The following is a 72,089-nucleotide window of genomic DNA, read 5'->3' as shown; positions in this document are numbered from 1 at the left end:
CGTCCCTCCCAGTACTGAATACTGAGCCAATGTATTGATTAACGACCGTCCCTACCTCCACTGACTCCAGGCACAACAACCCTCCACTATCCCTGATCGGCCCTTCCCTCACACTAGCCATCGTCTTGTTCCTCACAAAAGTGTAGAATGCGTTACGGGTTTCCTTAGCCTTACACACAAAAACTTTTTCCTACTTCTTTAAGTGCATCCTTCAATTCCTTCCTTGCTACCATCATACAATCCCTACAGTGTGGAATCAGGCCATTTGGCCCAACAACTCCACACCAACGTTCCAAAGTGTATTCCACCTGGACACATTCCCCCACCCGATTACTATACATTTCCCCGGACTAATAACCCCAACTTACACATCTCTGAACTTTATGGTTAATTTAGCATGGCTGATTTAACTAACCTACACCTCCTTGGACAGTGGTCAGAAACCGGAGCACCCACAGGAAACCCGTGCAGACCCGGGGAGAATGTGCAACTCCTCACAATCGCCCAACGCTGGAAGCGAACCCTGGAATCGAATCGAAAGTTATCATTTTCAGAAGCTTTTAGACAAGTTTCAATTAGGGCTAAAATGTAACTCGGGAGTGAATAGCGCCTATTATAGTTTACAGAGGTCGTCCACGTGTCGAACCAGAAGAAATGGGTAAGATGGGTGGTACTATGAGGCAGCAGTGATAACGATTGAGCCATCATGCAGACACATTAATCCTCTGGAGCGCTGTCTGATCATTGCTTCCTCAACCTGTAGTAATCTTCTTTCTTCGTCTTGACTAGATGTTCAACATTCCTTGGAACCTTGTCAAATGCTTTGCTGGTGTCCATGTAGACAACCTTGACCGTTCTGCCTTCAACCATCTCTTAACCGCCACATCAAAGAGTCAATCAGATTAGTGAAACGCAAATTTCCGCTCACAAAGCCATGCTGACTATCTCTCATCAGCCCTTGCCTTTCCAAATATACGTAGCTACCTTCTCTCAGAATCTCCTTCAACAACTTACCCATCACTGGTTTGTTGTTTCTTGTCTTTTTACTCCAGTCCTCAGTCTTCCTGCACCTCACCGGGCCTGTTGATAATACAAGTCTCCTTGTTCGGTGCAATGCAACATCTTCCCTACATTACCACAAAATGCCGGGATCCACCTGATTAGTTCCTGTGGATAGGTCCACTTTTATTAATTTTTAATTCTAGAAACTTTACTTCTTCATTGTGGTTTCATTCCAGACATCACTCTTTATTTTTCCGAGTTCCCGAGTTTCCATGTCATTCTCCACAGTAAATACTGACAGGACTTTTTTTGTTCAATGTCTCACCCACCTCCTGTGCTTCCAGACGTGGACGATCTCATTGATCTTTAATAGGCCCTATTCTCTCCCAAATTACTCATTCGTTCGAATTGAAACTTGTCTAAAGGCTTCTGAAAATGCAAACAAACCATATCCTCCGAACACCACACAGTTCCCTCACTCTTTTCTATTCTGTCATTTGTGTTCACACCGACTAATAAAATACAACCGGCTCAAAAGAAAACTCTCTTTTAGAAAATGTACCTCTCATTGTTACCACAGGTTCATTTATTGTTGATTGCCATATCATTTAAAAAATGGTATCTTACAGGTTCAGCAGGAAATAGAGAAGACAAATCAAACGCTGGTGTTTATTACAAAAGGATTGGAGTAATTAATAGGAATGTCATGCAAAATCTATGCAAAGGGAGAGTTAAACCATATCTACATTATTATTAACAGTATGAATGCCATAAGGAAATACATACTTGCATTGGAAGCAGGCCAGAGAAAATAGGCTCGGCTGATTCTGGAAATGAAAGGATTTCCCCATGAGAAGAGGTGGATTGAATGATTTTGACGTCATTGGAACTTTGAATAATGAGAGTGAATTGACTGAAGCGTTAAATATTCTGAGGAACTTTGGCACCGTTGATGCTGCGAAGTTAGCAAACAGAACAGCACAGCACAGCAACAGGCCCTTCGGCCCAACATGTCTGTGCTGACGATGATGCTATTCTAAATGAATCCCATCTGCTTGCACATAGTCCATATCCCTTTATACTCCGCCTGTTCACATGTCTCTCTAAGTGCCTCTTCAAATATTTGCTAATGTTTCTACTTCTATTGCCTCCCTTCCCACTGTCCAAACTTTCTGTAAAAATAGTTGATTAGCACATCTAATTTAAACCTTTCCAATATCCCTTAATTTTATGTATTTTTCCATTTGACATTTTACGATGGAAAAAAAAAATTCGAAGATCCACATTATACTTGCCTCTTCTAATTTTATATACTTGAACCATTTCGCCCCTCAGCCTCTGACACTCTTACAAAACAATCCAAGTTTGTTCAATCTCGTCCTATAGCTAACAGATTCTTAAAACATCTAATACAGGTAACATGTTGGTAATGTATTTTTCTACCCTTCACAAATGCTCTTCAACATGACATGCAATCTGGTTGGTTGGAGCGACAGTTCCAGGCAATGAGGATTTTACAAGAGCTGGGGGTGTGATGGATGGCAGTTCTAAGAAGGGAGAGAATCCTTAGACGAGTTAACTCCAAGTAAGGTAGGAGGGATAGGTAGCTAGTCTTATGTGGCTAACCCAATTTCAAACAAGTATGCTTTGTTGGAAAATATAGGGGTGATAGACTTTCAGGGGAATTTAGACCGAAGAACCAAGTTTCTGGTATCAAGGCAGGCGATAATGTAATGAGGGCTACGTCGGATTCAACTGATCGATCGTGTTAGGGGCCACTTTAGTCAAAAGCACAGACAGACATATCTGCGGCCAACAGCGAAAAATCAGAATAATGTGTTGCCTCCCTGCTGTCAGGATCAAGAATGTGACAGACAGCTTGCAAAATGCTCTCAAAGAGTAGAGGGAACAGCAGAAGGTCATTTTGCATATTGGTTACAACGACTTAGGAAGAGAAAAGAATGACATTCTGAAAGTAGAATTTAGCGAGTTAGGTAGGAATTTCAAAATGAGGTCCTCGAGGGGCGTATTATCTGGATTCCTCCTGGTGGGACGAGCTAGTGATGGTCGGGATAGTCGGATAGAGCAGATGAAGTGTGCCGAAGAAGCTGATTTATGGTAGAAGGATTCATATTTTAGGACCATTGCAATCTCTTCTGAGGTAAATGTCACCTGTACGAGAAGGATGGATTGCGTCTGAATTGCAAGGGGACTAACATACTGGCAGGGACGTTTCCTAAAATGCCTCGGGGAATGACAAACTAGGAAGGGGCGGAGTGGGAACCAGGTAGAGATTGAGGAATGACAACAATCTGAGACTGGGACAGTGGAGAAAAGAAGCAAGTCAAACAGTCATGCAGGCAAGAACAAAGCGGAGAACAATGTAGTCTTGATCAATTAAACAGCATTTATTTATGCAAGAGAACTAACAGGGAAGTCAGATGAACTCAGGGCATGGCTACGAACAGGGACTGCGACATCACAGCAGTCTGAATTTCTATAGTAGGATAGAAAGGGGGGCAAGAGAGGAGGGGGAGTGGCGTTATTCATAAGGGATAGCATTGTAGCTCTACTTTGGGAAAATGTTTCCAGAAAGACAACCAGCGAAATCATTTGCACGGAACTGAGAGATAAGAAAGGAATGATCACCTTGTAGGGATTGTATTATAGGCCCCATAATAATCAGCGGGAAACTGAGAAATAATTTTGTGACGAGATTTCAGTTATCTGCAAGATTTTTAGGGTGGTTTTGGTAGGTAATTTGAACTGTGCAAACATAGACTGGACCTGCCATAGTGTAAAAAGTTTAGATGGAGACGGGTTTGTTAAGAGTATACAAGAAAATGTTCTGAGGTAGTGTTTGAATGTACCTATCAGAGAAAGTGCCGAACTTGACCTACTCTTGGGAAATAAGGCAGGGCAGTTGACTGAGTTGTCAGTGGGGAAGCACTTTGGGGTCAGCGACTATAATTTTGTTAGCTTAAAAACAGTAATAGAAAAGGATCAACCAGATCGAACATTTGAAACTCTAATTTGGAGGAAGTCTAATTTTGGCGGCATTAAGCAAGAACTTAGAAAAGCTGGTTGGGTCGCATGTAAGGGGACGGCTGGAAAATGGGAAGTCTTCAGAAATGAGAAAACGAGAGTCCAAAGACACTATGTTACTATGAGGTTGAAAGAAAAGGCCGGTAGGTGTAGGGAATGCTGGACGACTACAGACATTGAGGGTTTAGTGAAGAAAAAGAAGAAAGCAGACATCACGTACAGACATGAGCAATCGAGTGAATCCCAGGAAGAGTACAAATGTTGCAGGAGTATGCTTGTGAGCGAAATCAGAATGGCAAAAAGGGGACATGAGGTAGTTTTGGCAAATAGCGTTTAGGAGAATTCAAAAGCTTTTTATTAATACAATAAGGACGAAAGGGTAAATCTGGAGCGAATTGGGCCCACAAAAATCAGCAAGGCAGCCTTCGAGTGGAGCAGAAGGATGTGGGAAAGATAGTAATCGACTACTTTGCATTCGTGTTTATTGTGGACAAGGACATGGACGACATAGAATGTGGCCGAATCGATGGCGACATCATGAAAATGTCCATAGTACAGAGGACGAACTGCTGGATATTCTGAAACGCATAAAGCTGGACAAATCCCCAGGACCTGATCAGGTGGAAACCAGATCTCTGTGGGAAGCTACGGAAGTGATTACTGTGCCCTTGCTGAGATATTTGTAATATTGATACTCGCAGGTGAGGTGCCAGACGACTGGAGGTTCGCTAACGTGGCGCCAAATTTGAAAGGTTGGAAGGACAAGCCAGAGAACTACTGACCCGATAGCCTGACGTCGCTGGTGGTCAAATTGTTGGAGGGAACCCTGAGGGACAGGAATTACATATATTGGAAAGGCAAGGACTCATTTGGGTTAATCGACATTGCTTTGTACTTGGGAAATCATGTCTCACAACGATGATTGAGTTTCCTGAAGAAGTAATGAAGAGGATCGATGAGGGCAGAGCGGTGGACGTGATCTTTATGGACTTAAATAAGGCATACGAATACGACAAGGTTTCCCACAGGACACTGGTTCGCAGAGTTAAATCTGATGGAACGCAGGGAGAACTAGCAATTTGGCACACGACTGGCTGGAATTTAACGAAACAGGGTGCTGGTGAAGAGTTGTTTTTCGGGCTGGAGACCTGTGATCAGTGGTGAGCCACAAGAATCGATGCTGGGTCCACTACGTTTCGTCATTGAGAGAAATGTTTTGGATATTAACAGAGGAGATATAGTTACTAAGTTTGCAGATGACACCAAAAGTGGGAGTACAGTGGATAGCGGAGAAGGTTACGTCAGATTGCAACGTGATCTTGATCAGATGGGCGAATGGAATTAGGAGTGGTGAATGGAATTTGGAATGTTTAATTTAAAGAAATGTGAGGTGCTACATTTTGAGAAAGCAAATCTTAGCAGTACTTCGACAGTTAATGGTAAGTTCCTGGGAGTCTTGCTGAACAAAGAGACATTGAAGTGTAGTTCAGCACTATTTGATTGTAGAGCTGAAAGAAGGAGAGTGAGGATGGCGTGTGGTATGCCTTCGTTTATGGATCAGGGCACTGAGTATAGGAATTGGGAGGTCATGTCGTAGCTGGACTGGATATCAGGGGGGATGTTTTGGAATATTGCGTGCAATTCTGGTCTCCTTCTATCTGAAGGATCTTGTGAAACTGGTAAGGGTTCAGAAAAGTTGTACAAGTCGATTATAATATATATAACTGTTGGAGCGTCAGAGCTATTGGAGGAGTCTGAAAAGGCTGGGGCTGGCGTCTCTGGAGCATCGAATGCTGAGGGATGTCCTCATAGAGCCATATAAAATCATGAGGGTCGTGGGTAGGATAAGCAGACAAACTAGTTTCCCTGTGTTGGGAGGAGTCAGGACCTCGATGGCATCGCTCTAGGTTGAGAGGGTAAAGATAAAAAGATACCTAAGGTGCAACATTTTTCACGCAGGAGGTGGTGCGTCTGTGTAATGAGCTGCCAGAGGAGGTGGTGGATGCTCGTATAATTGCAACATTTAAAAGGCATATGGATGGGTATGTGAATGGGGATCTGGACCAAGTGATGCCAAACGGAATTACATTAGGTTGAGATATCTGGTCATCATGGACTAGATGATCCGAAAAGTTAGTTTCCGTGCTGTACATCTTTATGACTATCAAAAATAAAGAGAAACCATCACTGTAATACGGTCGCATTAGAACGCTTCAAACATGGTTTGACACGCTTTCTTACAGGTCATTCATGCATAAATAACGATCTGATCGAAATGGCATCTCCAAAGTAAGCATGTGTAAAGGTTACAAGCTCTTGTCAAGCTTTTCTCAAACATGTATGCACAGATCACAGACATATAGAAGAAAACAATTGGTGGATGAATTCATAAATTAACATGATATAAATAAAAATATCAACAAATCAATCATGTGAAACGTGTCATTTCCATTGATCTCATAAAGTGATAGAACTTCTCATTCCATACGAGACTCATTCCGAGATTTGGGGCAAGGTTGTTTCTGATGTTTTCTGCATACGTGGACAAGATTTCATTCTGATGAATATTGCACTCAATTCTCCCCTTTGTAAGAAATCAGATCGAACTTGTGCATGGGTTGTTTTCACATTGACTGCTGTATTCAGGGTTTCATGTTAGGCAGTCTGGAAAAGGACAAGAATGGTCCAGAAGTGAAAGTTATACATTGGGCAAGGCCAATTTTGATGGTATTAGGTAGAAACTTTCCAAAGTTGTTTGGGGAATCTCCTGCAGACAAAACATAGTCTAGAAAGTGTGAATCTTTGATAAGTAGGATAAAGGGAGTTCAGGGACAGCACGTCCCTGCACATGTGCTGGGCAATACAGGCAGGAGCGTGGAACAGTACATGACAGGGGATATTGAGACACTATCAAGAAGGAAAAAGGAAGTAGGAAAATTTCAGGTGTAAGCGACAGGGATCCCTTGACGTGCATACGGTGTGTAGGAGTTCACTTACAAAGGAAATCAGGACGGCAAAATGGGGGCATGAGATGGCTTTGCAAAAAGGCTGAGGAGAACAGAACGGGGATTTGAAAATTATGTTAAGGGCAAAGAGAAACTAGGTGAAGAATAGGTTCCGTTAAAAATCAAAGAGCTATCTACGTGTGAAACCTCATGAGCAGAATTAGGTTCATTAGTTTTATTGTCATATACCCACATGAATACAGTAAAATGTTTGCAAGTCTCCACCAGTGACACAATCTTACCTTCTATGGTACGCCCAGGTACAAAATCTTTTTACAAAGCAAAACAAAACCGAAAAGTAGCTAAAATATAAAGCGTTACACTCCTTGCAGTAATTAAGGAAAAACAAAGAAACACAAGTTAACAGTTCAACAACAGACTCCATATGCCTCTGTGCATGCTGGGTTCATAATCCTCACACAGTCACAACATGCTCCATTCCCCTGCCTTGGAGGTTGCTCCTGCTAGATGGGTGAGATCCTACACAAATATATTGGTCAATATTTACCGTGTAAAAATATATGGAAGTGAGAAAACATCGATTCTACTGCTTCTCGGATGCTCCCTGAACTGCTGTGCTTTTCCATCACCACGCTCTGGACGCTGATGTCCAGCATCTGCAGTCCTCACTATCTCCCAGGGCAGTGCCGCTGAACAGAGAGAGAGACTTAGGGCTGCAGGTTCAGAGTTCTTTAAAAAGCCGCATCACAGCTAGATGCAGCAATGAAGAAGGTGTAAGACACGTTTGCCTTTATCAGCCCGAGCATTGAGGCTGTAGAAGACAATAATAAGGCCACATTTGGAGCCTGAGTACAATTTTTGTCGCATTCTGGATGAGGGATGGTATAAGCTAAAAAAGGATGCAAAAACAATTAAATGATGTGACGGAGACTGAGATATGAGGATAAGTTTTTCTGAATTTTGCATCGTATGTTAAGAGGTGACCTGAAAGAGTGTTATAAAATTATGAGGCTCATGGATAGGCAGTAGAGCGCAGTCTTTTCTCCATAGTAGAGGATTCCAAGACGAGAGGGCATAGGCTTAAACTCGGGTAAGAAGGATTGAAGTAAACCTGAGGGCTACCTCTTCCACATAGAGTTTGGTGCATACACGGAACAAGCTGCCATAGGAAGTGTTACAGTTGAGTACATTTGTAACATTGAAAAGATGTGGATTGGAAAGGTTTACAGGGTATGGATCAAACTTGTGTACTTGAGATTTGTGCGGTTTAAGAAATCTGTGTTAGAAAGAGTCTGTTTCCATATTATATGATTCAACATCGCTCTGACGCTCACTTCTGTACCATGATCAATTAATTGTGGCCCTCAATGAATTTATAAGTCAAAAACCCCTCTTTAAATGCGAACAATGATGTAGCTGTCTGACCATTCAATAGAATATTCCTGACATTGATTTGACGCTTTAGACCGCAGCAGCAGCTGAAGCAGAGTTGTGTTAAACCACAATGTGTAACCTTTTTCGTGGGACGATCTATTAGTCTAATAAAACCATCAAGCCGATTGATGGTTCAGTGGCGAGTGTGTGTAAACGTGCCAGGGGCAAAACCATGTTTATCTAAAACTGACGACAACCGGTCAAATGTACCACATTTGATGGGAGCAGAAGTAACATCTGATAGAGAAGGCGAAATGATCCCAAGACCAACAGACCCGATCGAAGCTCAGCAGTCCTGCCACATCCAGTCATAATTTGTGATCGACAATTAAGCAATTAATTGAAGGAGAGGCCGCCACAAATATCCTCATCATAATAATGGAACAGCCATGCACATCGGTATAAAAGTCAGGGATGTAATATCTGTACCATCGTAAGCCAGAGTGTTGAGTGAATAATTCAACTCACACTTGAATCCCAGATGGCCATCTTTAACCAATTCGATTCACTGCACGTGAAATCAAGACACACCTCAACACAATAGATACGACAAAGAAAACAAAAAGTTAACTCGAGTGTCAGAGGTGCACACACTTTGAGCTGGTTGTAAGGAAGCTTGCTTAGTGTGTGAAGGACTCTCCATTTGTGTTGGGGGGGAGGGGGCTGACCTCTGAATTGTCTGGATCACACAGCCAGAAAAAGAAAGAAAAATAGATAATATAATGGCAATGTTCGCTGACACTATTCCTGCAATAGGACTGAATGTTTTCACAGCACAATAAGCCGTGTTCCTGGGGAAATTCTTTCATTGCAGCTCCTTCTCTGACATGTCCCTGGCAATTTGAAAACTTACTCAACTATGTCCAACCCACTCAGTGGAGAATAGTTTCAGTCTGACGAACTTCCGAACAGTCAGTCCCATCACGATAGCCAAATTAGTTAAAGTTCTTTTTGACAGTGCTGTTCAGGCAGCACAAATGTTACCTGCTTAGTTGGATTTCAGATAGGTACCCATATGAAGATCGTGCTGTTTTGTAAATATTCATAATCGAGAACAGGCGAATGCTTTGTCAGCTGGTGGAAGTTAAAAATAATGTATAAAGTACCGGGATCTAAAATCTGTTGTAAGTAATACTGATCTTGAAACCAATTTCGATTGTAAATATCAATTTGCTTCTTCAAAATACTTTCAACAAGCAAATCTCCCTTACTTTCCGGGTCTGGCCGAAACGTGACTACAAACACACAGAAGTGTGATAAACTGTTGTGGTTCTGTTCTCCGAGCTGGGAATTTGTCTTGCAAACGTTTCGTCCCCTCTCTGGGTGACATCCTCAGTGCTTGGGAGCCTCCTGTGAAGCGGTTCTGTGCTGTTTCCTCCGGCATTTATAGTGGCCTGTCTCTGCCGCTTCCAGTTGTCAGTTCCAGCTGTCCGCTGTAGTGGCCGGTATATTGGGTCAGGGTCGATGTGATTGTTGATAGAGTCTGTGGATGAGTGCCATGCCTCTAGGCCACTATAGACTGGCGGGCGAATATTATCTCTAAATACTTACATTGATTTAGGCTCCACAATTATCTGTGTTAAGGAGTTCCAGGTACTTATTGCCTTCTGGAACGCAAAACGTCTTTGAATCTCAGTTTTAAATCGATGTCGATAATTCTGTATCAATGTCCCTGAGTTTGTGACTCTGCTGAGGAATGGAAACACCTTCCTAAATTCAATCTTTTTTAAGCCCCCTCTGTATTTTGTATGTTTCAGTAATATCACTAAACATTCATTTCGATTACAGTGAATACACAAAGAACATAGAACATAGAACATTACAGCGCAGTACAGGCCCTTCGGCCCTCGATTTTGCACCGCCCTGTCATACCACTCTGAAGCCCATCCCACCTACACTATTCCATGTACGTTCATTTGCCTGTCCAATGACGACTTAAATGCACTTAAACTTGGCGAATTTACTACTGTTGCGGGCAAAGCAATCCATGCCCATTTTAAAAGTTATTGATAAGTCAACATTTCCATCCCAGGAATCAGCCAGTTACTTGTTGCACAAGCATGATAAACTTATGTGTGAAACACAGTTGCTCAATAATCCCATTGTACTGCACTTTGCTGCACTTCCTTTTGATTCCTCTCCATTTTTAGAACTCATTTGTTGGTCTTGCACGTCGCTGGTTGACCAGTATTAATATCACAACCCTATTTGATCTTGAGAAGGTGGTGTTGAGTTGCCTACTTTTTTCACTGCAGTCCACTTGCTGTGGGTTGACCCAGAATGCCGTTAGGGAAGGGAATTCAAGGATTTTGACACAATGACTGTGAAGAAACCGGGGTGTGGGTGGGTGGGTTCATTTCTAAGTCAGGGTAGTGAGTGACGTTGAAGTGTTCTGAGGCGGAAGATGAGGCATTCTTCTTCCAAGTGTAAGGTTTTAAGGGAGTGGCGGTGGAGGAGGCCCAGGACCTGCATGTCCTCGGCAGAGTGCGAGTTGGAGTTGAAATGTTGAGCCACAGGGCGGTTAGGTTGATTGGTGCAGATGTCCCGAAGATGTTCCTTGAAATGCTCTGCGAGGAGGCGTCCAGTCTCCCCAATGTAGAGGAGACCCCCCCATCAGGAGCAACGGATACAATAAATGATATTGGTGGATGTGCTGTGAAACTTTAATGGATGTGGAATGCTGCTTTGGGGCCTCGGATGGAGATGTGGGAGGAGGTGTGGGCGCAGGTTTTGCAATTCCTGCGGTGGCAGGGGATGGTGCCAGGATGGGAGGTTGGGTTGTAGGGGACTGTGGACGTGACAGGGTAATCACGGAGGGAACGGTCTTTGTGGAAAGGGGTGGGGAGGGAAATATATCCCTAGTGGTGGGTTCCATTTGGAGGTGGCAGAGATGCAGTTAATGCAAAGGTTGATTGAGTGGAAGGTGAGGACCAGGAGGGTTCTGTCCTTGTTACCGTTGGGGGTGGTGCATTTTGAGGGCGGAGGCGTGGGATGTGGATGAGATGCATTGGAGGGCATTTACAACCACTTTGGAAGGGAAATTGCAGTCTCTAAAGAATGAGACCATCTGCTGTATTCTGTCGGGGAACTGGTCCTCCTGGGAGCAGACACGGCGGAGGCGGTGGAATTGGGAGTAGGGTTGGCATTTTAGCATGAGGTAGGGTGGGAAGAGGCGTAATCGAGGTAGCTATCGGAGTCGGTGGGTTCGTTAAAAATGTCAGTATCAAGTCGGTCGTCATTAATGTAGATGGAAAGGTCCAGTAAAGGGTGGGCGGTGTTAGAGAGGGTCCATGTGAATATAAGGTTGGTGTGGAATGTGTTGATGAAGTTGATGAATTGCTCAACTTCCTCGCGGGGGCACGAGCTGGCGCTGATACAGTCATCAATGTCGCGGAGGAAGAGGTGGGGAGTGGAACCAGTGTAACTACGGAAGATTGACTGTTCTACGCAGCTGACAAAGAGCCAGGCACAACTGGGGCCTATTCAGTTGCCCATGGATACCCCTTTGGTCTGGAGGAAGTGGGAGGATTCAAAGGAGAAATTGTTAATGGTGAGGACCAGTTCGGCCAAACGAATGAGAGTGTCAGTGGAAGGGTACCTTTGGGGGACTTCTGGAGAGGCAAAAACGGAGGGCTTGGAGGCCCTGGTCATGGCGGATGGAGGTGTAGATTGACTGGATATCCATGGTGAAGAGGAGGCGTTCGGAGCCGGGAAAACAGAAGTCTTGGAGGAGGTGGAGGGTGTGGGTGGTGTCTCGAACGGATGTGGGGAGTTCCTGGACTAGCGGGAATAGGACAGTATACAAGTAGGTGGAGATGCGTTCGGTGGGGCAGGAGCATGCTGAGACAATGGGTCAGCGGCGTTGGTCAGGCCTGTGGATCTTGGGAAGGAGTTAGAATCGGGCAATGCAGGTACCCTGGACAACGAGTTTGGAAGCTTTTCATGGGCCATCTCCTAAGGTAATCAGGTTCTGTATGGTCTGGGAGATGATGGTTTGGTGATGGTGGGTGGGATCATGGTCGAGGTTCAGGGAGAAGGATGTGTCTTCGAGTTGGCATCTGGCTTCGGCGGTGTAGAGGTCAGTGCGGCAAACTACCACTGCACCCCCTTTATCAGCTGGCTTGATAGTGAGGTTGGGATTGGAGCACAGGGATTGGAGGGCTGCGCGTTGTCAGGGTGAGAGGTTGGAGAGGGGGAGGGGGTAGACAGGTTCAGGTGGTTAATGTCTCGGTGGCAGTTGTAAATGAAGTGAACGAGGGCGGGTAATAGGCCAGCGCAGGGCTCTCAGTTAGGTGGATTGTGTTGATCTAATACCCATTTGAATTTACAAAAATGAAATATATTTACATGGGACGCTTGAAGGAGTCAGCAACAGGAACCAACTACACAGAAAGTGGAAAATCCATTCCCTTTCTCCAGCCTGTTACACAGGAGCAGCAGAAGTTTATCCAGCCCATTTGGCACAGTCTCATCAGAACAAGGTGGCGCTGCACAGCCCCTGGAGCCTGACACACAGTTTCACGAGAACACCAACAAGCCCCTCGTGTCTATAATACTGGACCCAGAGTAGGCCATGCAGTACCAATATTCTGTTACACAGCAACAGGATCAGTCCATTCTGTTTCTTCAAGTCTGGAACACAGGAAATATGAGTGGTCACAAAGTAATTGGAGACTGGCAAACTGTAATAAGAGAAGGACAATCAGCCTTTCGAACCAGTTGCACAGAAAACGGAGAAAGGCATGAAAGTATTTGCGACTTTTTTGTTGGAAAGGAGGAGGTAATTCAGCCACTTGTCTGTTGATAGGTGAAGACCAATCACACACTCGACCTCAATTCAGGGATACAGGAGGAGTCCCTTCACTACCTAGAAACTGTTGTGGAGAAATATGTGAAGACTCTTCAGCCCCATAAACTGAAACTATAGGAACACCATCTGATAATTCACCTTAGAAGCTTGTAGCCCAAAGGCCTGAATATCGACTTCACCAGCTTCAAAATCCCTCCATCACTAGCCTTCCCCCATGTTCCCGCTCCCTGACCTGACCTACCCTGTCCATCTTCCCACTCACATATTTGCTGCATCCTTCCAACTGACCAATCGTAAGAACCCCCTTCCTGCATCCAAATATCACCATTCCTCCTACCCTTCCCCGATCCCCACACGGCTCTCTCTCTCTCTGCATCCTTCTGGGTTCCTTTCACCTCCCCAGCCCTGACATAGTGTCTTGGACAGAAATGGAGACTCTGATGCTGTCATACCTGCTGTGCCTTTCCAGTTTCACATCTATTGAGTGCCTAGTTTCACGTTGTGACCTCCACAGCAACTTTGTAATATGATTTTCATACAGTTTTAAAAAACATTATTTTCTGGCATGTTGTTCCCACAACTGAACTATAAGGACTAGGTAGCACATAGTTTGGCATGTCTGCTTCTGTTTGCTTCGAACCGATTTCCTTTGATTCAACCGGACTTGTAGATAACTCTTCTTATGCTGCAGCTCATTCATACTATTTCCAGTATAATCAATCGCTTCCTTGCTTTTATACTCTGTATGTTTATTCATAAACCCAATGATCCATGAGCTTTCTTAATAAAAGTTTCCACTTGCCCGGCCACCTATCATTTTCTGTCTTCTGTATCCCTCTCTCCTAAAGCAAGTGGGTTATATTTACCAGTACTCCAGTGATCACTGTAAGATAGGCAGCAATGCCTACACAATTTCCTCAGCATTCTCAGAACTCCATCTGATCGGGATCATTTGTCATCTTCAGATCTTCCAACCTCCCCAGGACCTTCTCTGTCGTGGTGGTCACGGCACAGATCCTGCCCCTTGACTCTCGAAGTTCTGGCAGACTGCTTGTTTCTTTCACAAGAAGACAGAGACAATGTATCTGTTCACTTACTCTGCCATTTCTTTGTTTCCCATAGCTCCTCCCACATCATTTATGAACAGTCTAAAGTTTGCTTTGGCCTTCCACCCCTCCCTGTTACATATGAATTGAATTGAATTGAAATTAATTGAATTGAATTGAATTGAATTGAGTTTATTGTCACGTGTAGCGAGGCACAGTGAAAAGTTTTGACTTGAGAGCAATACAGGCAGATCACACAGTTAATATGATAGATAACTAAGTAGTAGGTAAACAGCGGCAAAAATAAAAAAAAACACAGGTGCAGGCCAATGTTAAGAGTATGTGAGTCCATTCACTATTCGAACAACAGTCGAGTAGAAACTGTTTCCAAACCGGCTGGTGCGTGTGCTCAAGTTTATGTAGCTTCTCCCCGAGGGGAGAGATTGTCGAAAAAGCATAACAAGGGTGGGATGGATCTTTGAGAATGCTGGTGGCCTTTCCTTGTCACGAGTCCTGATAGATGGATTCGAGCGAAGGGAGGTCGGACGACAAACCTCTTGCAATCTTCTTTTATATTAACAAAATTACTGTCGTCTTTCATCTTCTCCTCCTTGTTGCTTGTATTAGTTATCCTCCACCGTTATTTAAAGGCTTCCTAATGCTTTGGATTGCCAATAATCATCACCACATAATGTGTTTGCTGCTTCGTTTTCATGATGACCCTGTCTTCCCTTTTAATTGACGGTAGCCTTGACCTTCACTGAATATGGTTTCTCTTCCTTGGGATGGGTTTCAGTTGTGTCTCTGAGTTACCCTCAGGAACCCTTGCTCGTGCCCCTTCTATATCTTCCCTGCTCAGCTCCCTTTCCAATCAACTCTCCCATGTCATTGAAGGTACATTACTCAATTATAATCACATCAGATCAACAAGAGACCAATAGGTATAACCTTAAATAAAGAGGTTTCAGACATGGGACACTGAAAAAAATTGTAACATTTATTAACTAGAGACAAAGAAACAGAGATAACATGAATGAAGAGATGTAAAAAATAGAGAAAATAGATTATCGATAGAAGTAGATGTCCTTCAATACATCTGCTAATTGTTGTGTGCTGTGGTCTCCTGTACAGTGTATCTACAACAGATTAATATGCTCAAGTGCCGGATCTAATGCCAGAACTTTTGTCTCCAATGACATTACAGCTGTTGACAATACCAAGCAGGATAATATATTTAATTACCCGAAGAAATGGATTAATTGAAATAAGACGAGCCCACCGGAAACAGGAATTTATAACAGAGTGGGAGACTAGAACAGGGAATTCCAGAAAAGTGGGGTGGAGGTTGAGAGAAGGGAACATAACACCCCAGCAAAGGATTAAATAACGTTTTAATATTTTGTAAATGTTGTATGCCATATCCGTCCTAAATGTTGTTAACTGTGTCGCCGTTGTTCATATGTGCACAACAGATTGAGAATGAACTGTATTATCTGTCTGCACACACTGATGACACACTTTTTCTTAACCTATTTACCTACATTCAATTTCAGATTACCCTGCTTTCTTTTTACATCTTCACGCGCCTTTAATTCTTTCAAATGTGTTCTGTTCCTTTCTGTTTTTCAGTTTAATCTGTCCATCAAGAAGTAATTGGTGACTGGGTAATATAACTTTCCACCTCTACAGTCTCCACAACGACTGTTGCCTATTTCTTTCAGTTTCTGAATGAATGACACATACAAACCCTCTCTGAACCTTTAACGCCAATAAGTAAGGCAATTGTAAATATAGCTCTTACTTTTGGATGAAGTCCAAAATATCTGAAAAAGAAAACACTGTGCGATAAGATGATTCCAGCCACAGAAACAAATTATTGAATGCATGGTGTTAAAGAATTTTTAAAAAGACTTATGAGAGCTGTGAGAGTAAAGCCCGGAGAAATCCGCACTTCCTTTATGTGTTCCGAACAGTTGCACGCAGAGACAGTTTTTTAGGTTGGGAGTTGTTGTTGGTCGATGAAAGTTCAGTTTAGTAACAAACTGTCGATTAGTATTTGTGAGCGCGGATACAAAGAGCACTAATGTGGATAACACAGCAGAATAATGGAGACAGTGAAGAGCGATCATTACATTTCACCTTTACTTCTAACATTGTTGGAGTAATTGGAGCTGAGCAAAAAGTCCAATATCAGGCGATGTCAATATCTCAGCTCGAGCAATATTGTTGTTACATTAAATGGTTTGTTATGAAAGGGGTTATCTGGAGCTGTTTGTTCAATTACTGTGATCGACTTCATTCTGCATGAATCCAAACTGCAGAATTTCCCTCTTTTCTTCATAAGAGGTTTCTTTCAATGTGTTATCCCATAGTATCCGTGGCAGCGTCCTCCTCAACATGACTGGAGTCAACAGCTCCACAGTGAGGGAGCGATCAAAATCTGAGAACATTGGACTGGAATGATCTAACAATTGATCAGATCCTGAGAACAATAGCTTGGAATGTTACAACAATTATCAGCAGTTTACCCTTTGGTCTTTACTATCTCTCTGATAATTGGGCATGCTTAACTTTGCGGATACAATGTATATTGATGAGTGTTCATGCAGGTTACTCTCTCATCCTTGCTCCTTTGGATTTCCTGATAAGTCCAAATGTAAAATAAAACACCAGGTTATAATCCAACAGGTTTATTTCGAAATAGTCGCTTTCAGAGCGCTCCGAAAGCTAATGCTTCCAAATAAGGCTTTTGGACAATTACTTGGAGTTGTTTGATTTTTGACTTTGACCACCTCAGTTCAGCATCGTCATCTCCACATGATATATCTGTCTACTTATTACTCTTGCCAACCATTGTGAACACTATCGTTATTTCTGTTATCTATATTTGGCAAATATGTCAACTATGATTCTCACTTTCAGTAACAAACCTCATTCCTGTTTCATACCATTCACTGACAAACATCTGAGGAATCACAAAAGTGTTCATAACTATGATTACCCCATTTTCTCCTCGGATGACTTGTATCTTAATCATTCCTTCATCACCCAACCTGACCACTACCACCTCCAAAATATTCCCAGTCTTCATTTCCTCCTCAGTTTTGTTTTTGAATAAATCACCATCTACACTTGTCTAGTTGCAGCTGCTTCTGACGAGCCTTCCAGTGATAAAAGTTTTGATCCCAATTTTTTCCTTATCTCTTCCTCGAGCTATGTCATTCACATTGATGATCAAGTGACAGGTTCATTAAACTATGCCGATTCTGCCACATTCCCAGCCGGAATGTTATCTCCTGAGTTCAGTCCTCTGATGCACTCACTCAGTGAGGGAGGCCATCTCTGCTGCAGAGATGAAGATACAAAAAATCTTCCAGAAATATTATGGACTAAGTAACTGCCGAAAATGAGAAACTGTGACACGTTACAATTAATTTAGTGTAATTACTCTAAACGGCGATTGAATTGAAGTTTCGTAAATTGCTGCATCAGATAAGCTCCATAACTGAGTTTTCCTGCAGGTGGGAATACAGGTATTGAAAGAAATATACAGTCATTCCAAACAGAAACAGCAATTCTATCCAGCAATTCCACGATGCCCATAATCCCAAACTAACCTAGTCCAAACTGCCTGTACTTGAACCATATCGCTCTCAACCTTTCAGATTCACCTACATATCCAAATGCATTTTAAACGTTGAAACTACAAGAATGAATTCTTTATTATTATTCAAATGCCTTCAATTCTGAAAATTCTGTTTCATGCAGAATGAAAAAGTAGCTATTGCAATTCTACAGTCTGGAACGTAGCTACAGGAACTGGAACTGAAAACAAACAAAACACAAATACTGGACAACATCATGTCAGTTATGAGGAAAATATTTTAATTTTTAGAAGGAACATGATTCCGAGACACTTGCGGAATCATAATATGACTCGAAAAAATGTGGAATTCTTAGCTGAGTCTTCCACAAATTAGCACCAGTGGGAGGTTTGTGTTTGAATTTGTAACGTTTTTGACATGGTTACTGACAGGTGAGCGAACGTTCATGGCTTAGGAGAGAATATACTACTTGGATTAAGAATTAGTTAATGGAGACATTGCAGAGAGCAGCACACTTTTCTGGACTAAAGGCTGTTACTCACGAGTGATCACACGTATCATTGTTTGGAAATACAGCAAATTGAAAGTCAGACAAATGTCTGGAGTATAAGAAAGAAATAGCATGCATCTTATTTTGTATCTATTAAATTGTGCGTGGTTAGGAAGTGTGGTTGTCCAAAAGGACCTACATGCCTAAGTCATGAATCATCAAAATAGTCCATACTCAGCCGTAAGTGAAGGGGCAGTGAACGTTGTATTGTTTTTCAAAGTAAGATGATTCAAGAACATAAGTAAAGGCAACTTCCTGCAGCAATAGAACCTTGTTCAGAGAGTTTTATAATACTGTATGCAGGTTTGATCTACTTTCCATTGAGTGACCTCCTTGCACAGGCAAAAGCAATGGTTCCAGAAGGAGAGAGTGCAGAAGCTGAGTGATTAGTTTATCGCCCTCGAGAGAAGAGAAAATGTCGACATTGAAATTTGGATGTTGGTGAGGATCACTTATTTCCAAATGAAACATTAATGGGGTGATAAATTCCTAACTTTACCCAGGATTGATTGGTTTGCTTTCTTGTCACGTGTAACTAAGTACACGGAACAGCTTTGTGAGCAGTGCAGGCATAACTTAATAACATATACACATAGGAAATGGATGCAGGAGTAGATGATTCGGCCTATCGAGACCACATCACTGTTCAATTAGACCTTGAATGATTAAGCAATCTCAGTATCCAATTCTGGCTTTCTCTGCATACTCATTGTTCCTTTTAGCCACAATGGTCACGTCTCGCTCCCTATTTGATATTTCTAATGATTGGCCCCAACAGCTTCCTGTAGGAAAGACTTATTCTGGTTCACAACTCCCCAAGTCAAAAACTTCTTCCCCATCCCTGTCCTGAATGGGTTATCCCTAATGGTTAGACTGTGGCCCCTATTTCTGGAGTTCCCCAATATTAGGAACATTCTTCCTGCACGTAATCAGTCCAATTCCACTTGGAGGTTATATGCTTCGATGAGATTTCTCCTCATACTTCTAATTCCAACAAGTCGTTTCCCAGTTCATCTAGTCTTTCCTTCTGTATCAGAAAGGAAAAACAATGACTGCAGATGCTGGAAACCAGAGTCTGGATTAGAGTTGCTGGAAGAGCAGAGCAGTTCAGGCAGCATCCAAGGAGCAGCGAAATGGACGTTACGGGCAAAAAGTCCTTCATCAGGAATAAAGGCAGTGAGCCTAAAGCGTGGAGAGATAAGCTAGAGGAGGGTGGGGGTGGGGGGGAGGGGGAAGAAAGTAACATAGAGTACAATGGGTGAGTGGGGGAGGGGATGAAGGTGACATGTCATGGAGGAGAGGTGGAGTGGATAGGTGGAAAAGGAGATAGGCAGGTAGGACAAGTCCTGACAAGTGCTGGTGATAGTGCTGAGCTGGAAGCTTAGATCTAGGTTGAGGTGGGGGAAGGGGAAATGAGGAAACTATTGAAGTCCACTTTGATGCCCTGGGGCTGAAGTGTTCTGAGGCGGAAGATGAGGCGTTCTACCTCCAGGCGTCTTGTGATGAGTGAGCAGCGGTGAAGGAGGCCCAGGTCCTCCATGTCCTCGGCAGAGTGGGAGGGAGAGTTGAAAGGTTGGGGCACAGGGCGGTGTGGTTGATTGGTGTGGGTGTCCCGGAGATGTTCCCTAAAGTACTCTGCTAGGAGGCGTCCAGTCTCCCCCATGTAGAGGAGACCGCATTGGGAGCAACGGATACAATAAATGATATTGGTGGATGTGCAGGTAAAACTTTGATGGATGCAGAAAGCTCCTTTAGGGCCTTGGATGGAGGTGAGGGAGGAGGTGTGGGCGCAGGTTTTGCAATTCCTGCGGTAGCAGGGGAAGGTGCCAGGATGGGAGGGTGGGTTGTTTGGGGGCGTGGACCTGACCAGGTAGTCACGGAGGGAACGGTCTTTGCGTAAAGGGGTGGGGAGGGAAATATACTCCCTGGTGGTGGGATCTTTTTGGAGGTGGCCGAAATGTCGATGGATGATTTGTTTTAAGTGAAGGTTGGAAGGATGGAAGGTGAGCACCAGGAGCGTTCTGTCCTTGTTACGGTTGGAGGGGTGGGGTCTGAGGGCGAAGGTGCGGGATGTGGACGAGATGCGTTGGAGGGCATCTTTAACCACATGGGAAGGGAAATTGCGGTCTCTAAAGAAGGATGCCATCTGGTTTGTTCTGTGGTGGAACTGGTCCTCCTGGGAGCAGATCCGGTGGAGGCGGAGGAATTGGGAATACGGGATGACATTTTTGCAGGAGGTAGGGTGGGAAGAGGTGTAATCCAGGTTGCTGTGGGAGTCGGTGTGTTTGTACTGACATTGCTACCAGGTTGGTTCGTGCAATAAACACGTACATTGAGGTCATCCATAATGACGGCTGTAACTTCTAATTTTGATAATGTCCCCGACTTCAGAACTACTATGTGGTGATCTGTACAGCAAATGCCTTTTTTCCCATTTGGTGCAGCTCCACTCATGCAGAAACCAACTGCTCCCAGATAATGTCCTCCCTTTCTGTTGTGTTAATCTCCTCCTGAACAGCAACGCCACCCAACTCCATTTCCAATCTTCGAAATTTCCTGAAAGTTGAATAAATTTCCGTTTTGAGTTCCCATCCTTGGTCCCATTGGAGACAGGTCTCTTTGATTCCAATACATCATATCCATTAATGACTCTCTGCACAGATAATTCAGCCATCTTATTATCAACGCTCCTCGCTTTGAGATACAGACTTTAGGCTCTTTCCTGTGAGAGATTTACCGCTCCTTTAGCATCATGGTATAAAGAGGATCTTTTTGGTTTTTGTTGCATTTTGATATGAATTGCTTAATTATGTGAGAATTCATGAATGGTGCTGAACAGTGTGCAATCATCAATGAGCATTCCCGAAATCTGACCTTACGATGGAGCGAAGATCATTGATGACGCAGATGAAGATGACTGGCCCTGGGCACTTTCCTGGGAATGTCCTGCAGCCATAGCCTATATCTGAGAAGACGTACCTCAGCCATATTCCTATTTCAAACCTACGCATCCAGAGTGGAAAAGTGTGTCGCTGGAAATGCATAGCAGGCCAGGCAACACCAAGGAACAGGAAACGATCATAGGGTGGAAAGAAACTTGGACAGAGCAAGGCATACAGGACGTACACTAGACAAGCTCAGCATGAGGGAAGTGGGTACTGAAGATGATGAAGATCAGAGTCAAGATTAGAGTGGCGCTGGAGAAGCTCAGCAGGTCAGCCCGCATCTGAGGAACAGGAGAAGTCGATGCTTCTGGCAAAAAAGCCCTTCATCATGACGAACTAGATTCCAATTAGTCGAAGTTCGAGAGTCCATTTATCAATCTCATGGGGCATTCATAATAGTTGATGTGCCTCTGCAGAACCCCAAGGCGATTAATCTGAATGTACACTGCTCACATTAATGTGCAGTCGGTGTGTGATCATGCACTAAATGTCTTGTTTTACACAAACCCCAAATCAGCCACCATATCTTGCTTCTGAAACAGTAAGACATTCCCGCCAGCCTCTGTCTTCCATAGGGAACACAGGTATGTCTTCTCCGAGATGGAAGATGCCTCCTTGATATTTATGGACTCGACCAGACCCCCTCAAAAATATCTTAAGAAGGTAGCCTAGATTCTAACGCTTTCTTATTTTCAAGGCAGATTTAAAGTCTCTGATCCAGATGCAATGTGACTAGTCAAACTACTCAGTAATAAGTTATGCACAATCTATTTAAGCCTTATAGTCAAAATATGACAAACAAAGCGTAATTCAGAATATCTTTATTGGAATACATCACACAATAATAGATACAGTAACTGTTGCTAACCAGCTGTTCAAATATTAGAACATCCCATAAATAGTCTCTTGGTAAAAAGGAAAGTTCATACACAGATTCTCAGAAACACTTCTCCAATTTAGGAGGGAAAAAAAAAGAAAGAACACGAAGAGAAAATTCGCAGTCAGTACCAGTAATGAGACATTCACTGAAGCCTCTAACTCTGATGAGACCCCAATAGCTTCCGATGTTACTGAGAAACGAAAACTCAGAAATCCTAACCTGTGTTAGCTGGCCACATCAATTCAAGCTGCATTAAAATAAACACAAGGCCTCCAAAGTTGTTCACTCATGTTTTCTAACTGGACAGCTTGGTAACTCTCGTTCAATCCCTCTCAGAAGAAAGCAGGACAAAATCACTTCGTAATGCTGCAGTTTTGTCACACAAGTTAGCACATGGAGCTGTTAAACAGAAACCGGGGTAACCCAATCGGCCCCTTGGCCCTTTCGAATCGAACGAGGAAGTAGCACTTCAACACATTGACTTAAATTCACAGGAGCAGTACGAGGCCATTTAGCTCCTCGAGTCAGTTACACAGGAACAGGATGTAGTTTCAAATTTAATTGTGACACTTTCCAACTTAATGAAGAATTCTACTGCGAAAGGTCGCGCACCACCGTGTTTTTAATTAACACTTTTTATTACACAATATTTATCCTTAGTAAAGACAGATCCAAACTATGTTTAAACTGTCCTGCCATGACATTGCTGTCCATTATGAGTTCACCTGACTCTAAGTGCACTGGACCTTAATTTGTCTTTATCAGTCTTTCTCTTCACTTGTCAACAGAGACTTTTGCTGTCAGTTATTATGTTTCCTGCAAGCTTAGTTCCTTCGACATATTGTTTGAGGAAACCATTCCAAACACAGTCAAGGAGATCGCCCTCCCTCACACTGCTACCAGTTTTGTTAGGCCAATTAATATGTAGTTTCAAATCTTCAAACAAAAACTGCTGTAACTTCATGGCCTTCATCTCGAATTTCGATATAGCCCCTTTTATCATAAATACTGTCTGGCGGTCTATACAACAAATGACTTATTACTTTTGGTGTTCAGCAGCTCCACTCATGTAGTTTTCACTCCGATGAATTGGCCTCAAGGTGCTGAATCGTTTCTTCCTTGTCCGATTGGACAGGGTCTGATTGGGTAATTTCTGGTTCCTGTTTAGCAGCCCGATGTGCTGTCTAGTGGGACAATGTGGTAGTTTTAAGATGTGATTTTGACCGGATTCTTTTCTCAGGGAGAGATGGGACGAGATGTACCAAGCTGTCTCGTTCAGAACACTTGAGTAAACAGCTTGGGAGACCTTGTTTTGAACGGTGTGGCCACGTCTCGCACGTTAGGATTTCTGGGTCTTCGTTTCTCAATAAAATCAGAAATAATTGGATTCTCAACAGAGATAACAGTTTTCAGTGAATGTCTCCTGGCTGCTACTGTCCCTGAATTTTCTCCTTGTGTACATTTTTTTAACCTACTGATTTGGAGAAATGTTTGTTAGAATCTGTATCTGAGCTTTCCATTGTGCCATTTTTATATGTGATGTTCCTATACTGTTACCGCATCTATTATTAGTCTGAATTACTCTTTATTTCGTTGAATGTTAACTACAGTGCTTAAATAATTTATGTATATCTCATTACCGAGTAGTTTGACAGGTCACATTGCATCTGGATCAGAGATTTTACGTCGACAAAAAAGAGACTGTCAGAACCTAGGCTACCTTCATAATATAGTTTTGAAGGGGTCTGGTCTGGTCCATAACACTCGTCTCCTTCTCTTGGTGTGTAATAGGCTGGAGGCACTAAATGGGCGATCCCTGCTCATTTCCAATTATTTCATTCGGCTGAATGACTTCCTCATTTCCCGTGAAGGCAGTGTGAGAAGCTGAATGAACTCTTCATTTCTAACTGGAGAATTGTGCAGTGACTGGCAGTACTGTTACATGAATGTTGCCTGCACTTTAATACCACAAGCTTGAATATTGCCCAGGTCTCATTGCACATGGACTCACACTGTTTCAGGAGCAGAGGGGAACACAGTATTTTGAACACTGTGTGAGAATCTGTGTCCATCCCCACTTCTGATCTTATGATAGGGGAAAGACATTGATGAAGCAGCTGAAGATATTTGTGCGGAAGAATATACCCTGAGGATCTTCCACAGAGATGTCCCAGGACTGAAAGGAAAGGATAGACATCCACGAACCACAAACATCTTCCTTTTTGCTTTGATTCGATTCAACCAGTGTGGAGTTTACACTGATTGCCAATAATCCAATTATGTTTCGCTCAATGATTTCATTGGCAGTCAACCACTGCCTTGATATCAGGACCAGTCACACTTACCTGAACCCTTGTATTAATCTCTTTTATTCGTATTCATCGATCGTGGTATAGGAACAGGGAAGGTTTCCTTCAAATAGAGTATATTTAATTTCAGGAATTATCCATTCCAGAGTGTCAGCGGAGCTGGGTCACTGAGAATAATGAAAGAGAAGTGAGACGGATTCTGTCATTACATAGAGTTAAGAGCTCTGGAGATTTATCATAAAAGAGTAGTTGAGACCGAAAGCAGATCTGCCATGATCTATTGAAGGGCAGGTCACGTGTTTGTGTGTGTGTGTGTGTGTGTGTGTGTGTGTGTGTGTCTGTGTCTGTGTCTGTGTCTGTGTGTCTCTGTGTGTGTGTGTCTGTGTGTGCATGTATGTGTGTGGTGGAGGTGGTGGTGGTGTTGGAGAGATGAACAACATGCTCCTGTTTCTGATGTTGTCACATTTTGTTATTGCAAACTTAGTGGGTGTTATTTTCCTGGAAGTTCTGTTATTGAATGTTGCAGTCAGGGAGAACAGAGGAATTTGAGATTTCTAGGTGTAATAAGGGGGCTATATTAACAGTGAATATGGCTCGACAAAATTACCACCAAATGAAGCATGAGCAGGGTTTTGAAGCTCTGTAAAGACAGATGAGGTGCGTCTTTCGTACCCAACCTGGGTTTTCCAATTATATTTTCCAAACGAACCCAAACTGTGCCTGACAGTCCTTCTGGACTGAATGGTCTTGTCTGTTTCTGTGCACCAGCTTACTGAAGGAAGTGGCCAGCTACTGCTCCTGTCGATCAGATCTGAAGGGCTGAATGGATCAGAGAAACATCAGACTGAGGAGCAGGAGTGGGCAGTGAGATATGTTGAGCGGTGTTCACCAGCCAATAAGATAAAGATTGACCAGTTTGGGGTCTCAGCCCACTTTCCTATCTGTATCCCATTATTTGTAACTCACTTTTCTGTCAAATATTGAACTGACTCAGATTGGAATAAATATAAACAAAAAGCACCATACACTTCTGCAGAAGAGCAATCCCACTTTACAGTCACTTTTATAATTTCTCCTCATCCCTCGTATAGAGTTGGAGAGTAATGCATTTCGCAAACGGACAATTTAGTACAGCTTGACCACGTGGACCTGTTATACCAAGATATACCAATCATATTTTCTCGGATTTTGACCATATCCATCGAAATTCTTCCCATTCATGTACATATGCCGATGCCTATTAAATGGTGAAATTGGACCAAATCCTCTGTCAGCGCGCTTCATACACGCCTCACTATTTGAATGAAAATGTTGCCACTAAGGTCCGTGTAAAACATTTCCTCTTTCACGTAAACCCATGCCTCTATTTGTGGACCCCCCCCCCCATCCTGGCAATGAACATATTAGCTATTAATGTCATCCATGCATTTCATGATTTTGTACACCTCGATAAAGTCACCCAACAATTTTCGATGCTCCAAGTTATTAAAGAAGCGCCTGTCCGTCCACACTCTCCCTTTGACTTAAACGCTACATTCCCAGCAATATCTTGGAAATCTTTTCTAAATTTTCTCAAGTCTAAAAATATCCTTTCTGTAGCAGGGCGAATCAGATTAGCTAAATTATTCCAAATGTGGCCTCACCAACATCTTGTACAGCCGCAACATGGCATTGCAACTCCAATACTCAATGCACTGCAGAATGAAGGTAAGCGCACCAAATGTGTCCTTCACTCTCCTATCTACCTCCAATTTCAAGGAACTGAGTCTGCACCCCGAGGTCTACTTGTTCAACAACACTCTCTGGGTTCCAGGATAAAGTTTATAATTCCTGCCATGCTCTACCCTACCAGAACGCACGCCTCACATTTATCTAAATTAAAATCCATCTTCAACTCCTTGAGCTATTGTTATATCTGATCAAGGGCCTGTTCAATTCTGAGACACCCCACTTTACCAAAAAATTGTGTCATCTGTTAAAGGTACTAACCAGGCACATATTCACTTTTACATTATTTATACAGTTAATGGAAAGCAGGAGACTCAGCACAGATCATTGTGGCACACTGTTGTTTGCCGGTTGCCATTCTGAAAAGCAATCTGCTCCCACCAGGCTCTGTAGCCTACTGACAATCCAATTTTGCATTCAATTGGTAAGCTCGTCCTAAATCCAGTTATGATCGACCATACCAACCTGTCCATCAAGCGGTATCTTGTGGAACGTCCCGCTGAAGTCCATAAGGTTTACATAATTCTGTCACCTTTCGTCTTTTGCACATCTTCAAAAAATTGTAAAATACAATAGAGAGACACGATTTCCTATGAAAACGTGTTGACTGTCCAGAAGAAGTGTGGCCTTTGAAAATTCCTCAGAATCTCCTCCAGTAACTTACCCAGTAGCTCACTGATCAGTAATTTTTTAACTTTTTCAGATCAGTGTTTCTTTTTCTAGTCTCACTTTTCTAGTGGCCATACATATAAGCAGGTTGGTGAAATGCCCAGTGGTATAGTTCTCAGAATGGGTCATGGTCAGTGTTAAGAACGCATTCAAGCTGGTTTCTATACTCTGCAAAAATAAGAATAAATGAACAAACAGAGTAAGAAAAGCAATAACACAGTTTAAACGTTGCAAATGTGCACATCAATATCGAAACACATGCGTGCATGAACGCACAAACATTCACTCTCTTCCCAACCCACCCTCGCCACCTCCTTGATGGTGTATACCAGACATGCACCTTGTAAAGGAATCCCATCCTGGAACAGTTGGAAATGAATGAAGAAATGGGGAGAATCCAATGAAAACACCTCAGGAATTTCCGTGAATGGTAAAGATGCATGAGGAATTTGCAGCTGACACACGCTACTGTAAGGGGGAACACATTGAGAGCGGGAACACCAGCCTGTTCCTTCTCAGGAAGATTACATTCTCTCTCTGTTTGAGTTTTAACATGCAATAATGTTCTCCAATCCCAAACTGGACCACATGAGGTATCCTGTCATTTACCCTGCTCCCTGTCGGTACGTCTTTGTTGCTGCAATACACAGAGCCAGTACCTTAGCAACAAATGACATTTCTTGTTAAGTGCCTTCATATTAAAAAAGGTTAATGTCTTCCCAAGTCATGTATTAAAATGAAATTGTCTTACTCTTAAATTACATCTCCACATTTACTCGCCCATATAAGAGAAAATAGCAATCAAGTATTCACCATGTGAACTCTCCTCAAGATTGTACATCGTCAATAAAAACACCTCTCCTTTTCAAGTCTAAACTGCTAATCCTTCATAACATTACACTACCATCCCAGGAACTAGCAAATAGAAACATCTTTGAAACGTGTCGAAAGCAATTGTGTTCTGTCTTCCAGTTCAGCGATTTATGATGACACACAATACATCAGATTTGGTCTCAGGAATGGACTGTACAAATGCGTAAAGAAATGTCTAAGGTTATACCTGAAACCCCTTGCATGAACCATCATCGTTCCACTTACCTTGCAAAAACACTTGCTACATCCGCAGACTAACTGAAAGTGATTCCTGTACTAGGACACACAAAATCATTTGCATTTTCCCTCCATTTCAATAAATTCCTTTTGTTTCATTTATTTCCCAAGCAAACGTCCAATGATCAACACAGTATTTTTTTCTTCTGAAGTTTTACCCACTACCCTACCCGTCTTCATCCCATTGCAGAAGCTTTGTCTCCAATCACATCTTATTGAATGACTATCCTGATGCGTCAATAAATATAGCTCCAAAACACAAATCTAGATTGTAAATGGTGATGAACTAACACCGAAGCTTGAGGAATTCCATAAGTTACAGCTTTCCTTCCTTTAAATAAGTATCGATCTCTACTCTGTATTTTCTGATAGCTAACTGGGGCTCCCTGTTCCTGAATAGCATTCTCGGAACGTTAGATGGATTCATCCTGTGCTGTGCAATGTACTCATAAGACTGAAACCTTGAAAATGTGCCTGTGTAATTACTTAGAGGGACAGAATGGTCTCCCACTGTTTCATTGAATTAGTCATGACTGGTTGAAAGGTATGTTCCTCTACCCTGTATAAACGTTAAGTGTTTGAGTGAGAGAGCAACACCTGGGGCACGGTCATCAGTTGACCATTTTGTTCCACGAGCCTGCTGCACAATTTAGAGAGATCATGGCTGGTCTGATTGAAGCTGAACCCTCCTTTTCTGTCTATTCCCAAGAAACACTGATTCCTTTGCTCATCAAACAGCACCCCTCGAGCTCATCCTCGAATAGCTTCAATGGACAGTGGGTAAGTGGTTAGCACTGTTGCCTCATCCTGCCAGGGACCTGTGTTTGATTGAAGCCTTGGCTGACTGTATGGATTTTGCACATTTTCTCCCTGTCTGCATGGATTTCCTCTCACAGTCCAAAGTTGAGCAGGTTAAATGGATTGTCCATGGGAGCTTTCCCATTGCGTCCAGGGATGTGTCGGCTAGCTAGATTAGTCATGGGAAATGGGCGGCACCGTGGAACAGTGGTTAGCACTGTTGCCTCACAGCGCCTCAGACCCGGGTTCAATTCCTGCTTCAGGCGAATGACTGTGTGGAGTTTGCACATTCTCCCTGTATCTGCGTGGATTTCTTCCGGGTGCTCTGGTTTCCTCCCACAGTCCAAAGATGTGCAGGTCAGGTGAATTGGTCATTCTAAATTGCCCGTAGTGTTAGGTAAGGGGCAAATGTAGGGCTATGGGTGGGTTGTAATTCAGTGGGTCAGTGTAGACTTGTTGGGCCTACTTGTAATGTAATGTAGGGTTACGTGGATAGGGTCGGAGGTGAGGCTGGATGGGATGCTCTTCGAAGGGTCGGTGTAGATTCGATGGGCCGAATGGACTGTTTCTAAACTGTACGGGTTCCATGGTTTCATGACCCAATCTTTACTGTTCCCGGTGAATGAGAGCCCAAAGTACAACCCAACCAGGTGTCCTTATCTCCATCTTAAAAAGCGAATCTCTTAAGTCTAAAGTGCATTCACGACATAGCAAGTCTCTTTTTTCAGGTATTTAGGCACAACAAATAAGAAGAGCCTTAGCCTATTCAGCCCTCAGACCTATCCCATATGAAGTATTTATGAAACACAGCCTCCACTGCTTTCTGAGAACGACTTTTCCAATACATTTTCAAAAATCATAAGGAATTGGGTCAGAATTAGGCCAATTGGCCCATCGATCCTGCTGATCGGACATGGATGACATCTTTTTACACAATTTTCTGCCATTCACGCTCTTACCTGAGAACCCTTACCAAGTAGAAATTGTCGATCTCTGTCTTCAACACAGAACCGTGTTTTAGTGTCTCCGAGTCGTGTGTGTGTGTCTGTGTGTGTGTGTCTCTGTCTGTGTGTCTGTCTGTGTGTGCGTGTCTGTTGTACTGGAGTACTGTAACCAGTGGTATTCCAGAGGCTTTGGTGGTGGATCCACTTTTGGTTGTCTTTTATATCAATGAATTAGATAAGGATTATAGAAGGCATCGTTCGCAAGATTATGCATGACACCAACGTTGGTTATATAGTGGAGAGATAAGAAGCTTATATAAGATTGCAAAGAGATTTGATCAATGGATCTCAGAGTGGTACAGCACGGGAAAGACCATTTGATTCAATCGTCCTTGCCAAACGGATATTCTCATTTAATCTAGTTTCGTTTACCAGTGTTTGGAAATATTGGTCCCAATCCTTCTAATTCATATACACAAACAGATGCCTTTTAAATGTTGTACACTTCTTGTGGCAGATTATTCCAAACACATCACACAGTGTAAAAATGTCACTAGTTAGGTATTTTAAAATCCTTCCTAAACGCTTCTGTACCTCATTCAAGTCTCTACAACGCATCAGCACTTATATTTGCGCGACATGCCACATGCACAATTGTCAAATTGAATGACTGCACCAAAAAGTTCCATTTAAACAGCCTGTTATTTTTGTCTTTAAAATTTTCCACAAATGTCAATGGGTTGTGATCAGTGTACAGGATTGTATCTGATGCATTGCCGACAACACAATCATTGAAAGGTTGTTCGGCCAACACCAAGCTTAAAGTCTCTTTCTCCACCGTTTAATACGCTTTGTTGATGAACGTTCAACTTCCTTCAAAAAATAACCGGTGGGCCTTTCTGTCCCTTCGTCATCCTCCTGCAGAATCACCCCACCGACACCCTCATCTATGACATCGTTAGCCACCTTGAAAGACTTCATGTAATCGGCTGTGGCTAATAAAGGTGCAGTGGTTATAACTCTCTTTCTTTTGTCAATTGCCCTTTGACATTTCGCTATACACTGAGACTTCTTGCCCATTTTTAACAATTCAGTCAGTGGAGCAGCCACACTGAAAAATTTCGTTAAAATCCATTCAATCCCAAGAACGATAGAACTGCGTTTTATTTTGTCGTCAGATGGGGAAATTACAAAATTTCTTTCGTTTTTGCATCTCGTGGGGCCATTTGTCCATGCTTATTAACATGGCCGAGGAAGGTGACTTAGGAAATGGCAATTTCACTTTTAGCCACATCGAGCACCAAATCTGTCTTCTGAAGTCGATCAAACAAGTCCGGTCAATGCTGTAAATATTCCTTCCATGAGTGAGCAACATTCACCAGAATCTCAATATACAGTTGGGAAATCCGGCAATGACCGTAATAGCCAGTCTCTGAAATGTGGCTGGATCGTTTTTCATACCAAATGGCATGACTTTAAACTGATACAGTCTATTTGGCGATGGAAAACCAAAATTTGCTGTCTCTTACTTGTCAGTCGCCTCTGAGCAAGTCCAACATAGAAAAATGATTTGCGTGTCCCACGGTTTAGAATCAGACCTCCAACATTGGAATTGGATGTGCATGAGTCGTTTTAATGGCTTTGACTTTGCGATAGTCCACACACAATCGTTGGGTTATTTCTGGCTTTGTTACCATGAGTATGAGTGTGGTCCAGCCACTGTAACCTACTTCGATTATGCCATTTGGATTATGCGCTCTGTGTCCTTCTGAACCTGTGCCAACTTGAGAGAGTTATGCCTATAAGGATGTTGATTAATCGGAACAGCATCTCCTTTACCTTCATCATGCACATTTCGGTTAGAACTTCCCAATTGTATCTCCCCATGTGGTTGTTGTAATTCTTTCAAGTCAATTCGATTTTCCTGTGGAAGCTAACTCAGTCTTTATCCCAATTTTTGACAACGTCCTGGTTGTCCAATGTGATTTGAAGACGGTCCAATTCAGAATCCTCTGAACTTGATTCTTCCTTCTGTGTTGTCGTCTTTAATACCTTCTCCTCTTACTTTCATTCCCTGTCACAATACTTCTTGGGCATATTCACACGACACAGCCTGCGAGATTTCTTCGTGTCTGGAGTCCTTATCAAGTAGTTCACATCACTCAATTTCTTCTCAATTTGATATGGTTCACTAAACCTTGTTTTTAAAACCACACTTGTTCCTGGAAGAAACACCAATACCTTATCCCAGATTCCAAAATTTCGAATTTGTGATTTCTTATCCGTGTCCTGTCTCATTGTATGCTGTGATACTTTTAAATGCTGTCTAGCCAACTCTCCAACTCTATTTGAGTGATATCTAAGAATTGATAGATAGGCCAAATGGGTGGTCTCTGCATCCTGACATTAATTTCTTATTAGTCAATTTTAACGGTACTCTTAATTCATGCTCAAACACTAATTCAAACGGACTGAATTTGGTCGATTCTTTTTGTGCGCTTCTGATTACAAATGATACAAACGGAATTCTCTCATCAGAACCATCAGATAATCCTGACCATAAGCTCCTAAAATGGTATTTACTGTTTGATAGCATCTTTCTTGCGCTTCCCGCGATTCCAGATGGTACACAGTAGATTTGAGTTGCTTTATTTCCCAAGTCATCCACAACCTCGTTGAATAGTTTAGAAGTTTGATCTTGATCCGACTGGATCTCGATTCGTTGTCCGTACCGAGTTAAAAAAAAAGTCATTCTTTTACAATCCATTCTATGGCACCTCCATTCTGTAATGTGTTCAGGAATAACACACAGGAAGGCAAACACTTTCTTTCTCTGTATATGCATTTTGATATAACTGGTTTAACTGCTCTATGAATATTTTGCAACAGTATTTACTATGTAAAAGGATATGGAAGATATAGACTGTAGGTACATAGATGGTGATATCTTGCAAAATTTCCAGATTACAGAGGAGTAAGTGCAGGATGTCTTGAAACGGTTAAAGGTGGATAAATCCCCAGGACCTGATCGGGTGTACCCGAGAATTCTGTGGGAAGCTAGAGAAGTGATTGCTATAACTCTTGCTCAGATATTTGTATCATCGATAGTCACAGGTGAGGTGCTGGAAGACTGGAGGTTGGCTAACGTGGTACCACTGTTTAAGAAGGGTGGTAAGGACAAGCCACAGAACTATAGACCAATGAGCCTGAACTCGGTGATGGGCAAGTTGTTGGGAATCCTGAGCGACAGGATGTACATGTATTTGGAAAGGCAAGGACTGATTCGTGATAGTCAACATGGCTTTATGCGTGGGAAATCATTTCTCACAAACTTGATTGAGTTTTTTGAAGAAGTAACAAAGAAAATTGATGAGGGCAGAGCAGTAGATGTGATCTATATGGACTTCAGTACGGTGTTCATCAAGGTTCCCCATGGGAGACTTATTAGCAAGGTTAGACCTCATGCAATACAGGGAGAACTAGCCATTTGGATATAGAACTGGCTCAAAGATAGAAGACAGAGGGTGGTGGTGGAGGGGTGTTTTTCAGACTGGAGGCCTATGACCAGTGGAGTGCCACAAGGATCGGTGCTGAGGCCTCTACTTTTTGTCATTTACATAAATGATTTGGATGCGAGCATAAGAGGTACAGTTAGTAAGTTTGCAAATGACACCAAAATTTGAGTTGTAGTGGACAGCGAAGAGGGTTAACTCAGATTACAACAGAATCAGGACCAGATGGGCCAATGGGCTGAGGAGTGGCAGATGGAGTTTAATTCAGATAAATGAGAGGTGCTGCATTTTGGGAAAGCAAACGTTAGCAGGACTTATGCACTTAATGGTAAGGTTCTAGGGAGTGTTGCTGAACAAAGAGACCTTGGAGTGCAGGTTCACCTTGAAAGTGGTGTCGCAGGTAGATAGGATAGTGAAGAAAACGTTTGGTCTGCTTTCCTTTATTGGTCAGAGTATTGAGTACAAGAGTTGGGAGGTCATGTTGCGGCTGTACAGGACATTGGTTAGGCCACTGTTGGAATATTGCGTGCAATTCTGGTCTCCTTCCTATGGGAAAGATGTTGTGAAACTTGAAAGGGTTCAGAAAAGATTTACAAGGATGTTGCCAGGGTTGGAGGATCTGAGTACAGGGAGAGGCTGAACAGGCTGGGGCTGTTTTCCCTGGAGCTTCGGAGGCTGAGGGGTGACCTTATAGAGGTTTACAAAATTATGTGGGGCAATGATAGGATAAATGGGCAAAGTCTTTTCCCTGGTGTTGGGGAGTCCAGAACTAGAGGGCATAGGTTTAGGGTGCGAGGCGAAAGCTATAAAAGAGACCTAAGGTGCAACTTCTTCACGCAGAGGGTGGTACGTGTATGGAATGAGCTGCAAGAGGATGTGGTGGAGGCTGGTACAATTGCAACATTTAAGAGGCATTTGGATGAGAATATGAATAGGAAGGGTTTGGAGCGATATGTGCCAGGTGCTGGCGAGTAGGACTAGATTGAGTTGGGATATCTGGTTCGGCATGAACGTGTTGGACTGAAGGGTCTGCTTCCATGCTGTACATCTCTATGACTCTATAACTCTATCTTCCTGCTGGAATTATATCAGCTTAATAGGGCTAAAGATAATGGAATGCTTACCTATTTACTCCTTTGTTCCACTTATCTGATCGAAGAAGGTCTGGGATACCACTTTGTCAGCTTCCTTATTTGTGCCTTTTGATCTCCCCTGCTTCCGCTTGTGTCGCTGTGATCTTGTGATCACACAATCTTAGAAAACTCCTGGATGAAGATCCTTCAATTCTTTAGTTGCCTTCGTTGACACTGGCTTTTCAGCAGAGTAGGCAACACACCGACCTTTGAATTAGCTATGGCATTAGCAGGCATTTGTGTTCCTGGAGTTGAGTGTTTGCCCTGTACACGTAACATAAATTCTCAACTCTTCTATGAGCACTTTTTGACTTACCTGTTACCAGTATCATTTTTGCCACTAGTTACTGAGTAGTGCGTACGTCATCGTTCTTCAGCATTACAGACTGAGAGGATCTTGTATACCTTAATCTTGTGACCTCTTTGCCTACTGCTCCTGGCCTATGTGAATAAACCTCACCCTTGCATGCATATTTCTAAGCAGATCTAGTACTTCCTCCATTATCAACTTCTGATTGTATTGAACACTCCGAGGCAGATGTCTAACTTATCCTCTGGTTTTTGATCCTAGTACAACATAATTTCCAGGCTTGTCCGGCTTTCATATATCTGACTTTCGTCTAGACCACCAACGTTTTAATTTTGGGTTGACCATTTTATTATAATGGAAACACCGGAGATGTTTAAATTCTTTGCCCCCACCATAGGGTTCTTTTAACACTGTGGTACGTTATCCTGATGATCTTCACTAATATCTGCCTTTTCCTTTCCATGTAATGATTTTTATTTGCCCAATTTCCATCCGTCATGGACTGAAATTCATTCTGGAAGCCAAACCAAGTTTTATGGAACAGCTTTGGGAAATTCCCTACCTACATCTCTGTGCAATAGGAATTGTTTTGGTTTGGAGGTAAATCATCGAAATAAGATTCAAAACCTCCCGCCCTTCCTCCCCCTCTGTTCCTCTTTTGTTTAAAGTGATGCAATTGCACCCACTGGCCTATTTCACGACTTTGCAATTCCTTTGTACATGCAAGATCACTTGTAGGAGTAAGTTCAAAAGCATTGCGCGTTCCAGAAATTGCCATCAAATTCATCTTAACTCCGAACAAAATGACTCAGATTGAGGGTCCTGAGTATAATTGCAATGGACACCACCCTCCTCCAGCTTATCTCTCCACGCTTCAGGCTCACTGCCTTTATTCCTGATGAAGGGATTTTGCCCGAAAAGTCGATTTCGCTGCTCGTTGGATGCTGCTTGAAATGCTGTGCTCTTCCAGCACCACTAATCAAGTTTTTGGTTTCCAGCATCTGCAGTTATTGTTTTTACCTCGTTGATTTTAACCCTACTACGAATCATCTTGCAGGGGTGCCTGCCTTGAAGACGTTTTCCTCCTCTCTCTACAAGAATCTCAGGGAGTCCCTCTCCCACCACAACTCCCAGGTCATTTCCTACTCTATGCTACTCTCTCTCCACCCCCACCCTCCTCTAGCTTATCTCTCCACGCTTCAGGCTCACTGCCTTTAATCCTGATGAAGGGCTTTTGCCCGAAACGTCGATTTCGCTGCTCGTTGGATACTGCCTGAACTGCTGTGCTCTTCCAGCACCACTAATCTAATACTTGTCAATGTGAGCACTGTTTATCAGGAGTAGAACATAGAACATAGAACTTGGAACATTTCAGCGCAGTACAGGCCCTTTGGCCCTTGATGTTGCGCTGACACATCATACCAATCTGAAGCCATCGAAACTACACTGTTCCTTGTACGTCCATTTGCCTGACCAATGACGACTTAAATGAACTTAAAATTGGCGAATCAACTACCGTTGCAGGCACAGCATTCCATACCCTTACGACTCTATGAGTACCACCCAAAGACAAATCACTTCCACATTGCAGAGGGAGCATGGACATTTTCTCAGTGTGATTGGAATCAGGTGTGTGTGTGTGTGTGTATGTGTGTGTGTTGATGGTGCTGTCAGTATGGTTGGTGCTGTGGGTGCTGCCCTCACCCTCTTCCTTTCTGTGAATGAGTCCAATTGCTTTTTTTCTCCTGCTGCCGCTGCCTGTGCAAGATCACATAAAAGATAGCAGATACTGCCTGAACATGCAGCACACAAAAACACACCGAGATATCCGCAGATCACAATACAGACACCCGAATAGACACATTAATCCGATGGAACTAACACCAACATGTGGAATCTGTCAGTATTTCTCTTTTCCCGCAGGGCATTTGTCAGTATTTAACTGACACTTCCTCCTGAGTTATAGTACTCTTGTTGCTCAGTTGGTACCGTGTCAATATTTGACTGGCTCAGTGGGCCGTGTGTCAATCTTTCAGTACTCCGTGGGAAGAGTTTCAAACTTCACTTCCTCACACACGTGAGAGTATCAGTATTTCAGCTGTTCTGTCTGGAGTGTGATTTGTAGATTTAAAATGAACCGGAAGAACTCGGCAGCTTGTGGGTGATAATGTGAAATTCCAATTGTACAGCGACAATTTCGTGCAGTGTTTAGGCATGTGACAGATAGGGATCAATGCAGAGGACTATTAGGTGATGCACTTTGTCAGGAAGAGCATTGAAAGACAATATAAACAGGCTGCACAGTTATGAAGTGGGTGAAGGAGAAAAAGGTGAAATGTGTAAGTGAGCGCAGATTGCTGAAGATCTAAGGATAAGTGGAGAGCAGTAACTATCACCATTAGTTTCAGTATCCGCTGTTTTTAGAAGGAAGTGTCAGAGGGAACCACCGTGCTTCCCTTCGGAGAGCTGGAAGAGATGGTGTGTTGTGAGCCCAGCCTCATGCCCATAAGACCATGGGGATTCCATTTGCACCAGCTCGACAAATAAGGGGTCATAGCATCATGGACACGGCTTCTAAGTTGTACCAGGTGGAAACAGAACTGACAGTGGCTTTAAGTAAGACTTACCCTTCACTGAACATTGTTCCTTACTTGATTTGAAGAACGCAGACGCTTCAGAATCTCCCAGTTGTCCCAGCACGTGACAGTCCTACTAACATGATGGTAGTATGGGGTGAGAGAACGGTTATCGGGCATTCTACCACACGGCTTGGCCCTTTCTGTCTTATTGCAGGTTGTCTCTTTTGGAATAGGAGGAAGGAAGAGAGGGAGGGTCGAGGTGTGTCCTTGCTGTTAGTGCTTCTGTACATAGGGAGAAAATGGTGAGGTGTAGAGATTGAGTCAGTCCACAGTGTTGTATCCATGCAGTGAATTATTGTGGGGGTGCAGTGGTGATGAGACAGAAGGGGAAGGTGCTGCATGAATTGGCGACAGTAGTGGAGGATGAGCCGCGTTCTGATGTCGATGCAATAATAAATATACACTGAATTTGAGGAAGCAAAAATAAAACGGCGACACTTATCCTGGCAGAGCAGGGAAGGTTATTGATGCTTACCCTGTATTTTTGCACATTTGGTTCTGAGCTCAGATACCGTACTGATTTGGGTGGTGAGTTCAGACCATGCTTCACGGGTATGATCATGTGGCCTCTCTAGGAAGAAAATTGTCGCCCTCTGTACTAGCCCATCTGTGATCCGTCGACAAATCGTGGTTAATTTGCCAATTAACTGCCATGTTCGGGGTAAACTGTGAAGTGCAGCTCCGAGCTGAGAAAGCTCAACCGTGTATCTATTGCCCTTTTAAGAATGGCGCCAATTACAGTGATCGTGGAATTTACCGGGGCATCTGGGCGATGGTGATGGGTGCGAGATTCGAGATGGATTTGAATGAGAGGGAGACATCATGGAGTTGGGTACGTAATTAATGGGGTACCTTCGATAAGCTGGCACCAGGAAGATAGTTCGGCCTCTTGCAACTGATATATCTGTCACACTCAATGAAAATGACACTGAGACAAATTATTGTTGGATTCTGCCCAGTGAGTCAAATACTCTGCCAGCCCCACTCCTAGTTATAAAGCTGCAAACAAATGCTCATCCAACAGGCCCACCATCTTAACTCATATCAATATCGCGCACACCCAGCAGTCCTAGAAACACTGACTCATGTTGCAGGATGAAATTGAAACGTCTTTGTGTCAGTATTGAAACGTGTGAACATATTCTTCCATGAAACTATCTCTAAGTTTCCTCCCTCTCTGGCTATTGGTTTGCATGTGAAGGATTCCCCCGCCATCTTTCTCTGGCAGTGATTTTTACAGCCATAGCACCCCCTTTCATGCAACAGTGGAGGTATGGAGCTGGAAATAGATGAGAGTTGCACTTCCTGTTAGTTCCAGCATTGCCTGCAAGTTTCCCCACGCTGGGCAGCGATCTGACACAGTGTTATCAAGCCATGCACTGTGTTGGTGTATACCGAGCCAAACGCTGGTCAGACATCTTTTCATTATAAAATTGTAGATCAGTGCTTTCTGGATAGATTGTCAGTTGTCTTGAGTGGTGCACTAGCCTGGTCTGCTCGTTGCTCCGTGCTGCTTGGTATTTCATGGTGTCTAGGCTGGTTCTGTGAGGTGGATTAAGCATGTGATATAACTAATAATTTCAGCTGAACTGGTAATGCTTTTATTTAGTTTTGTTACTCCCGTGATTACAACCTACAAATTCTGCCTCCTCTGGACAGTCCCAATCTTCAGTCTGACATCTTCAGTCTGACATAGTTTGACATATTGTTGTCAATAAAGTCATTTACCATTTGAAACGTGAATAACTGCCTTGTATACTTGCCTGGCCTTTGATGTTGCTCATCCTGGAGCATCGGAATCCACCCTGTAAACCTGCATAATGTTATTCCGCTTCATCACCGTTCCAGCCCCAGCCCCAGCCCCAGCCCCAGCGTATTTAAACTCTCCATGCAACTGCATCCCATCCCTAACCAACACCAGCACCATACTTGTAAAACTGTTGTGCATCATTCCAAGTTTAACAAAATCTGTCCTGTAGCAGGGAGACCAGATAAGACCATATAATGTCTGTAATAAAGGCTGTATTACAGTAGTGGCTGAACAAATATCCTGTACAGCAGCAATATGCCATCCAAACGCTTTGCCAATAAAGACAAGTGCTAAAAAATGCCTTCTTCTCAACCCTGATTAGCTTTAACGGCACTTTGAACCTGCACCATAAGGCAACATGTTGGCTCAATGGTTAGCATTGCTGCCTCACAGCACCAGGGATCTTCTTCATTACTCCCTTGCAAGACACTCTGTGCGATGTTTTCACATTCTCCCCGTGTATGCATCGGTTTCTGCTGGATGCTCTGGTTTCCTGCCGCAGTCCAAATATGTCCAGTTAGGTGGATTGGTCATGCAACAGTAACTATTATGCCCAGGGATGTGTCGTTTAGGTGAATTAGCCATAGGAATGGAGTCACAAGGAGAGCGTCGGGGTATGTCTAGTGGCATGCTCTCCGGAGGTTCGGTGTAGACTCGAGGCGCCAAATAGTCTGTTTCCACACCGTAGGCACTCTATAATTTCTATGAACATCTCTTTATTTGGCAACACTCGGCAGAATCCTACCGATATGCCTTGTCCTGATTTTCTTTCCCAAAATGCAACATGGCTCATCTATCTAAAATAAATTCCATTTGCCAATCCTCAGCCTTTCTAATCAAAGTCCCATATTATTCTGAGATAACCATTTTCACTGTCAACTAGAAGATCAATATTACAATTGTCTGCAAACTTTCTAGCTGTACCTTGTATTTTCAAATCCAAATTATTTGCATGAATGGAACAAATTAGTGGATATTGCTCTGATTCTTGTGGAACACCACTAGTCACAGGCCTCAAATCCGATAAATAAACCTCAAGGGTCACTCTGTCCCCCCTACCTTCGAGCTAGTTTCGTATCCAAATACTCAGTTGTCCCTGGATTGCAGACGATCTAAGCTTGCTAACCAGTCTACTATGTTGAACCTTGTCGAATGCCTTACTGAATTCCACAAAGATAACATCCACTGCTCTGCCTTCATCAATCTCGTTCTTGAATTCCAGATCTCAGTCAAATTAATGAGACAAGCACAAACTCTCTTCAACCGCTGCCTTTCCGAACACATATAAATCCTTTCCTGCAGAACACCCTCCAACAACTGAGTCATCATTGATGTCGGGTTCACTGGTCCGTAGTTGTCTCGTTTTACCATATATTTATTTTTAAAAAGTGTCAGTACATTAGCTATTCTCCAGTCTTTTTGGCATTTCACCCGTGGCAATTGATGACACAAACGTATCAGCAAAGCGATTAGCGATCACTTCCCTAGCTTCCCACAAAATTCTGGGATACAACTCATCAGATCCGAGTGATTTATTCACATTTATGCATATCAAGATGTCCAGCACTTCTTGTAATTTTGAAACTTTTCACGATATCACTATATACTTTTCCAAAGTCTCTCACTCGTGTAGCCTACTCCACAGTGAATGCTGAGAACAAATGCTCGCTTACTATCTTACCCACCTCCTACGGTTCCACAAATCGACAAGGGTCTTATTCTCTCCCTCGTTAGTCTTCTCGCTTTTAATGAATCCGTGGCATTTCTTCACTCTCTAGTTAACCCTATTTCCAAAGCCATGTTATGTCTCCTGTTTTTCCGCCCTGATTTCCTTCTTGACTCTACTCCTCTTACTCTTGTACTCATCTAGGGATTCCCTCGATCCCAGCTCTGTTTACCTAAATAGATTCCTCCTTAATTTTCTTGACCAGAGCATCAATCTCACTAGTCATCCCGCACTTCCTGCACCTACCATCCTTGTCCGTCTCACTATTTGGAACAGATTGCCTCAGGACTGTCTGAATCCAATGTTTGAAGGTCTTCCATTTTCCAAACACCCCTTTAACTGTGAATTGCATTTCTCAATGAGCCTTTAAAAGAACTTGCCTAACACTTTCAAAATTGCCCTTTATCTAAATTAAAACATTAACATTTCATCAAGTCTATACTTTTCCATAATTATTTTGAATCTAATGGTTACTGTGAAACAGACTTGAAAGTTTATGTGAAATCCCCCTGTCCCTCTGTAATAGGCTCGCGAGACTGAATGGCCTCCTCTTATCTCTCTGTAACATGAGAGGATGAATCGCCTCGTCATGTCCATCTCTTAAATGTCCATGATATTACATAATATACCATCGCGTGGATTATGGGCAGCCATTAAACTGCATCTGATGGAGATCCCTCCATCCTCAATTGCAAAAACAGAAGCAGAGTACTCCAGTTGTGTCAATAACAACTCGTACAGCAGCAGGAACACTTCTCTGTGTGTAGAATGATTCTCTTTGCAAAATGTGCAAACATCCCAGCTTTTAGCACTTCATGCAGTAATGCTCCAATGTGCACCGAATGGCCTACTCCTATCCCTCTGTAACAGACAAAAAGGGACAGAATTGATATCTCCTCTTTCTGTGCAGCAATCCCAATGTTATGTGTCAAGGTTATGAAAGAATTTCATAACAGGACTTTTAAAATGAAAAGTATCCTCACCCAAAGTCACTTGGCAATAAGTATAGTGCCTCTGGATAAGGTATATAGAAAATTCCCCACCGGATATTTTATGCAGTTAGTCTGTTATTATATCACTGTGTCACTTTTTAAATGGGGTTTAACATATGCAATCCTGAAGTGCTGTGGCAATACGCTCAAATACAAGGAAAATAAGAAGATTAACAGATTTATTGGTCCATACCCCAGGAAATCTCTTACCATCCATCCACACAACGAAAATGTTTCCTTTTATTGTAATATGAAAAGTGATGTAAGGAAGGAGTTAACTTAACCTGTTTTGTTCGGTGACCGTGATTCAGACGGTCTCCATAGATTCTAATTATCCCAGTGGAGTGATTCTATCTTTTATTGATGAACGGGTCCCATTGAATGTGGAATTCAGTAGCATGAGCAGGAGGATCACTGACAGCACTCACAGGGATCAGCAGCTTCAGAGAGAAGGGGAGGAGAGGTCAGAGTCTGAGAAATTTCGACTGGAATGGTCCAGCAATGTATCAGAATCTGAGAACATTAAACTGGAATGTTTCAACAATGGACAAGAGTTTATCCATTTATTTTTGGATTCTGACTAAAAGATATTGGATGGGATTATCATCGCGAATCTATTATGCTCTTCGCCTTATTCAATATTTTTACTATCCTATCCTGGCTATGGTTGGTGTCCCTGGTAAGTCTCAATGTGCAAATATTATTTCTATAAATCTTTTATGACTGTATTACCGTTATTTCATATAGTCGACGCTTATTGCCAGTATTACTGTTGTTGTTGAGACACTGAATCCAGGTAGTCACTCTACAGATCACTACTAAATGCATGAGAGAACCTGATCAATTAGGGTCTCCATCCTTGCTTCTGGTTGTATTGCTCATGGATCACTTTGTTGAGCTATTCAGCTTCAGCTCCGGACTACGATTCAGTGTCTCACTGCCTTTGTTGTTTTTACATTCGGAGCATGGAGGTCACTGTCCTCTGTTCTATTTACAAATACCATTTCCTTCCTCTAATTGCATCCAATTCCTGATCTAAATCTGAGACTGAAGCAGACGAGTCACAACTGTGTTGATCCCATTGACCATGACCGGATCCCTGACACCATGCCCTGACCATTTAATTACTCAGCCCTCCAGAATATATGTCATTGATTCATCCCATCTGCTCCTTCAACCTTGAGCAATATAAGAACAACGATCTTCATGTTGCCAATAATCTGCTGCTGTCACTGCCGGTTACTAAGGTGCAGAAGCAAATCTAATTCGAGTTGACACCAAAATCACATCCACTTGTGTTTCGTGTATACACTGCTCTATATTGCTATTGAGCTTGGCAGTGCCTTTAGTTTAATATTCTCAAGCACTTTATCACTTCTATCCGTGTAACGTCCCTTGGTCTCTCTCTGTCGATTACCCAAAGTTCTAATGGATGTGTATTCTCTCAAGTAATGATTTTCACATTCAAACAGCCCGAGTGTACGGGCGTGCACACACAATCTCTCTCTCTCTCTCAGGCACACACACACTCACTCACACACACACATTCAGACACACACACACTCTCACACACACACTCACACACACACACTCTCACACACACACTCTCTCACACACACTCACACCCCCGCCACACACACACACTCTCTCTCACACACTTTCCCTGCATTTGCATTTCTTCACTACAGATTATTGACCACTATTTAAGACAAAAGACAGAAAGTTCCTACCCATTTTCTTTTCAAGGAACTGGTAGAGATTCGTTCAGAACAGCAACGTTTTCAGCCTCAATATTACGACCTGTAAAGAAGTCATGTGTGGCTGCTCTCGAGTGACAACGTTCGGAAACTCATCGGTTATGATGGATGTGTCTATTTGCGAAAGGGGGGATTCTTTTGTTTTATGAGGCATTTTGTTAATAATTCAGACTTTCCCATTTGTTATTTCGGCTGCAATTAATTTAACAAATCTCTGAATAAATTAACACATTTAAAAATGTCACTGGTTCCTCAATAAAACTGTTAAATTTTCCTCCAGGCTGATGTATAATTTGTTTCTTTTCCTTCCTCACAGTTAACATAGTGACGGTCTACGTCCTGCTTTATAAAGATTGTGGTTTGTCTCCATGTGTCAGACGTTACCTCGGGGCCATGGCAGTAGCTGATCTACTGGTCATTATCTTCGACCTGATATTGAGACACATTCCCATTGTTTATCGGGAACAGCTTTATTTCCTGAAGGACTCCATCCCCGTGTGTAATATCCACGCCGTCCTGCTCTATGCAGCTACTGACTGCTCTGTCTGGTTCACCGTCAGTTTCACCTTTGATCGGTGTGTGGCCATTTGTTGCCAGAACCTGAAAAGTAAATATTGCAGTGAGAAAACGGCGGCTGTGGTTCTGGGAGCAGTGACTGTGCTGAGCTGTTTAAAGAACATTTTCTGGTATTTTATGCTCTCAGCTTGGTACACACTGAGGAACCTCCCCTGGTTTTGTGATATAACAGATGATGTTGTATACTCCAGTGTGTGGAGCACAATAGAGTTCCTCCACAACATTTTAACTCCAGCTCTCCCTTTCCTCTTGATTCTGTTGCTCAATGTTTTCACCGTCAGACATATTTTAGTGACCAGCAGAGCCCGCAGGAGACTCCGAGCTCACACGAAAGGGGACGCTCAATGTGACACAGAAATGAGAAACCGAAAAAAATCCATCATTTTACTGTTTGTGATCTCGGCCAATTTCATCCTGTTATGGTCAATGTTAATGGTCTTTTCTATATGGTACCGGATGCGGTTTATTGCGGATTCCCATGTATATATCCATCCCGTTGTTCGGGAATTCGGCTTCATGCTGCAGCTCCTCAGTTGCTGCACAAATACCGCAATTTATGCCGTGACCCAGAATAAGTTCAGGCAACAAATGAAGAATGTGCTGAAATATCCCTTTACCCAAAGTCAAAAATCAATTAAATTCCCTCATTAATGTATCCATCCGGGGTTTTCTCATTTCAGTTCAGTGTTTCAGCGATGGAGCAACCTGTCGCTATGACAACTGACTGAGGATAGTGCTGGTATGTCCAGTCTTATCAAACAAGGACACGTTTTAATGTTTCTCTCAATTCAAAGGTCAGTCGAAAAGGCACCATCCCAGTGTCTGCATCTGTCATTTCAGTTTGTAAAGAATGAAAATGTTCATTAAAATGTGCCAAACAGCCGATTGAAATTTTTTGTTGTTTCTCTTTGTGTTGATGAAACGGAGCTGGAGAGTGACAGATGCAGACCCAAGTCCTGGTCTTCAGGAGAGGGGAAAGCACCGCGGTGGAGAAGAGCAGTTGGGTTTCCGTCACTCTGCCTTTGTTTTAACCTCGAGGTTTCCAACTCTGCCCTGTCCTGAGGCTGAAGTCATCTCCGCCCCTTTGTCCTGCTTCCTCCACATCTCCCTCCCATTCTCACACTGCCCCTCTCGCTCTATCTTTCATTCTCTCTTGCCCTTTCAATTTCCACATTCCATTTCAGTACCATTCCATTCCTTATTATCCTTCACTCCCTCTCTGGCTTGAATCTCTAAATCCCAATTTCCCTTTTTCCAAACATCTCTTCTTTGAATCACGTCTCATCTTAAAATTCTGATCTAAAAGAGGGGGGTGTGGAGCTTCAGGCCGGTGTCAGGCGAACAGAGGAGAATGGTGCAGCTTCACGCCTTTGCTCGTGGAAGAGAGAGGGAGTGTGGAGCTTCAGGCTGTTGGTCAGGTAACAGAGGAGGGTTCTGAGCTTTAGGATGTTGCGCGGGGAACATATAGGTTTGTGAGACTTAGGTCGTTGTTTGGGGAACAGAGGGAGAGTTTGGAGCTGAAGACTGTTGCTCGGGAGCATAGTCAGGGGCTTGGGCCAAACACCGTTGCTTGGCAATACAATATGTGCATTGGTCCAACTTCTGTTGCGAGAGGACACAGTTAGTGAGAGAAAACCGTGCGTTACTCGAGGGTAAGTGTGATGTAGGAACACAGGTTGTGGCTGGGGGCTAACGGGTATGGATGGGACAATGGTTGATTACACATCGAATAGTTTGTGTGTGACACAGTGTCATTTAATAAGAAAACAGAGTGGGTATGGGGACAACGGCAATTTATCGGGGATTAAATGGGCAGGAGTTCGATGGCCAGTGCTCATGGCAGGGAGTGTGTGAGGTATAAGCAGTACGGGGGGAGAATGAAGGGGAAGTGAGTGTGGTGGTGGGGGGTGTGTGTGGGAATGTGATGGTTGGGAAGGATGCAAAGGAGTGAATAGGACAATGGGGCAGTCGGTGCGGAATGAGTGAGACGGTGGGGGAGACAGTAGGGAGTGAATGTCACAGTGTGTGAGGGCGTGGGTGAGTGAGCGTGACGGTATATGAGCATCATGGTTGGTAGACTGCGGCTGTGTGAGGGTGAAGTGGAAGCAGTTTGCAAAGAGTGAGCATGATGGTAGGAGAGTGAAGGTAACAGTGGGGGAGTGTGTAGGGAGTGACCATCATGGTGAGCGAGTGTGCAGAGGAGGGAGTTTGACAGTGAGGTAGAGATGAGATGCATGAGTGCGATAATGGGCGAGTGCATGGAACAGACTGTGTGACGGTGAGGGACTGTGCAGGGAGTAAGTGTGATGACTGGGAAGTGCGTGAGAGAGTGAGTATGATTTTGGGGGAGTGTGTGATGGAGTAAGTCCAGCTGTTGGGGAGTTTGCAGGGGAGTGAGCAATGCAATGGGGGAGTGTGCGGGAAGTGAACCTGATGGTGTGGGTGCGTGGTGGGAGTCATTTTTACAGTGGGAGAATGTTTCTGGTGTGTGTTTGGCGATGTTCGACTGTGTTAGGCAGTGGGTTTGATAGTGCGGGAGCGAGGGAGGGAGTCAGAGTGACTTTGTGGAAGTGTGTGGAGGCGTGAGTTTGCCACTTGCAGAGTGTGTGGGAGAACGAGTGTGACGGCGCGTAGAGTATAGTGAGTGAGTGTGACGGTGTGGGAGTTTGTGGGGATGTGGGCATGACGATCGAGGAGTGTGTGGGGAACTGAGCATGATGGATGAAGTGAGTGTAGCGGTGTAAGTGTGTTGGTGCAGCAGTGCACAGAGCGTGGCAGATGGTGTTTGAGGGAAAGTAACACTGGGGTGAGTGTGTGGGGAGTGTGCAGACGAGGGAGTTTGACAAAGCAGAGAGGTCGAGGCATGACTATGACTTTGTGTCATTGCATGGAGGGGACTGTCTGACAGTTTGGATCTGCGCAAGAGAGTGCGTTTTATGCCGGGGAAGTACGTGGGGGAGTGAATGCGATGATGAGGGACTGTGCATGCCAGTGAATGTGAGGGGGGCAGTGGGCATGGGAATTAGGGTGCAGCTGTGGGGGTATGCAGCCGTGAGAACCACAGTGGGGTGTTCGCGTGACAGTGGGCGAGTTGCGGGGAGTGGGTGTGATGGTGTAGCATTGTGTGGGCCGGTGAGTTTAAAGACAGGTGGAGTGAGTGTGATGGTGTAGAAATGTGTGGCGTCCTGAGGTTGACGTTGGAGGAGGCTGTTGGGGAGTGAGTGAGACAATGTGGGAGTGTGAGAGGAATGAGAGTGAATTTGACGCAGTGTGTGCAGGAGCGAGCATGACAGTGGCGGAGTGTGCTGGGAGTGAGCATGATACGGTGGAAGTTTAGGGAGGAGTCAGCGTGATGTTGGGGAATTGTATGGTGGCGTGAGGTTGACACTGGGGGGTTGTGTGTGACAGTGAGCGTGCAGGTGGTGGTTTCTGCAGGGGATTGTCTGAGCCGGTAGTTATGTATAGGGAATGAGAATGACTAAGTGGGAGTGCTTTGTGGACTGAGTGTGACAGGGGAGAATGTGCAGGGGAGGGATCCTGACATTAGTGGATTGTGCGGGCTGGTGAGCATGATGGTGTTGGAGTGTTAAAGGGACTGAGCAGGATGGTGTGTAGCGGTGTGAGCGTGTTGATGGGCAAGTTAGGGTGAAACTGTAGGAGTGTGCGGGGCAGTGAGTGTCATCATCAGGGAGTATGCCGGGGAGTGAATAGGGCAATGGGGCAGGGTTGCGGGAGTGAGTGTGATGGTGGAGAGATTGTGGGGAGGGAATGTGACAGTGCGTGCACTGCGTGGGAGAGTGAACATCGTGGTCAAGTTGTGTGATGGGAACTGAGCATTGTTGTGAGGGTGATTGCAGCGGTGTCAGGTTGATGGTAGGCAGTGCAGGGGGAGTGGAGATGATGGTGGGAGAGTGAAATTAAGAGCGGCAGTATGTGGGCAGTGAGCATCATGGTGAGGGACGTTTCAGGGAGTGTGTTTGGCGGCAGGGTTGTGCACGGGAGAATGAGTGTGACTGTGGCTGGATGTGTGATGGAGTGTAACGGTTGGGGAGATGCAGGGGAGTGAGCAATTCAATGGGGAATGTTCAGGGAAAGGAGCCCGATGTTGTGGGAGTGTGTGGGAGAGTCAGTTTGACGGTGGGGAAGTGCATGGGAGAGTGAGTGTGACAGTGTTGGATGGCATTGAGCTGGACAGAACGGGAGTGCATGGTTAGTCAGCATAATGGAGAGAAAGCGTGCCAGTGTGAGGTTAACGATGGGCGAGCTTCGGGGGCGTGAGTGTGGGTGGGGAGAGTGTAGAAAGTGGGTGTGACGGCGTGGGAGTGTGTGGGAGAGTGAGAATAACAATCGATGTGAGTTTGGCGATCTGAGCATGATGGTGGTGGAGTGTGGAAGTGTGGGCGTGATGGTGGGGCAGCACACGGGGAGTGACATGATTGTGGGTGTGCAAAAGTAAGAGTGGAGGAGTATGCAAGGAGTGAGAATGATGGTGTGGGAGGCTGCAGAGACGGCAGGAGTGAGATCGGGGGCATGTGTGTGACTATGGTGAGCGCACGGAGGACATTGCGTGATGTGGGGGTCGATGCATGAGCGTGAGTTTAATGGCGTGGAATTGCGCAGGAGATTGAGTGTGACGGTAGGGGAATGTGTGGGGAAATGAGTGCGACGGTGGGGGAATGTGTGGGGAAGTGAGTATAACTGTGGGGGAATGTGTGGGGAAGTGAGTGTGATGGTGGGGAAATGTGTGGGGAAGTGAGTGTGAAGGTGGGGGAATGTGTGGGCAAGTGATTGTGACGGTGGGGGAATGTGTGGGCAAGTGAGTGTGACGGTGGGGGAATGTGTGGGGAAGTGACTTTGAAGGTGGGGGAATGTGTGGGGAAATGAGTGTGAAAGTGGGGGAATGTATGGGGAATTGGGTGTGATGGTGGGGGAATGTGTGGGGAACTGAGTGTGACGTTGGGGGAATGTTTGTGGAAGTGAGTGTGACGGTGGGGGAATGTGTGGGGAAGTGAGTATGACGGTAGGGGAATGTGTAGGGAAGTGAGTGTGACGGTAGGGGAATGTGTGGGGAAGTGAGTATGACGGTGGGGGAATGTGTGGGGAAGTGAGTGTGAAGGTGGGGGAATGTGTGGGGAAGTGAGTGTGACGGTGGGGGAATGTATGGGGAATTGGGTGTGATGGTGGGGGAATGTGTGGTGAACTGATTGTGACGGTGGGGGAATGTGTGGGGAAGTGAGTGTGACGGTTGGGGAATGTGTGTGGAAGTGAGTATGACGGTGGGGGAATGTGTGGGGAAGTGAGTGTGAAGGTGGGGGAATGTGTGGGGAAGTGAGTGTGACGGTGGGGGAATGTATGGGGAATTGGGTGTGATGAACTGATTGTGACGGTGGGGGAATGTGTGGGGAAGCGAGTGTGACGTTGGGGAAATGTGCGAGGAAGTGAGTGTGAAGGTGGGGGAATGTGTGTGGAAGTGAGTGTGACGGTGGGGGTGTGCGAGGAAGTGAGCCTGATCGTGTTGTAGTCTTGGAGGGAATCAGTTTGACTTTGGGATAGTGAGTACGACAATATGGGGCTGTGTAGAGACGTGAGTTTTACAGCGCGGGAGTGAGTGGAAGATTCGGCGTAGATGTGATCAAGTGTGTAGCAGTGTAAGGATGACATTGAGGCAGCATGCGGGGAAGTGAGCGTGATGGTGTGGGAGTGTGCAGGGGAGTGTGTGCAATTTTGAGTGAGAGTGAGGTGGAGGGCACATGGCAGTTGGGGTGCAAGCAGGGGAGTGAGCCCGATGGTGATTTTGATGGTGGGTTTGTATGAGGATTAGCACACGAGTCAGTGGGGAATGTTGTGAGGAATTTAGTTTGACAACGGAGGGCTATGCGGGAGAGTCGGTTTGACAGCGTGGGAGTGCATAGGGATCTGAATCTATTAGTTGGAGAGTGCATAGGATAGTGAGTGCGACGGTGTGGGACTGTGCAGAAGAGAGGGTTTGTGGGCAGGGGAGTATGTGATAGTATCAGCGTGACAGCCGGGACGTTTGTGGTGCCGTGAGATTGATATTGGTAGTATATGCAGGAGTGAGTATGACGTTGGTGAATATGTTGGCAAATGGCTGATTCGGTGAATGTGACAACAGCAAATCATAATGGTGGAGAAGTTTGTGATGGATTGATGGTGACAGTTGGGGAGAGTGAGAGGGAGTGAGCTTCATGGTGGGGGAGTGCGCTTGATGGTGAGAGAGTGTGTGAGACTGTGCACGGGTTACTGAATGTAATGGTGAGGAAGTTTCTGGGGGAGTCAACGTGAGTGGGAATGTACGGGGGAGTAAGTGTGATTGTGGAATAAAGTGTGTCAGGAATGAGCATTACAGTGGGCTATGTGGGGAGGAGTAAGTGTGACAGTGGTGTGTGCGGCACAATGAGCATGATGGTTAGGGTGTGTGTGGGGGAGTGAGTGTTACCCCATTCCCACACTGTTCACCTTGCTACAGCCTGCGACACCAACACCACACCTTTCCGCTATCAACGGCCATTAACACAATCCCCGCTGTGTTCCCCTGGCAATGGACTACGCAGGTATTACCATTCTGTACTTTTACCAATGGCCTCAATACCATTCTCATGCTGTTCACCTCGCACTGGCCTTTGAACGAAACCATCTAGCGTCCCGAGTGGTGGGAGAGTTCGTGAGTGCTGAGAGTGATTGTGTGTAAGTGTGCAATAGAGTTAACAGGACAGTGGGTCAGTGTCCAGGGGAGTAATGAGGCAAGTGCAGGGATGTGGGCAGGTTGGATGGGGCAATGTGCGGGGAAGTCAGCATGCTCGTTGAGGGTATGTGGGGGAGTGAGCATGTCAGTGTGTGGGCGAGTTTGTGGAGGCGTGAGCGCGATGGTTTTGTTGTGTATTAGGTAGTGAGATTAACGGTGTTCGAGGAGGCAGAGGAGCGAGCGGGACGGTGGGTGTGAGGTTGACAGCGGGGGAGAGTGCGGGGGAGTGAGCCGAACAGTTGGGAGTGTGGGGGGAGTGAGTGTTGCGGCGGAAGCATATGCAGTGAAGTGAGCGTGATGGTGGGTGCAATTGCGATGGTCTGAGGGTGATGGTGAGGGGGTGTGGCGGGAGTGAGCGTGACAGTGGTGAAATGTGCGAGGGAGTGCGCATGGCAGTGGTAGAGTGTGTGAGTGATGAGCGTGATGGTGTGGGATTGCGTGGGGGAATAAGGGCGACGGTCAGGAGTGTGTCAGGGAAGGAAGTTGATGTTGGTGAGTCTGCGGGGAGGTTAGTGAAACGGAAGGGCGTGTGCGAGGGAGCGAGTGAGATGGTGGTTTATTTGAAGGGGAGAAACAGTTTCGGCCCAACGCCCAGCTTGACAGAAGGGGAGGGAACGAACGTCGAACTCAGGTGTTGGGTTTAAGTTACTCTGTACTTCCTTTCACTTTTGATGATCTGCACCCTGCCCCATTCTCCTTCACTTTCCCCCTCTCGCACTATTCACATCTCCAAATATCTCTCTCAGTGTTTTAAGTCACGCTTGTGTCTCATTCTAGGGTGATGAGTGGACAGGTTGTTGCTCAGAGAGCACAGTGTGTATTGGCGTCACAATCCATTGCTCACGGAATAGAGTGGAGATGGTATCACAGGCCATTACTCAGCCTACAGATTGGAATTGGGTCACCGGCTAAGGTAACAGACTGAGTATATGGTCCCAAGCCGTTGCTAGGGCCACAGATAGAGGATGAAGTCACAGGTCATTGCTCGGAGAACAAAGCAGGGACAAGTTCACAGACTGTTGCACGGGAGGAGTGTTGGAATAGGATCACAGGCTTTTTGTTGGGAAATAGAGTGGGTGTTGGTAATAACCCGTTGCAAGGGGAATAGTTTGGGGATGGATTCACAGTCTGTTACAAAGAGTGCCCGGTTGGGATGTGGTGACAGGCTTTGTTCGTCGAACACATTAGTAATGTGTTCACAGTCTGTTGCAAGTTCAACAGCGTGTGGATGGGTTCGGACGCCGTTCGGAGTGGTACAAAGTCGGGAATGCTAAAGAGACCGTTACTTGGGGAACAGAGTAGCGATAGATTGTCAGACCGTTGTTGGGAGAACGGTGTTGGGGTGGGTTCTAACGCCTTTCTTATTAGAAGAGAGAGGGAACGTGTTCAAGGGCGGTTGCTCGGTAAACAGAGTGCGGAAGGGGTCACGAGCTATGGCAAAGGGAACAGACCAGGGATGGGTTCACAGTCTATTGCGAAGGAAACAGATTGGTGATGGGATCAGAGTCCATTGCTTGGACAACAGATTGGTAGAGCGTTCACAGGCATTTGCTTGGGGAACAAGGTGGGGATTGTGTCACTAGCGTTTGTGAGGAGAACAGTTTGGGATCGGGTCACAGGACCTTGCTACAGAAGCAGACTGGCGATGGGTGCACAGGTGCTTTAGGCAACAAACTGCCGATGGGTTCAAAGGCTGTTGCCAGTAGTAAAGAGTCGGGATGGGGTCACAGGTAGTTGCTCAGAGAACAGAGCAATGACAGGTCATAGGCAGTTGCTAGGAGAACAGTGTGGTGATGGAGTTAGACGATGTTCCAAGGGGCACACTGTGGCAATGTGTTCAGAGGCCGCTACTAGGACATAAGAGTGGGGATGGGATCACAGACATGTGTTACGGGAACAGAGCGAAGATTGGGTCACTGGCTCGTGCTTGACAACAGAGTGGGAATGGGTTCAGACACCGTTTCTGGGAGTACAGAGTGAGGATGCTATCACAGTCCATTATTTGGTTAACAGAGTGAGGATGAGTGCACAGGTGCTTGCTCGGAGAACAGTGTGAGGATGGGGTCACTGGCGATTGCTCGGTGAATAGAGCAGGAATCGGGTCACAGGACGAGGCTGGAAGAAAAGAGTAAAGGGATTGAGGATGGGATTAGCGGCCATTGTTACAAGAATAAAGTGCAGATACTTGCTCAGGTCGCTTCGAGGAGAATAAAGTGGTGATGAGTTCAGAGGTCATTGCTTCAATAACAGATTGGGGATGTTTCATCTCTCATTGTTCGTGAAACAGAGTGGGAATGGAGTCACTGGCTGTTGTTGGGAGTACAGAGTTGGGATGCGTTGACAGGTCGTGAATACTGGAGCAAACACATACTGCAAATGCCTTTGAAGGACCTTGCGCAGAAAACGGAGCAGAGACAAAATCACATGCTGTTGCGAAGGAATCAAGGTGTCAGTGGGTTCACAGGCTGTTGTTGGGAACATCGAGTGAGGACCTATTACAGGCCTTTGCTCAGGGAGCAGACTCGGGACGCTAGGAGAACATAGTGAGGTTGTGTTCAAAGGCCAGTGCTAGATGAACAGCATGAGAATGGTATTGAGGCCATTTCTAAAAGTACAGAATGGGAATACTTGCGGACTCCATTACTAGGGGAACACAGCGGGGATTGTGTTAATGGCCGTTGATAGCTGAAAGGTGTAGTGTTGGGGTCGCAGGCTGCAGCAAGTGGAACAGTGTGGGAATGGGACAACAGGCCCTTCCTGGGAGAGGAGAGTGAGGATGGGTTCACTGACGTTTCGATGACAACAGATTTGGGATGTGGCTTTGTCAGTTGCTAGGGGAATAAAGTGGGAATGGGTTCCCGTTTGAACAAAGTGGATATGGCATCAGTGTGTTGAAAGGGAAACAGTGTTGGGGTGTGTTCACAGGCCGTTGCTTAGAGAGGAGCGTTGGGATTGAATCATTGGTGTTTGCGAATGGAACAGCGTGAGGCTGGAATGAGAGGCGGTTGCAAGGAGAACAGTGATGATGCTTTTATAGGCTGTTGCTAAGGCAATAATGTAGCGGTGGGTTCACTGGTCTTTGCTTGGTGAAGAGAGGGAGAATCACTTCACAGTCCGTTGTTACGGAAGTAGACGGGGAATGTCGCCAAAGGCTGTTGCTAGGAGACCACAGTGGGATGGGTTCAGAGGCCTTTCCAACGAAAGAATCGCAGGATGGGTGCACAGACCTCCGCGAGGAGAACACAGTGAGAATGGGATCACAGGACGTTGCTGGGAGAAGACAGTGGAGATGCGTTGAAAGGCCAATGCGAGCATAATACGTTGAGAATGAGTTCACGGCCATTGCTATAGGAACAGATTGCAGATGTGTATGGAATTTGATTTTTCAGAAGTTGGTGGAGTGGAGTACATTGAAAATGTTTAAGGTAGAGTTAGATTGTTGTCGAATCAAACTGGATATGGGTTTGGAGATCAAAACTCAAAATCATTAACCATTCTCATTGAATGATAGGGATACTTTGTGTAGCTGAATGGCATTCTTACTCTTTCGTATTCATGCGTTTGTATATTCACCCTTTATCCTTCAACACATCCCACTCTCTCCAATATGGCAGATTTCCCCCTTCCATTCCAAATATGTCTTGCTCTGTACCAAACCACATTCCCCAGACACAATCCAGCTCCTCCTATACACTCGTAACTGAAGTGTGAACACATAAACACAGTTCGAACGAAGTCACTCCGAGCTTGAAATGTTAATGCTGATTCTCTCTGGACAATCTCTGTAGACCGAATAGCTCTCCTAACATTTTCTGTGTTGGTTACGTTTTGTGCTTTACTGAATACATTTCAGGCCGAGACAAACATTGTTAGTCTTTCGGAGAACGTAGGCATAAGAGGATTGGACAGGGAAGTAGAGTTTAAATCGGGGAGCAGTCACATTCACACTGAACAGCAAACCAGACACAAATGACCAATGGGTCCTATTTACTGCATTCTCTAGGTCATAGGAATGGGCCTGGATGCTTTTTTTTATTTCATTGGAGACATCATTCCTAGATTTGGTAGAATTGTACGTTTGCAACAGAAGGATAATTACCCAAATATGAAAATTTCAGATTTAAAGTTTGTGTATCGTGTCAGTCATGAGAGGCATCGACAAGTTTGATAGCCAGCGCGATAGGGGAGTCTAATTCCAGACGGCATAGGTTGAAGGTGAGAGGGAAAAATAAAAATGGGTTTGTGATAACTGTTTTCATGCACAGGGTCGTGAGCGTCTGGAACAGGCTGCGAGAGGTATTGGTGAAAGTGAATACAGTTTTGTTGCTTAAGAAGAATTACAGCATGTGTAAGGATAGGAGTGGAGGGACATGTATCAAATGCTGGAAAATGGGACCAGTTTATATTGTGAAAAATGATCAGTATGAAAAATGATCGAAAGGGCCTTTTTCCATGCTATGCATTCCGAGACATCTAATTACATAACCCTCAATATCCTGATATTAATTTCCTCTGACTGCACAAACTGTTGTTCTGAATTGGGCATTGACGAACTGGTTGAAGAATTGGATCATGTTTTAGTTGGTCAGTGAAATGCCATAAGCATTTCCGCGGGTGGGGTGGGGGGTGGAGACGGAATATGGAAGTAATGGTTGTGATCCACACCTGATCGAATGAAAGTCCAGATTCCCACCTTGACAGAGAGACTCTCCTTTGTGACAAATATCCCAGAAAGGAATCAGGAGACCTGCTTCCTAAAGTCATAACGTCTCATTTCCACGGGTGGATTGGGGAGGCGATGGTCATTGTGTCATGGCTGGCCGTTGAAATGTTTCCCATGACAAAAAAAATCTAACTGGACTCTCGGTGAAGTGTAAATGACTGGGAGTAGCAGCACTTCAGTTTGATGCTACATCTACAAGAGAAACTGTTTCACCATTCTCAAACAGGATCAAAAACCAGAACTAATATTCCTCTCAACCTATTCTCAGAATGCATTCATGACAACCTCTGAGCTCAAAAATTGCATGAATTTATGTAAAACTCTGTTATCTCACCTTTTAGAGTAGAATCAATCTAAACATCCTGGCATAGACAGAGAACACAGGGGGCCAACGCCTTCAACATATTGTCTAGCTATCACCATTGTTAACAGCTAACCCGAGAATGCAACTTTAAAAATAAAGTTTTGTGATTTACACATGAAAGAAGTGAAACTATCACTGTATTATAACAGATGAAAGGCTTAACAGACAATCAATTTTTCAATGGATAATTTCAGTTACATCACACTGTAAATTTTTGCTCTAAATTCTGTGTTACGGTCGAGCCCTCCACTATCACCTGATGAAGGAGCGTCGCTCCGAAAGCTAGTGTGCTTCCAATTAAACCTGTTGGACTATAACCTGGTGTTGTGTGATTTTTAACTTTATTCTCAGAATGTGAGTACTGTTTGATCAGAGACACATTTCCTGCCTGTCTGTAATTACGCCTGGGATTATTGACTTCTTTTTGACACAGGTTTATATCAAGGTATAACATTAAAGCAAATGTGACCAAACAGGTAGATGAGAATAAATCGGTTGATGTGGTGTTAATGGATTTCAGCAAGGTGTTCGATAATGTTCCCCACAGTCGGCTATTGTACAAAATGCGGAGGAATGGGATTGTGGGGGATATAGCAGTTTGGATCAGAAATTGGCTTGCTGAAAAAAGACATAGCATGATGGTTGGTGGGAAATGTTCATCCTGGAGTCCAGTTACCAGTGTTCTACCGCAAGGGTCGGTGTTGGGTTCGTCATTTTCATAAACGACCTGGATGAGGGCGTTCCAGCCCTACCCAACCTCCCTTTGTAACTCAACCCTTTCCAGTACAGCTCTCATCCTAGTAGATCTATTCTGAATTCTTCCGAGTTTTATAATATCCTTTCTTTGGTGGAGCGAGGAGAACTGTACACAGCAAGCTAAATGTGTCCTCAACAATTTATTGTACAGCTCCAGTAAGACGTCCCATCCCCTATGCTCAATGTTCTGATAGACGAAAGCTAGCATGAAAAGTGCATTCCTTACGGTCCTGTCTACTCGTGACTCCACTTTAGTGTTTGTTGATGATACAAAACTCGATAGGAACGTGGGTCCTATGAAGGATTCGATCGCCTACAGGAAACTTGGATAGACTCAGTGAGCATTTATTTTATTCACTCCTGGGCAGTAGACATTACAGGATACACCATTATCCGGGGAAGTAATGGCCTCGAAGTAGTATTGCTTCTAGAATCTAATGTTTTTAGGAGACTGGCTTAACTCCCACCAAGGCACATTGTGGAAACTGAATTCATCAAAAAGAAAATGAATTGTGAATCTGCTGATAAAAATATTCCCGATTGTCAGAAAGCTGTATCTGTCTCAGTCAGAAGAAAGGAAGGAAATCTACTTCCACACATGGTCTGGCCTCCGTGTAAATGCAGATCCATAACAATGTAGTTGAATCTCACCTGCCCGGTCAAATGACTCAGGAAACCAACAATCACCATGACGTCTCGCGTTGACTGCAGCAGTTCTACAAAGCAGCTCAGCACCACCATCTCAACGACAACGAGGAAATAAAAATAAATACAGGCCATTGTCCCACAGTGAATTAATAAAAGTATTACCCATCTTTGTTTGCCCGCTGGAGGTGGTGGTGAGCTGCCTTGCTGACTCAAAGCAATCCTTTTGTGATAAGGGCAACCACAGTGCGAGGAGGATTGAGCGTGGTTTGGAGCGGTAGTTGAAAATGCTGCGGGTAACATACACAAGCTGCCTTTTCCCTTCCCACGCGCAGTGTGTAAAGTGTTTCTGAAAGAATTGTGAAATCGTTGCATCCGTTGCATGGTACACACTGCTGTCACTGTGTGATGTACTGAAGTGGGTGAATCTTGAATTTAATGAATGAGGTGTTAAGTACGTGGCTGCTTTGTCTGGGTGGTGTCAGGCTTGTCGAGCTTTTGGAGCTGCATTCTTCCTGGCAAAAAGGAATTGCCTTATCACCATCCTGACTTGGGCGGTGTCAACGGTGGGCATGTATTCTATACGGTGCAGATTTATGAAGTTTTCAGTGGATTACGAGATCAGATCTGTTTTTGTGAAGATTGGTTTGATCCTGTGATAGATGAATGATAATTTGTGCATTTGGAGCTGTTTATTCTCCTTCCTGTTTCCAAGGTGGTGAGTACCCGGTGCTGTGTGTGTGTGTGTGTGTGTGTGTGTGTGTGTGCGCGTGTGTGTGTGTTGAGTTTGTTTTTATTCTGTGGACTGCAGACACTTGTTTCAATAGAAGGGCCTGTTTTTCTTCCATCCTGCGCACTGCACATGGCCAGGGACTGTGTGGGGGACTGGGTTTGTCACTTGTCAGATATGAATGATCAGTTCCCTGATTGGAGCAGACTACTATCTTTGTTCTGTGCACTCTGAATTTTCAATCCCCATTTGAGGTTTGGTAATTATACTTAGGTCCGCAGATGGTCAGTTCCGGTGTGAGGAGCTAGTTCCTTACAATGGCCTGCAGATTGTCAACCGCTGTGTTGGGAACAGCTCCTAAACTGTGGCCTGTAGATAATCAGTTGCTTCATTACGTCGAGTTGTTATCCTGTTGCCTTCAGGTGGTCAGTCCCTGTGTGGGGGCTGGTTATTATCCTGTAGACTGTCAATGGTTAATCCCTGTTTGTGAGCTGTTTAGTATCCTATGGGTCGTCGATGGTCAGTCCCTATGCGGGGGATTGATGTTATCCGGTGGTCTATCGGTGATCTGTCCCTGTGTGGGGAACTGTTTCCAAGGTGTGGACAGCAGATCGTCATTACCTGTGTAAGGGCAAGTTATTTTCCCGTGACCTGCACATTGTCCATCCCGGTGTGGGCGTTGTTCCAACCTAAGGCTCAATGATGGTCAGTCACTGTGTGGCCTGGATAATATCCTATGGGCTGCAAATGATTAGCCTCTGTCTGGGAGTCTGATTATTATCCTGTGAGCTGCAGCTGGTCAGTCTCTGTTTGGGGGCCTTTTATTTTCTTATCACTTGGACATTGTCCCTCCCTGTGTGCACATAGTTACAACCTGTGGCTCGCAGATGGTCAATCTCCTGTGTGGGAGCTGATTATTTTCCTGTGGCCTGGAGTTGATCAGGACCTGTGTGGGAAGCTGTTTCCAACCTGTGGCCTGCAGATGTTCAGTCTCTGTGTCGTGAACTATTCCCAACCAGTGGGCAGAAGATGGTCAGTCTCTGCGTGAGGGGCGGAAATTAACCTATGGCCAGGCCCTCTCTGGGGGCTGTAGATTGTCGCTGCTTGTGCAGGTGCGATTCTAAACTGTGGCCTGCAGCTGATCAGTTTCGGTGTGCGGTCCAGTTGTTAGCCAGTGAGCTGCAGATGGCCAGTCGCCGTGTTGAGGGTCTTTATTGTCTTGTGGCCTGCAGATGGTCAGTCCCTGTGCGGAGGTGATTATTAACCTGTGGACTGTAGTTGTTCAGTCCCCGGTAGGGGAGCTGTCTCCAACCTGTGGCCTTTTGGTGGTCAGTCTCTGTTTGAGGAGACTTTTTGTGCAGGGAGTTGTGATAAGTATTATGGTCTTGGAATGGTAAAAGTTTTTTTTGTAGCAGTATATTATGTTACGGTCTATGAATGGTCAGTTTTGTATAAGGAAGCTGTGTTTAGAATTATGGTTTGTGAATCGTCATTATCGTGTCAGGAGCTGTGCTTGACATTACAATCTATAAATGATCAGTATTGTATGGGTGAGCTGTATTTATGATGATTGTAGATGAATGTTCAGTTTTCCATAAGGGAGGTGTGTTGTAATATTGTAATCTATAAATAATTAGTGTTGCTGAGGTAAGCACTGTGTATAATGTTACTGTCTATGAATGGTCAGTTTGGTGAGAGTGAGCTGTGTTTACTATTGTGGTCAGTGTCGCAAAATCAGCTATGTTTAATGTTGCAGCTTATGAATGGTCAGTTTTATTTGGGTGAGATATTTCTAAAAGTACCGGGTATTAATGGCCAGCTTTGTTTGGATGTGGTGTGTTTAATAGTATGATCTATCAATGGTCAGATTTACGCTGTGTTTAATATTGGTGTATGAATGGTCTAAATGAATGAGGTGCTGTGTTTAATATTACGATGTATAGTGTCATAGTCATAGAGATGTACAGCATGGAAATAGACAATAATCAGACCTTGCAAACCTCGATATGGTCACGCCTCAGCCTCTGACGCTCCAGGGAAAATAGCTGCAGTCTGTTCAGCCTCTCCCTGTAGCTCAGATCCTCTAACCCTGGCAGCATCCTTGTAAATCTTTTCTGAACACTTTCAAGTTTCACAACATCTTTCCGATAGCAGAGAGACAAGAATTGCACGAAATATTCCAACAGTGGACTAACCCATATCCTGTACAGCCGCAACATGACCTCCCAACTCCTGTACTCAATGCTCTGACCAATAAAGGAAAACACACCAAACGCCTTCTTCACTATCCTATCGGCCTGCCACTGCACTTTCAAGGAGCTATGAACCTGTACTCCAAGGTCTCTTTGTTCAGCAACACTCCCTGGGACCTTACCATTAAGTGTATAAGTCCTGCTAAGATTTGCTTTCCCAAAATGCAGCATCTCGCATTTATCTGAATTAAACTCCATCTGCTACTTCTCAGCCCATTGGCCCATTTGGTACAGATCCTGTTGTAATCTGAGGTAACCCTCATCGCTGTCCACTATGCCTCCAATTTTAGTGTCATCTGCAAATCATTTATGTAAATGATAAAAAGTAGAGGACCCAACACCGATCTTTGTTGCACTCCACTGGTCACAGGACTCCAGTCTGAAAAAACAACCCTTCACCACTACCCTCTGTCTTCTACCTTTGAGCCAGTTCTGTATCCAAATGGCTAGTTCTCCCTGTATTCCATGAGATCTAACCTTGCTAATTAGTCTCCCATGGGGAACCTTGTTGAACACCTTTCTGAAGTCCATATAGATCACATCTACTACTCTGCCCTCATCAATATTATTTGTTACTTTTTCAAAAAACTCAATCAAGTTTGTGAGACATGATTTCTCACGCACAAAGCCATGTTGACTATCCCGAATCAGTCCGTGCCTTTCCAAATACAAATACATCCTGTCCTTCAGAATTCCCTCCAACAACTTGCACACCACCGAGTCAGGCTCACCAGTCTATAGTTCCCTGGCTTGTCTTTACCGCCCTTCTTAAACAGTGGCCATCTTGTGAATCTTTGGGGGGCCCTATTCTCTCCCTAGTTACCATTTTGTCCTTAATATATTTGTAAAACCTTTGGATTCTCCTTAATTCTATTTGCCAAAGCTATCTCATGTCCCCGTTTTGCCCTCCTGATTTCCCTCTTAAGTATAGTCCAATTTCCTTTATACACTTCTGATGATTCACTCGATCTATCCTGTCTCTCCCTGCCATATGCTTCCTTCATTTTCTTAACCAAACCCTCAATTTCTTTAGTCATCCGCATTCCCTATACCTACCAGCCTTCCCTTTCACCGTGACAGGAATATATTTTCTCTGTTTTCCCATTATCTCATTTCTGAAGACTTCCCATTTTCCAGCCTTCCCTTTATCTGTGAACATTCGCCTCCAATCAGCTTTCGAAAGTTCTTGCCTGATGCAGTCAAAATCGGCCTTTCTCCAATTTAGAAGTTCAATTTTTAGATTTGGTCTATCCTTTTCCATCACTATTTTAAATCAAATAGAATTATGGTTGCTGGCCCCAAAGTGCTCCCCTGCTGACACCTCAGTCACCTGCCCTGTCTTATTTCCCAAGAGTAGGCCAAGTTTTGCACGTTCTCTGGTAGGTACATCCACATACTGAATCAGAAAATTATCTTGTACACACGTAAGAAATTCCTCTCCGTCTAAACCTTTAACACTATGGCAGTCTCAGTCGATATTTGGAAGGTTAAAATCCCCAACCATAACTACCCTATTATTCTGACAGATAGCTGAAATTTCCTTGCAAGTTTGTTTCTCAATTTCCCTCTGACTATTGGGGGGTGTATAATACAATCCTAATAAGGGGATCATCCCTTCCTTATTTCTTAGTTCCACCCAAATGACTTCCCTGGATGTATTTCCGGGAGGGTGTTCCCTCAGCGCAGCTGTAATGGTATCCCTGATCAAAAATGTCACTCCCCTCCTCTCCTGCCTCCCTTTCTATCCTTCCTGCAGCATTTGTGTCCTGGAACATGAAGCTTCCAGTCTTGAGCCATGAGCCATGTTTCTGTAATTGCTATGATATCCCAGTCCCATGTTCCGAACCATACCCTGAGTTCATCTGCCTTCCCTGTTAGGCCTCTTGCGTCGAAATAAATGAAGTTTAATTTATTAGTCCTACCTTGTCCCTGCCTGCACTGACTGTTTGACTTAATGCTGTTCTCAGCTGTACCCGTCCCTGCTCGATCTCTTTCCTCACTATCTCCCTGGGTCCCACGCCACCTTCCGAGCTTAAATACTCCAAAGCAGTTCTTGCAAATTTCCCTGCCAGTATATTAATCCCCTTCCAATTTAGGTGCAATCTATCCTTATTGTACAGGTAACTTCAATCCCAAATGAGATTCCAATGATTCCAAGTGAAGCCTTCTCCCATACAGCAGCTCGTCCGCCACGTATTCATCTGCTCTAACCTCTTACTCCTGCCCCTACTACCTCTTAACACTGGGAGTATTCCAGATATATATGTTTGGTCACCTTTGAGTGGGGAGCTGTGTTTATTATTATGGTCTATGAATGGTCAGTTTTGTATGGGGAATTATGTCTACCATAAGGGTGTATGATTGTTCGTTTTTTTTTATGAGTAAGCTGTGATTTGTATTATTGTCTTTGAATGGTGAGTTTTGTTTCGGGAGTTGTTTTTAATATTATGGTCCATGGATGTTCCGTTTTGCATGGCTGAGCCATATCTTTTATCATGATCTCTGAATTCTCTTTTTTTTTTGGTTGGACTGTATTTAATATTCTGGTCAACCAATGGTCGGTTTTGTATGGGTGAGCTGCATTTAACATTATGGTGTATGAGTAGGCAGTTTCATGCCAGGAGCTGTGTTTAAATTTATGGTCGCAGAATGGCTCGTTTTGTGCATGGAACCGAACTTCATTCTAGTCAATGAATGGCCAGTTTTGAGAGGGGAGCTGTGTTTATCATTAGTCTGCCAATGGTCAGTTTTGTGTGGGGCAGGTGTGTTTAATATTGCGGTATATAAATAGTCAGTTTTCTTTCGGGAGCTGTGTTTAATGTCACGGTCTATGAATGCCCAGTTTTATGTGGGTGAGTTGTATTTAATATTACCATCTGCGAGTGGTGAGTGTCTCGAAGTCAGCAGTTTTTAATACTACACACTATAAATGGTCAGTTTTGTGTGAGTGAGCTGTGTTTCATGTTGGAGTCGCGAATTGGTCAGTGTCGTGAAGTCAGTTGTGTTTAACATTACAGTTTATGCATGGTAATTTTAGCGTGTGAAGCTGTGTTTAATATTATGATCTATGCACGGTCAGTTATGATTGGGCAGCTACGTTTACCTTTACGGTCATTGATTAGTCAGTTTTGTGTGGGGAGCTGTGTTCCATATTCCAGTATATAAAAAGCCTGTTTTATGTGGGAGCTGTGTTTAATATTACTGTCAATTAGTCGTCCGTTTTGAGTGTGGAGTTGTGTTCAATATTGCAGTCTATCAATGGTCAGTTTTGTGTAGGTGAGCTGTGTTTAATATTACAGTCTTTCAATTGTCACTTTTCTGTGCATGGGCTTTGATTAATATTATCATTGACGAATGATGAGTGTTCAGTGGTTTGCTGTGTTTAATCTCAGCACGTATGAAAGGCCAGTTGATGTGGGTGAGCTGCGTTTAATATTAGGGTCTATGAATGATCAGTTTGTGCAGGGAACCGAATTTAATCTTACTTGTGCAAAGCTGTTTTTAATATTCCGGTGTATGAATAGTCACTTTTGTGTTCGGGAACTGTGTTTAATATTACAATCTATGAGTGGTAATTCTTGTTTGGGACAGCTGTGTTTAATATTAGCTCTCTGAACGGTAACTTATGTGTGAGAGAGCTGTGATTAATGTTGTGGTTTTTTTTAGATTAGATTAGATTACTTACAGCGTGGAAACAGGCCCTTCGGCCCAACAAGTCCACACCGCCCCGCCGAAGCGCAACCCACCCATAATCCTACATCTACCCCTTACCTGACACTGCGGGCCATTTAGCATGGCCAATTCACCTGACCTGCACATCTCTGGACTGTGGGAGGAAACCGGAGCACCCGGAGGAAACCCATGCAGACACGGGGAATTGAAGCCGGGTCTCTGGCGCTGTGAGGCAGCAGTGCTAACCACTGTGCCACCGTGCCGCCCACCAAGAATGGTCTAAGAATGGTCAGTCATGTGTCAGTGAGATGTGTTTAATATTTTGGTCTCGGAATGGTCAGTACTCTGAAGGAAATTGTGTTTAATATTTGTCTATGAATGGTCAGTTTTGCGCGTTGAGCTTTGTTTAATAGTACAGTCTACGATTGATCAATTTTGTGTTGGTGAGCTGTGTTTAATATTGAGATCTGCGAGTCGTCAGTGTCCTGAACATAGCCATTTCTCTAGGAAGTCAAGGCCGAAGAAGAGGCCTCCATCCATGGAGTCAGCTTCACAGTGAAAACCAAACTGATAGACCAACTTTGAGTTCCCCTGTGAAATAAATCAACACCTCATGGCCCTCGCCCTCCCCCTTGCTGGGAACCAATGTTACAACATGGCGTGAAACCATTCTGCAAATTAAACCGGACTCACAGAGAACCGGCTGAACTCGCCTCGTAATCTGTTAAAGTATGACTGAAACGAACTACCCAAATTCCACTGTTTAGAGAATAATTATCAATTGTATTCTTTAACTTTAAAAGTGAATATTAAACAACAGCTACTTTCGGCTCAATAGCTAGTTTCTCTTAACAGCTTGTTATCAGCCTCCCACACTCCAGCAATATACTGATCCAATAAAAGTCCCCAATAAATTTAAAGCAACTGAATTTTCAAAGCTACTCAGAGGCTGTCGTCGTCGTCGTTGTCGGTCTGCTATGCACTGCCAGATGTTCCTGGGTTGTTATCGGTCTTTTGCTGCAAAAATGTTTCATATGAAAAGGTATTTTGATAGAGAATGTTTTCCCTGCAGTTTCTCAATGGTAATTGCTCGCTCCCTCTGATTATCTATCAAAATGCGAGCTACTTTACAGCCAGAGCATCGGTTCGTTTCTTTGGCTTGATGTTGTCAAAGACAATAGATTGAAATTCGTTTTTTTTCATCTTGGGGCATAATCTAAACTGGTTATGTTCGGACTGATTTGAAAACAGCCAAAGGTAACATATTTTCAACTTTCCAGTACACTCTACGATTGATAGTCCGTCACATGACAGTTACCTGCAAACTCTCAGTGCTACGGAGCTTTGACTCTCTCATAAAGGCACAGTACATGCCTGCAAATTCATAAAACCAGTAAGTCACCATATTGAGTGCGCATGCAACAACGCTCGATGTATCAGCTGGGGACAAAAAGGAATTCCATTCCAGCATTGACCAATCTCTGTCTCTCAGGACCCTGCAGTGAATAAATTAACTTTCTATGAGACTTCGACGCCACAGTCTGGAAAAGTGCAGACCTCTGGGACGATGTAATAAGGAAAGAGGAAGGAGAAAAGCGAAACCTCAATGCCACACTTGCCCTGATAAAATGCTGCTAACCCAACGAACTCATCACCACCACTCTGTTCCACCAAAGTGACAAATACAGGACAAATTAGCAGCAGCCGTTCCCCAAAAACTGGTACCTGCTTAAATACGTCATCGTCAGAGCAAAGGATCAGAACGACGTGAGAATCACCTGCGCCATGGGATAGGAACCGCCGACTGTTGGATAGAACATCGGCTGATCAGAGCCATGGTCAACATATATGAAGCCCTGCCGCAGTGCAGACACCTCAAGCAGAGCCACAACAAGTTCAACACTGAGGCACTCAAAAAGAGTGAAAAGAGAGCCTCATAAAGCCAGCCCTCCTCCACAAACCGGGCGACCTTCGGCAACAGGATGCCAACAGCCACTTGTCCAAACTCAAGGCCGCCATCATTAATGCATGCACACACTCGACCGGTCACTTCACCAGGAAACACTGTACTGGTTTATCCAGAATGACCATAAGATACAAGAACTGATGCACGAGAAGCACATGGTATATATCCACGATTGTTGTAATCTCCATAAACTATTTCAGAGGCAACGGCACACCTTAACTGTGTAACCTTCTTCAGTCCCCACGACCCTCCCGTTCTCCATAAACGATTTCAGTCCCCACGACTCTCCCTAACCTTGTAACCTTCTTCAGTCAACACGAAATTCCCTATCTGTATTGCCCCTTTCAGTCTCCACGAAATTTACTTTCTGTGCGAACTCCTTGAGTCGCAACAGCCCTCACTCTTTGTGTAATATGCTTCAGTCCCTAAGACCTGGCCTATCTGTGCAAAGATCTTCAGACCCGACAACTCTCCCTATCTGCGTAACCTCTTTTAGTCCCTCCGACCCTCCTTTTCCATGTAACCTCCTCCAGTTCATTACGACCCAACCTACCTGCTTATCTCCTTCAGTCACCATGGATCCCTTATCTCTATACCCTTCTTCATTTCCATGACACTCCCTATCGGTGTAACCTCGTTCAGTTCCCACTGTCCTCCATGTCTCTGTAGCATTCTTCTGTACCCACGGCCCTTCGTATCTCTGTAACCTCCTTCAGTCCACACAACACTCTCTATATGTGTAAATTCCTCATTCTCTACAGCCCTCACTCCTTCAGTACCCACGACACTCCATATTTGTGCAACCTCCTTCAGTCCACACGTCCTCCCAGTTCCCTGGAAATTTCTTCTGGCCCCACGACCCTAGCTCTCTGCATAACCTCCTTCAGTTCCCGCGCCCCCCCCCCGATCTATGTAACCTCCTTCACTCCCCACAGGCCTTCCTATCTGTATAACATCCTTCTGTCCCCACATTCAATAGACAATAGACAATTGTGCAGGTGTAGGCCATTCTGCCGTTCGAACCTGCACCACCATTCAATATGATCATGGCTGATCATCCTTAATTAGTATCCTGTTCCTGCCTTATCTCCATAACGCTTGATTCCACAATCCTTGAGAGAGTGGGGAGTTTAGAATGAGAAAGAGTCGTACTGTTTAGAGGGAGAAAGTGGGTATAGTGAGAGAGAATGTAGGGATATAGGGAGAGGGGGAGAGACGATTGAAGAGAGAGACAGAGAGACAGGGAGGGATGTGGATAAACACAGTGGGAGAGAGTGGAGAGGACCTTCCAGAGATTTGGAGACAGAGACAGTGGAAGACGGGAGAGAGAGAAGGAGGGGCCAGAGAGTCAGAGAATGGCAGTATGATAAATAGAGGGAGACAAAGAGGGAGAGGAGAGTGGGAACTGTGTAGAGAGAGAAGCGAGTGTACAGAGAGAGGGGTTAGAGTGTAGTTGGAGAGAGAGAGTGGAAAGATGTAGAGAGATAGAGAGTGGAAGCTGGAGGAGAGACGGACAGACAGTGGGAGGGCAATACAGGAAGGGAGGGAGTGGGAGGGGGTAGATGGGGAAAAAAGAGGGTGAGGAATGTCGTAAGGCTGTAGAGGAAGAGAGAGAATGTGCTGGAATAGAGGGAGAGTTCTGGGGTGGAGCAATAGTGAGAGAGTTGCTAATAGATAGAAAGTGGGAGAGGTGTATTGAGAGAGGGCATGGCAGGGTTATGACAGCAAGATCGAGCAAGAAAGAGAGAGGAGGGTAAAGAGAGGCGAAAGGGTAGAAGGAGAAACAGAGACTTGGAGGATTGTAAAGAGAGAGAGGGAGGAGGCAAAGCGTGAGAGTGGGAGGGTAGAAGAGGGAGAGAGACAGAGAGTAGGAGGGGATTAGAGAGAGAAAGGGAGGAAGGTGGTATTGAGAGAGAATGAGAGAGATTGGGAAAGCAGTAGAGACTGATGGAGAGTGAAGTGTTATAGAGCCAGAGAGTGGCAAGGAGGTACGGAGAGAGAGAGAGAGACACGTGGGCGGAGAGGGAGAGAAAGAGAGGAAGGTAGACGGAGAGTCAAACAGAGTGGGGGCGTAAAGGGAGAGAGTGCGCGGACAGTGGAGAGAACGAGAGAGTGGGAGCATGGGAGACAAAGAGAAAGATAGATTGAGAGGGATGTAGTGAGAGAGGGTAGAGAGAGAAAGAGCGTATGAGGTGCGAACCTGGAGAGAGGGTGAGAGTGGGATAGGATGGAGAGAGTGAGTGGTAAGTGGTAGATGAAGAAAGATAACGAGAGAGAGAGATTGCGTGGAATGTAGATTGAAGAATGGCAGTTCGAATGAATAAGAGAGAGGGATGGGGAAGAGAGAGGAAGGGAAGGATAGAGAGAGAGGGAGAATTATGGGGAGAGTGTAGAAGGTGGTAGACGGAGAGAGACACAGGGAGTGGTTAGAGAGAGCTAGAAAGAGAGGGAATGGTGCAGAGAGAGGAAGAGTGCGGGGGAAGAAAGAGAGAGAGTGAGAGAGGAAATTAAAGAATGTGTGGGAGAGTTGTCGAGAGAGGGGGGTGTAGGGTAGAGATACATATTGTGGAAAGCGAGAGTGGCAGTGTAGAGATAGAGTGCAGGGGGTAGAGCGAGACAGAGTGGGTGGAGAGTAGAGAGTGGCACAGGGCGAGTGAAATGGCTTACAGAGAATGAGTGGAATGGTTTAGAGACAGAGAAATCAGAGGAGAGGGCCCGGGAGTGACAGAGGACGAGCCGATCGGGAGAAGATGGGAGGGCTAGGAGGGACTGGGTCTATGAATGGAGTGCAGTGAGAGGGTAGAGAAAGAGACTAAATGGGAGGGTCCAGAGATAATTAGTCAGAGGGGTGTAGAAAGACGGAGAGTGTGTTAATGGGTGGGACGGCGGTAGTGGGAGGGACCTAGATAGAGTTGAAAGGGTGTATAGAGAAAGAGATAGGGGCACAGACGGAGAGATTAAGAGGTGGGAAGAGAGAGAAAGTGAGACTGGGATGGTTTAAACAGAGAGAGTAGGAGTGGTTAGAGAGAGAGATAAGGAATTAGCGTGGTTTAGGGGGACATTGGATATGGTGTGGAGAGAGTAGGAGAGGGTATCTAAGGAGAGAATGAGAGATTGGGAGGAGTGCCGAGAAAGAAGGAGGAGAGTTAGAGAGAAAGAAAAAGGGAGGGAATGGAGAGAAAGAGAAGGGGACTTAGACAGAGAGTGTGACGGGTGTTGAGAGAGAGCGTGTGAGGCGAGTAGAGAGTGAGCCAGAGAGAGGGAGGGGGGAGGGGTAGAGAGACAGAGTAGGAGGGTGTGAAGAGAGAGGAGGAGGGAAGTTAGAGAGAGAGGAGGTGCTAGCGAGAGGGAGATGTTTAAATAGACAGTGTGAGGTGGAGTAGAGGCAGACAGAGGGTAGGATTTCAGAGAGAAATTGAGAGAGAGGGAGTGAGGTCGAAGCATAGAGTGAGAAGGGTAGAGGGAGAGTGTGGCGTGTATTGAGAGGGAGTGAGAGTGGGAATCTAGAGAGAGGGAGGACATAGGTAGAGAAACAGAGAGAGAGTGGGAAGGGTGTCGCGAGGGAATGAATGGGAGTTCCCTTAAGAGAGAGAGAGAGTGGGGGCTTGGCGGCAGAATGAGTGGGAGGTGGGGAGAGCAAGCGGTAGGTGGGTGGAAACAGCGTGAGAGGGATTCGAATGAGAGAGTGAGACTGGGTGGAGACAGATTGAATGGAATGCGGTGGAAAGTTTGAGGGAGGGCACAGATGGAGAGAACGGGGTTGTAGCGGTAGAATGATTGGGAAGGGTGTAGAGGGAGAAAAGAGAGACGGTGGCAGAGGTTTATAGAAAGATTGGGAGCAAGTTTGAGAGACAGAGAATGGAAGTGGTGATAATTTAGAGAGAGGGGGACGGGCCTTCAGAGGGAGAAGGAGACAGGAAATGGGAAGGGGGCCGGGAGGGATAGATGAGGAATGGGCAGCACGAGTGTCAGAGTGGGACGAGCGTTGGGAGAGGGAGAGCAACTTAGGTAAAGAGAGACCGAGACAGTGTGGGTCGGGTGAAGAGAAAGAGGGGAAAAGATCGAGAGAGAGAGACAGTGGGAGCAGGATAGTGAGAAGCAGTGAGAGGCAGAGAGAAAGGGTGGCGAGCTAGAGACAAAGAATGGCAAGGAAGTAGACAGACAGAGACAGATTGGGAGGGGGCAGAGAGAGAGATGGAGTGGGAGATGGGTTGAGGAGAGAGTGAGACCGAAGGAGAGAGAAGAGAGTGGGAGTTGTTAGGAGAGACATAGACAGTGCAAGGGAGGAGACAGAGAGGGAGATTTAGCGATAGCTTATGAGAGTGACAAGAAAGAGAGACAGTGGGATGGGTGATAGAGAGAGAGAGTAAGAGAGAGAGTCGGTTGTAGAGAGAGGCAGTGGGAACAGGAGTAGAGTGAGAATTTAGGAGAGGGTATAGAGAGAGTGGGAGGATGGAAGAGAGAGAGGGATTTTCTGTAGAGTGGAGGGAAAGAGAGTGTGGGAATGAGTAGAGCCATTGTCAGAGTGTGCTGGGTAGAGAGAGGTTAATAGAATGGCGCAGACAGAGATGCAGTGTTGGATGGGGTTCGGGGAGACAGAGAGAAAGAGGAAAATGTGAGGCTGGTAGAGAGAGAGTGGGAGGCGCATAGGAAGAGAGAGTGGCGCAAGTTAGATCGATAGAGAGAGGGTCTGGAGATTGAGAGGGAAGTCGAGAGAAAGTGGGAGGGATAGAGGAAAAGAGATTGGGAATGTCGTAAGTCAGAGCGGAATGGAAGTGGATAGAGAGGCAATGGGTGTGTTGTGAAAGTAAAGGTCAGGGAGCAGTGTAGAGCGAAAGAGAGAGTGGGTGGGGCATTGAGAGAGTGCAAGAGAGAGTGAAAAGGGTAGAGAAAGAGACAAGGAGTGGATTATTGAGAAAGGGAGTGAGTGCGATCGGATATAAGGAGAGAGGGAAAGGTAGAGAAAGAGTATGGGAGGTACATTGAGAGACAGAGCGAGAATTGGGAAGGGGTTAGAGAGAGGGAGAGGGTAGGAAGCAGTATACTGAGAAAGTGGGAAGGTAGAGATTGTGGAAGGGAGGCAGAGAGACAGAGAGTGGGAAGAGGCAGGGAGAGAGACAGAGTAGCTGAATCGTAGAGGGTGTGAGAGAAATAAAGATGAGTGGACGGTGTTAGAGAGAGTTGGCGGGGGTAGATAGAGAGTGACAGAGGGAGAAGAGAGTGGGAAGGAGTACAGAGAGAGTGCGAGGGAGGAGACAGAGAGGGGGTAGGAGATAGAGTCGGGAGGGTGAGGAAAGAAATCGGGATAGAGAAGTGTGAAGAAGAATTGGATGGGGCCAAGAGAGAGATCATGGGAGGGTACAGAGTGAGAGTGAAGGAGAGTGGCAGAGAGTAGAGGATGGGAGTGTTTACAGAAAGCGAGTAACACAGAGTGCAGAGAGAGAAATGATGGCGGCAGAGAGATACTGGGACAAATAGATACAGAGTGGGTTGGATAGAAAGAGAGAAGTGGGGTCGAGACAGAGAGATTGGATGACAGGGGTAGAGAGGGAGAGTGTAAGGGTATTGAGAGGAAGAGTTGGAGGCGGTTTGAGTGAAACAGGGAGACAGAATGTGGAAGAGTTAGAGCAAGACTGAGAGAGGGAGTGGGAGGGAGTATAGAGAGAAAGGGCAACAAAGATTGGGAGGGACGTAGGGAGATAGAGAGTGTGAGGAGGGGAGAGAAAGAGAGTGGGTGAAGGGTAGAGGAATTAAGAGAGAAGTGAAGGCGAGTGGACTGGGATGAGAGACTGTGAGAGGGTAGGTAGATATTGATAGTGGGAGAGGAAAGTGGGAGAATGTACAGAGGGAGATAGCGCGCGGGTAGCGAAAGAGAGTGGGAGGGAGGAGACAGAGAGAGAGAGAGGACGGAGTAATGAAAGG

Source organism: Chiloscyllium punctatum, chromosome 51, assembly GCF_047496795.1.
Source record: "Chiloscyllium punctatum isolate Juve2018m chromosome 51, sChiPun1.3, whole genome shotgun sequence".
Taxonomy (NCBI): domain Eukaryota; kingdom Metazoa; phylum Chordata; class Chondrichthyes; order Orectolobiformes; family Hemiscylliidae; genus Chiloscyllium; species Chiloscyllium punctatum.
This window is presented reverse-complemented; position numbering follows the sequence as displayed.